This window comes from Oncorhynchus masou, chromosome 28 (genome assembly GCF_036934945.1).
Source record: "Oncorhynchus masou masou isolate Uvic2021 chromosome 28, UVic_Omas_1.1, whole genome shotgun sequence".
NCBI classification, from domain to species: Eukaryota; Metazoa; Chordata; class Actinopteri; order Salmoniformes; family Salmonidae; genus Oncorhynchus; species Oncorhynchus masou.
In genome coordinates, this window is record NC_088239.1 from 70126705 (window position 1) to 70198793 (window position 72089).

The 72089-nt window shown below is 45.3% G+C and overlaps 1 protein-coding gene across 2 annotated transcripts; it reads left to right on the forward strand.

The window, feature by feature from the left end:
• The first annotated feature begins 3946 nt into the window (after positions 1-3946).
• LOC135518167 (noelin-like) lies at positions 3947-40114 on the forward strand. 2 transcript variants are annotated; one of them, XM_064943114.1, is made up of 6 exons: positions 3947-4424; positions 14334-14483; positions 14810-14965; positions 19463-19682; positions 25289-25395; positions 37715-40114. In XM_064943114.1, the coding sequence occupies exons 1-6, from the start codon at positions 4359-4361 to the stop codon at positions 38387-38389; spliced, it is 1374 nt and encodes a 457-aa protein (XP_064799186.1). In that variant the 5' UTR covers positions 3947-4358; the 3' UTR covers positions 38390-40114. The 2 variants fall into 2 exon arrangements, with proteins under 2 accessions (XP_064799186.1, XP_064799185.1); XM_064943113.1 differs by lacking the exon at positions 3947-4424 and adding an exon at positions 11268-11989.
• Positions 40115-72089: the final 31975 nt, after the last annotated feature.

Sequence of the window (72089 nt, forward strand, 5' to 3'; positions counted from 1 at the left end):
TGGAGATTTTCCCATTCTTCACCGCAGATCCTCTCAAGCTCTATCACGTTTGATGGGGAGTTTGCTGCACAGCTATGTTTAGGTCTTTCCAGAGATGTTTGATTGGGTTCAAGACCGGGCTCTGGCTGGGCCACTCAAGGAGAGTCAGAGACTTGTCCCGAAGCCACTCCTGTGTTGTTTTGGCAGTGTGGTTAGCATCGTTGTCCTGTTGGAAGGTGAACCTTCGCCCCCAGTCCGAGGTCCTGATCGCTCTGGAGCAGTTTTTCATCAAGGATCTCTCTGTACTTTGCTCCATTCATCTTTCCCCCGGGCCTGACTAGTCTCCCAGTCTCTACTGCTGAAAGAATCGCCACAGCATGATGCTGCCACCACCACGCTTCACTGTAGGGATGGTGCCAGGTTTCCTCCAGATGTGACGCTTGGAATTCAGGCCAAAGAGTTCACTCTTGGTTTTATCAGACCAGAGAATCTTGTTTCTCATGGTCTGAGAGTCCTTTAAGTGCCTTTTAGCAAACTCCAAAGGGGCTGTCATTTGCCTTTTACTTCAGATTGGCATCCGACTGGCCTTCAGCTGTGCAGCCCTTTCCAAGCTGCCATATATGTTTTATACAGCACTATAACACTGTATATCACTGTAAAGCCCTGTATATCACTGTACATGATATCACTGTATAGCACTGTATAGCACTGAATAGCACTGAATATCATTGTATATCACTGTAAAGCCATGTATAGCACTGCATATCACTGTAAAGTACTGTATATCACTGTAAAGCACTGTATAGCACTGTATATCACTGTACATGATATCACTGTATAGCACTGTATAGCACTGTATATCACTGAATAGCACTGCATATCACGTATATCACTGTATACCACTGCATAGCATTCTATATCACTGTATAGCACTGTAAAGCACAGTATAGCACCGTGTAGCACCGTATAGCACCGTATATCATTGTATAGCACCGTATATCACTGTATATCACTGTATATCACTGTAAAGCACTGTATATCACTGTATAGCACTGTGTAGCACTGTATATCACTGTATAGCACTGTATATCACTGTGTAGCACTGTATAGCACTGTGTAGCACTTTATATCACTGTATAGCACTGTATATCACTGTATATCACTGTATATTCTGTATAGCACTGTATATCACTGTATATCACTGTATAGCACATGTGGGCAGGGAGAGGAGGACACTCAAATGAAAAATGTGCACTTTCAAACCCAACTAAAGTCGCTGTCAACTTCATACACATAGATATCCCTGTATTGTGCAGTGGGGTAAAGCATATCAAGAACAGGCTGCAGTTGTAGCTAATTATAAACTGGGTAGTTTGAGCCCTGAATGCTGACTAGCTGACAGACGTGGTATATCAGACCATATACTATGGGTATGACCAAACATTTACTTTTATGCTCGATTTATGTTGGTAACCAGTTTATAATAGCATTAAGGCACCTTGGGGGTTTGCAATATATGGCCAATATACCACGGCTGTGTCCAGGCCATATACCACACCTCCTCAGGCCTTATTGCTTAAGTACAGAATATACCACACAGGATGAAGCCACTCTTAGTGGCTCATCAATTTCTCCATTTGGAAACCATTACACCATTCCAGCCTTATTGGTCATCATATATCATGTATTATTCTATCAATGAACAGAGGTGTATGTGAATGTCAAATAAATACAGTACAATAATTGTGTAATTTGAGTCAAATCAAAGAACATAATGGACTAAATAGGCTCTCTAGTCTAGACCACAAATAGGCCAGATTTATATGTTGGTCACAGACCTATTAAAATACATTACACTAAACACATGTTTTAACCCAACATGACCCAATTTAAAGATTTTACTGAGTTACAGTTCATATAAGGAAATCAGGCATTTATTTTATTGAAATAAATAAATTAGGCTCTAATATGGATTTGACATGACTGTGAATACAGATATGCATCTTTTTGGTGACAGATACCTTTAAAAAAAGGTAGGGTGTGGATCAGAAAACCAGTCAGTATCTGGTGTGACCTCCATTTGCCTCTTGCAGCACGACACATCTCCTTTGCATAGAGTTGACCAGGCTGTTGATTGCGGCCCATGGAATGTTGTACCACTCCTTCAATGGCTGTGCGATGTTACTCCCTGACGAAGGCCATGCAGCCGAAACGCATCAGAGTTTTTAAACTTTGTTCCCAGTGAACATGCCATACAAATAATGGCATGTTCATTAATTATATGAAGAGTGCCTTGGTCCTCCTTTCTTTTTGATGGCCAATGTACCCCTTTTACCAAAGAGCACCTTCTGTCTACCAAACTACTATTGTGTTTCTTAGCAGTGTTTCCCTTCCTCCTATTTCTACGTGGCTGTGCGATGTTGTTGGAAATTGATGGGAACTGGAACATGCTGTCGTACACATCGATCCAGAGCATCCCAAACATGCTCAATAGGTGACATGACTGGTGAGTATGCAGGCTATGGAAGAACTGGGCCATGTTTTCTCCCAGGAAGCATGACAGATCCTTGCCACATTTATTTTTGACAATTGTGCATTATCATGAGGTAATGGCAGCGGATGACTGGCAAACAATGGGCATCAGGATCTCGTCACGGTATCTCTGTGCATTTAAATTGCCATAGATAAAATGCAATTGTGTTTGTTGTCTGTAGCTTATGCCTGCCCATACCATAACCCCACCGACACCATGTTCACAACGTTGACATCAGCAAACCGCTCACCCACATGATGCCATACACGCTGTCTGCCATCTGCCCCGTACAGTTGAAACCCGGATTCATCCAGCGTGCTAGTGGCTATCGAAGTTGAGCATTTGCCCACTGAAGTTTCGAACTGTCGTCAGGTCAAAACCCTGGTGAGGACAAAGAACACACAGATGAGCTTTCCTGAGATGGTTTCTGACAGTTTGTGCAGAAATTCTTCAGCTGTGCAAACTCAGTTTCACGAGCTGTCTGTGTGGCTGGTCTCAGACTAAACCGGGTGTGGAGGTCCTGGGCTGGCGTGGTTACATGTAGTCTGTGGTTATGAGGCTGGTCGAACCTACTGCCAAATTCTCTAAAACTATGTTGGCTTATGGTAGAGAAATTAAAATTCAATGCTCCAGCAACAGCTCTGGTGGACATTCCTTCAGTCAGCATGCCAAAACTTGAGATATCTGTGGCATTGTGTTGTGTGACAAACTTTAGAGTGGCCTTTTATTGTTCCCAGTACAAGGCGCATCTCAAATTAAATGTTATTTGTCACATGTGCCGAATGCAATATGTGTGTAGACCTTACTGTGAAATGCTTATATATTTACTAAATAAACTAAAATAAAAATAATTTATATATATTTTTTAAAGTAACAAGAAAATTACTTAACAACAACAATGAGGCTATATACAGGGGTACCAGTACTGAGTCAATGTGTGTGTCTACATGTTAGTCGAGGGAATTTGTAAAGTGACTATGCATAGATAATGAACAGCCAGTAGCATCAGTGTAAAACAAACAAGGAGGGGGGGGGGGGTCAATGTAAATAGTCCATGTAATGATCATGCTGTTTAATCTGTTTCTTGATATGCCACACCTGTCATGTGGATGGTTTATGATTTATCTTGGCAAATGAGAAATGCTCACGAACAGGGATGTAAACACATTTGTGCACAACATTTGAGAGAAATAAGCTGTTTGTGCATATGGAACATTTCTTAGATATTTTATTTCAGTTCATGAAACATGGGACCACTTTTACGTGTTGCGTTTATATTTTTGTTCAGTATAAATACTAGAATTGAAAAAGGATCATGTTTTTTTCAATCATAAAAATCATAAAATATTATTCCTATCTCTCTGGCGCGCTCCATGTTGTCTTGCTTGAATTTCCCACGCTCTGCTACATCACTTCCTGTTTCAGCGCCGTGGACAGCTCTGCGCTCTCTCTTTTTATACCCATCGCTTATTCGGTGACTCCAGGCAGGGAGGCAAAGTTTTGGCATTATCTGAGTAACCAGTGCTGATTCCCGTATTTTGAACCAACGTTTCCCTTCGCAAATGTTTATCAGAACCCGTTGTGGCGATTAGAGATGAAGAAATAAAAGAAGAAAGAACAGAAACACCAAGACGGAGGAGCCGAGATTAAATAAATATGCTAAGAGACTCTGATTCCGTAATACCGATTTCTCGCTTTCTACTATTTGGTTGCTGAGGGATAAGAGGCGAGCGAGCGAGCGACCTCAGCGCTACGAGGGAGCGGAGAGGAGAGGACTTCCGTGCGGGGGACGAAAGGGACTGATCTGCATGTGAGAGCGTTGGTTCCACACACCCGGAGGAAAGAGATGCAGCCCTCGAGCAAGATCCTGAGTCTTATCGTCCTCGTGTTGATGGGCACAGAACTCACTCAAGTAGGTTTAAACACACGCCATTTTCCCCACAGTATTAGAGCTACGCTGTGGTGAGCAGTTACTTGGCACGAGATAAAATATTAGTACCCGGTGTCTTCTCGGTAGCCTAGACAGAGCTAAAGTGAATTAGCCAGTTTCCGCGTTTAAAGAGATTAACGGATGGGATTACATGGCGATGATGTGGATACATTATGCTACACGGGCGCAGATAGCGCCAGCAGCGCCCAAAGAATGTCACATAGCCTAACTCTAACGGGGCTCTGTGTAATGCGCAGGGATAGAGATGTACAAAATCCTACATGCACACAAATGTGTAAATATACACATATGTTACACACGTATAAATTATAAGCAAATGTAATTAATGAATAACAAATCAACCCATCTAACCAAATCATCTGTGTGAGGGTTAGGATTATGTCAGAATGGTTATTGTTTTTCATTCTAAGTCGAATCATTATGATGTCTGATATATGTATCGGTATTCTGCATGTGTCGTTTGTTTCGAATAACAAGCAGTCAAATATTATTGCATTTCAAGTAGCACAGCACACAGTATGGTCCTTAATAAGACCAAAGGAGAAGTGACTGTGGAGCTTGAGAACTTGGCTATGGAGACGAGAAAGGAGGTCTTTGTTCTAACCAACCAAATAAAATGTTATTTGTCTGGCATAAACGATTATCCACTCCGACATGTCAATCCAATCATCTAAGAAGTATCCAAGGCCGTAATGGTTGATAATGTAATTGAAGAATATAGTCAAGTGCTGTTCTATTGTCAAATGTCTTAATCACCAGCAATCTGTGAAACGATGGTGTGCACAGTTAACCCTACAGTTCAAAGTTAATTCCCAAAAGTATAGCACAAATGTTTACCTAAAGGGTTGCTCAGATATTTTTAAAATTAAAAAAGATATATATATATATTTAAAATGGTCTCACCAAACTACAGGTGTATCTGTTCATTCCTGTCCCCCTGTGCATAAACAAGCTAACATCAGGCTACCAAAACAAATTGGCATTAGTTCAACATAATCATTTGGTCAACATGTCCATTATGCAGAAATCTATTTCCCAATGTACAATCATCAACCACACAATATTCTATATATTTATTTTAAACCCTTTTAATACAAATTCAACCCCAGGCCTCAACATTTACTTTGTTTCAGATTGGATTAATGTTAATGGACAGCTCTGTCAAATATCACTCAGAGGATGTTGTTGGACTGATGTCGGTGCCAAGTGAGGTGTGTGTTTTCTACATCACACAGCCTCAGAGAGATATAGCTGACCCCACAAAACATATAGACACACTGCTGCCCTCATCTCTCCCATGCATCTTTCACCATGACCAACACATCACTGTAGTCTCCCTATAACACTGTGACACACACTGCGCTGAGCTCTCAATAATGCTGACTCTGTTGTACATGTTGCCCTTCTGATCTCCTTGATTGAAGAGGAAAAGCATAAGAGGTTGGACTTCATCCTGCATTATACAGTTTGGGTGCTGCATGTTGTCTGTAAGGGGCAGTGTTGACACTGTAGTGTGTGGCCCTGGATTGTCTTGGTGTGTGTGTACATGCATGTGTGTGTGTGTGTGTGTTTATATGACTGCATGCGTGTGTTTGAGTGTGTGACTGTGCGTGAGCATTTTGGATGGATGTAATTTGTAACAAGGTCAGTCAATATCTGGCCACAGCCTCAACCCCAACTAAGCCTCCGGCACTATCAGAACCACTATAATACTCACCGTGGCCACAGCCTCAACCCCAACTAAGCCTCCGGCACTATCAGAACCACTATAATACTCACCGTGGCTACAGCCTCAACCCCCTCCGGCCTCCAGCATTATCAGACCCACTATAATACTCACCGTGGCTACAGCCTCAACCCCCTCCGGCCTCCAGCATTATCAGACCCACTATAATACTCACCGTGGCCACAGCCTCAACCCCCTCCGGCCTCCAGCATTATCAGACCCACTATAATACTCACCGTGGCTACAGCCTCAACCCCCTCCGGCCTCCAGCATTATCAGACCCACTATAATACTCACCGTGGCTACAGCCTCAACCCCCTCCGGCCTCCAGCATTATCAGACCCACTATAATACTCACCGTGGCTACAGCCTCAACCCCCACCGGCCTCCAGCATTATCAGAACCACTATAATACTCACCGTGGCTACAGCCTCAACCCCCACTGGCCTTCAGCATTATCAGAACCACTATAATACTCACCGTGGCTACAGCCTCAACCCCCACTGGCCTCCAGCATTATCAGAACCACTATAATACTCACCGTGGCTACAGCCTCAACCCCCACCGGCCTCCAGCATTATCAGAACCACTATAATACTCACCGTGGCCATAGCCTCAACCACCACAGGCCTCCAGCATTATCAGAACCACTATAATACTCACCGTGGCTACAGCCTCAACCCCCACTGGCCTCCAGCATTATCAGAACCACTATAATACTCGCCGTGGCTACAGCCTCAACCCCCACTGGCCTTCAGCATTATCAGAACCACTATAATACTCACGGTGGCCACAGCCTCAACCCCCACCAGCCTCCAGCATTATCAGAACCACTATAATACTCACCGTGGCCACAGCCTCAACCCCCACCAGCCTCCAGCATTATCAGAACCACTATAATACTCACCGTGGATCACTATTTATAGCTTAACCGACAACAGAGCCCTTACAACATCAAGCACCACACACATCACACTCAAGGATGCCGAGGTAGAGGGAAATTGGGTGTTTTGGAAAGAGTTGGAGTGAGAGAGATTGGGGAGAAAGACAGAGAAATAAGGGTTGGAGATAGACAGAGAGAGTGTGTGAGAGGGACAGAGAGAGAGAGAGAGAGAGAGAGAAAGTAAAAAGAGAGAGAGAGAGAACAGAGCAGAGATAGAAAGAAAGAGAGAGAGAAAGAGAACAGAGCAGAGCAGAGATAGAAAGAGAAGCACATTTCTTTGTGATCAAAGCCAGACTCACATTTATTGAACAGATTCTGTTTCAACATAACTTGCTCTAGAGGTGATGATTTATGTCACCCCACTTCACTTTTACCCCTACAGCCTGGACAGATACAGATGTCTTTCTGAAAACATTGCCACTGCAGGCTATTGTTTTATTCTAGAGGAACGGACAAGTATTTAGGAAATGTCACTGAGGTGGCCAGTGTATATATCAATCTGTGTTATTTCACTGTCCTTAGACTAGAGCAGGACTCTCTAACCCTCTTCCTGGAGAGCTACCCTCCTGTAGATTTTCCCTCCAACCCCAGTTGTATCTTGATTCAGCTTATCAACCAACTAATTATTAGAATCAGATGCACTAGATTGGGGTCGAGGTGAAAACCAACAGGACTGTAGTTCTGCAGGAACAGGTTGGAGAGCCATGGTCTTCAGTATGCACTGAAATGAAATGTATCATTTCTACTGTAAACCGTGGAGGATGATTTGTATCAGGTGCTGTGGTCTGGAGCACAACAACAACAAGTCACAATGATGGACATCATCTTGCTGTCTCTGTCGTTTTATCTCTCTCTCTGTTTCTCTCCATCACACACATGTACAGACTCACTTTCTCTCAGCCACACAAAGGCACAGACAGACAGGCACACACACACACACACACACACACACACACACACACACACACACGCTGTCAATTCTTCAGGCAATATAACCAACATCCGTCCTCACATCTTGACAGATGTTCTACCTTAACACATTAGATGATCCACCACATCCTTTACGTCATTATATTAGCATACACATCATTATATTAGCATACACGTCATTATATTAGCATACACGTCATTATATTAGCATACACGTCAGACCCCTAGAGCAGTATGTATGCCAGAGTTTTTAAATCAACATGTATTCAGAGCATAGCTCCTATGTGGAGAAGGGTCTGACGGCGACAAGGGGGATTGGTTTCCCTGGGCGGATCATCCCTGGAGTTATCCTGGTCTTGGGCCGCAGTCAGACCTTATTGAGGATCTGGGCAGTATTTATTCCAGAATTCCTTAATGTTTGAAGCATAGCTAGTGTGGGAGGTATTTGTTGTGTTTCTTAATGAACATGTTTTTGAAGCAGAAATACTATAGTGAGTGTTTGTTGTTGTTGTTGGTGTATGTTGTCAGGTATGCAGAGAAGGGCCAGCTGTTCCCGTGGCAGCTCCCTGAAGGCTTCAAGCCCGCTACGCCCGCTAGAAGAGAAAGAGAGAGAAATAGGTGTTTATAATGAAAAGTTTACACTATAATCAATTCAGTTCTTGTGAAAGAGAGAAAGATTGAGTGTCTGCAGCTGCATTGCATTATGCTGTGATTGACAACTTGGATTTGATTTATTCATAAATCAATGCAAGTGAAACTCTGAAAGTTAGTTATCATCACAGAGTTGTACTAGTGTACATATGTTAAACTGTACTTTCTCAGTTGTAGACGATCTGAAATGGCCATATTGTCCTTTTACATTTATCCTATAAACATGTCTCTCTCTGTGAAATAGTCAGCCAAGCATGACAAGACTGAGCAGTCCTCCACTTACCGATCTGGTCCACTGATTTATCCCCTATTAGCTGATCTGTCCATGGGGAGGGTCAGGGGGAGGGCTTCCCGGACACAGATTAAGCTTAGTCATGGACTAAAAACCATGCTCAAGGTCTAGGCTTAATTTCTGTTGGGGAAATCGTCCCAGAGAGTGTTAGTGTAGAGTATTAGTGCTTAGTACTGATATGCTAACTGACTGGCAGAGTTGAGATGGCCCTGGGCTGAGGTGAGCAGAGCTGGGCAGGGGAGAAGAGGTCAGGGCAGGGAAGGGATGGGTTGGATTGAGCTGGGATGGACAGGGCAGGGCAGTAGAGTGCAGGCACAGTGGTGAATTGACCCCCTCTGATACCTCAAATTGTCCTGCAGAGTTACAACTGCTGTGTTCTGTACACTGAGAAAGGTCGAGAGAGAAGGGGGATGGAGAGAGAAACTCAGAGAGAGTGAGAGTAAGAGAGAGAAAGAGACAGATACAGAGGGGGAGAGCGGGAAAGGGAAGGGGGAATAGAGTGAAGGTGAGAGAGAATGGGAGAGTGAGTCTTTTATTTATATCAGCATATTGCATTACTGCGAGGACAGAAGTAGCCCATATAGCACTGTGGATATTTGGGGTCTTGATGTAATAACTTGCAGTATTACAGCTAAGCCTATAGGTGGAGAACTAAACAAGTATTCTAATGCTCTGTTCGGTGCTCTGCTTGGTGCTCTGTTCGGTGCTCTGCTTGGTGCTTTGTTATGCGCTCTGCTTGGTGCTCTCTTCGATGCTCTGCTTGGTGCGCTGTTCGGTGCTCTGCTTGGTGCTCTGCTTGGTGCTCTGCTCGGTGCTCTGTTCGGTGCTCTGTTCGGTGCTCTGTTCGGTGCTCTGCTTGGTGCTCTGTTCGGTGCTCTGCTTGGTGCTCTGCTCAGTGCACTGCTCAGGGCTCTGATTCTTCACAATTTTTACATGAGAAAGATTTGCTTTGCTTTGTAATTCAAAAATTTATTGAGTAAAATGATTCTAATTATTAAAGGGGGGATTCAAAATATTCACAAGGTGATGGGAGAAAAGAAGTGGACAGGTATTGGGCCTGTATTCATAAAGCGCCTCAGAGTATGAGTGCTGACCTAGGGCCAGGTATCCCTGTCCATGTCATCTTGGATCAGAACTCATACTCTGAGTGCTTTGGGAATATGGGCCCTAGTGTGTCATATTGGTGTTGTGGCAATTCTGGTGTGGTAGATTTCTTAAAGGGGTATGAGTTCACTTGTGATTTTCTTCTTGATCTTCTTTCTTCCAGTCTCTCATGGTCTCTCTCTCACTCTCTGGTGTTCATCCAGTAGATATCCTCCTCACCGAGTATAATACAGAAACTCATGGGTGGGTTGAGAGAGATCCATAATCCAGTTGAACATGAATGTTGTTATGTTTGCGTGTAACACCGTCAGAAAGCCCTTGGTGACGCATTTATTCAAACACACTTAAATTGGGTTGTGACATTCATGTGATGTCGCGCGGCTATTTAACGAACAATATTATGACAACTGTCCCTTTGGTTTACAAGCAATACCGAAAGCAGCCACACGATAGCGCCAGAGTCTTTCACATTGGCCATACATCTCTTCAATTTTATTTTATACTCGAATGCAGTGCTGATGATGACAGGTGCGCGCTGTCGGGATTTTTTAAATAAAGACATACAATTGTTGACGTGTATTAATGCATTTGGTATGATACGTTGCCGTTATCCATATTGCATGCCCTATTATGCGTGTATATTTTTTATTTAACAAAGCAAACCAGTGAAGAACAAATTCTTATTTACAATGACGGCCTACAGTAGGAACAGTAGGTTAACTTCCTTGTTCAGGGGCAGAAGGACAGATGTTTGCCTTGTCCGTTCGGGAATTCGATGCACCAACCTTTCGGTTACTGGCCCAACGCTCTAACCACTAGGCTGACCACCAGACTACCTTACCGCCCCATTTATATATATATATGATCCTTATTGCCTAGCTCACATTCATTAAATAAAATAATAACGGACTTTAATACATGGGGTTGTTCATTAAATTAACGTCAAGTTGAGTTATTCTCCGTACCCCAACAGCTCGCGCTCCACGGGGGTGGGGTGAGAAAAATATCACCTGCCCGGCCTGGAAAATTAAGCACTCAGCTTCTTGCGACCGGACGAGTGGCACGACCTTACCCGAAACTGCTCTTTGCCCAGTCCCCCCGGGGATAATAACTCGCAATCCGAGATAATACCAGCCAGGCAGCCACGGACCCCCGGTGACACGGGGAAGGGCGTCTCGAGAAGCAGGCAAGACGAACCTGGCTGACATCACCGTTGCGCGTTGCTCGTGCTGCCATAGATCCGTAGGCATCTCCTCCCTCCCTCAGCCTTTTGGAACAGCCTGTGTGTATTCACTGCACTTAATCTAGGAGCGCGCGAGGCAGGAGGCGGACGGAGGGCGTGAACTAAAGAGGAACGGAGAACGGGAAAACCACCAGAGCGCGGGACAGCACAGAGAGAGAAAGAGATACCCATCCAGATAAGTGTTATTTTCTCTCTAAACCGCTCCTCAATCACACTTTCTCCCGGCTTTCGGGACTGTCAGATTCGACATCGAGGGTTTATTATCATTAATCGGATCCAAACCTGCAAACCTGCAGGCTTTTTCCCAACTCCGAACCCTTTAGCCTTTCACCAGTGATGTCCAAGGAACAACCGACCAAACCGGGGCTACGGGTGGTACACCAGAAGGCTATGGCTTCACTAGGCAACATGGATTGCCTTGCTCGTTTCTCGCCGGATTGTGCTCCAATAGAATGAAGCTGGTTTGGGTTAAACGCAGAGTGCAGAGATGTCGGTGCCGTTGCTGAAGATCGGCGTTGTGCTGAGCACCATGGCGATGATCACGAACTGGATGTCGCAGACTCTGCCCTCTCTAGTTGGGCTCAACACCACCAAGCTCACCGCGGAGAGGGCAGGCTACCCGGACAGGAGCACCGGAGTAAGTGGCACCGCTACTTTACGCTTCCCGCGGTTAATTTTGTCTGCATAAAAAAATACTGGTTTTACTACCAATTTTTACCTGGCTGGAGGATTTTATTTGGTTGGTTAATGAATTATTAAAAGTTTATTTAGGCCTACTAGGCTATTGCCTCCACCAAAATCTCGTATTTGTTGCTTGACAGGGTCACTCGTATTTATGTTGTGCTGTTTATGTTTTCAGCGCCTGGATGCTTGTCAGATCTTAGAGAAAATCGAATTTCAGAGGCATGATTAATATCGCTTCTCTCATGTTGATCACTCGCGGGATAGATATAGAGACGGAGAGCGAGATAGTCTTGTTGTATCCTACTGTATGTTCGAGGAGGGGCGTGGGAGCGCGCTGCATTGTGAGAGGTGGAGGAGAACAAGGGCGCGCGGTGGAGACGGAAAGCGACAATGAGTTAGTTTGGATGCTGCCATTGATAAAACGCTGCAAGGTAAACATTTTGTGAAAATGAAATTTCGCATCCAGACCTTTCCAGTGAAGTCAGCTGGGTTCCTCTTTGTCCTCGGCAGCCAGGCAACCTCCGTTCAGCGGGGTCTCTGATTATCGAATGAAGGGCGCACCAGAGAAAAAAAGGTCATTTTATTTCGCGGGGCACAATGCTTCTTGTCTTCTGGTGTCTTTGTCAAGCACAATCTGACTTTTTGTTTAATCAAAGTATATTGTTGTGATTATAATGAAATATAAATCGTCTCATACTTTGTGAGATATTTTACTTTTTAAGGTTGACTATGAAATCATTCATAAAACTCACGCCTTCATGGGTTACATTTTTGGCAAAAAGCTATTGGATCACGACATATACTATTTCAATAGAGTCATTTAAAAAAACAGTACTATCTACTTCAATGTAAAGGCTGTACTATAATGAATAAAGATCCCCGTGCCTACATAGTCATTTTAGTTTATTATGTGATGATCAGATGGACAAAATGTTGCGTTATTACATAGTAATAAAGATCAGTCGGGTGGAGTGCTTTGCTTTCTCTAATCTGTACTCCCGCGGGATTATTGATAAAAGATTCCTCCAAACGAACTTGCCTTTCATGGTGATATAGTCCTAATGACTGGATAAGCTAGTGTAGTAGAGTACTACAGTACATACTCTACCTAGTAATCCAGCATCCACCTTGTCACTATATTCAGTCAATGCCCCTGTGAAGTGAATATGGAAAGGTTTCCAGTTGGTTTTAAACATTCACATAGTTTTATTTTCAATAAATTTACCACATTTTAAGTACATTATTGGTGACATTTTTGGTGAATTTATAGGATAGTATGTAGGGGGATGACTAAAACAGTATCTAAGCACAATATCCTATGACTCTCAGTAGTGCACCAAAAACATCACAATGCACTTAGATCAATGTTCACTATTGAAATAGGATGGTCATGATGTGGGCTACAGTGAAACAATAGATTGTGGAGGAGTGTGTCGATTCAGGATCAGGAGGCTGTTGGCATGTACAGTGGTAATGGAAGTGCTAATATTTCAGATGAATCAGGCAGGTATTCTATGTCTTAAGAGACTGAATAGGAGGGAAGTGCCACTACAGCCAGTCTTAGCCCAGTCTCAATGTGGACTGATTGGACTGTGTTGATTGTTTAGTTTTGACATTCTCACATTCTCACCTTCTATTTGTGTTGTTTTATAATTGGCCACCAATAACTTTAATAATGTACATAGATGAGTATTTGTACAAGTCTCGACCAGTTCGATAGGCTGCCGTTCCCCTCTGATGGCATGTTATAATTTGCTGGAGCAGGGCGGGAGGAGTTTAACGGTTCTCATCATGGCCAGATGGCGCCGTGCGCAATCCTGCGTGCGTGTGCATCCCACAGACAGACTGACATTATGTAAGCTCTGGCTGTATCTATGTAGTAGTGAGGGTTTAACGCACGACTCCACTCCACCACTCCAACGGGTGCGACACGTCACCACAAGCAAACACCGTGTGATTGAAACGTACTGCTAAGATAAGCCTATTCAGTCAGAGAGCAGGCGAGGAGGGATGGGGTACAATACTTTATTCAACAAATCCCTGACAATTGGATTATAGGATGAATGCTTTTGTTATTCTCTTGTCTCATCTGTTTTCTCTTATTTTTTTCCTTTCATCCCCTCATCTCTTTTTATCCCTTCTTCACCTCTCACCTCTCTCAAACACTCTCCCGTTTTCTCTCTCTTTCATCCTCTTCTTTCCCACTTTATGTAACATCACTTTCTTTCTTGCTTCTGAATCTCTCGCTCCCTTTTTCCCTTTCTCTGTCCATCTTTCCCTCCATCTCTCTCTTCCAGGTGTTGCCAGCGAACCCAGAGGAGTCATGGCAGGTGTACAGTTCAGCCCAGGACAGTGAGGGGAGGTGTGTGTGCACCGTGGTGGCACCACAGCAGTCCATGTGTTCACGAGACGCCCGCACCAAACAGCTGAGGCAGCTACTGGAGAAGGTAACTATGGTGACATAATGTCCACAGCAACACTAATGACCTGTCACGTCTTACCTCACAGACCGCGTCCCCCCCCCATCCTGGACAGCAGCCCAAGCATGCACTCACACAAACACAGACACATGGACAGCATCCCCAGACAAGCTACGGGAGCAGCACCCTGCCTCAACCTGTTCAACATCACAGACTATGAGCCCATGCTATAGAAATATAATTTCTAGAATGGGCATCCCCATTCAAGCCAATGTTCTGTGATGGATGAATCGGTGGCCATATTGAGTGTACTCATGCCCATTTCTATGTCTCCCTGATCTCCCCTGTGATAGGTCCAGAACATGACCCAGTCCATCCAGGTGCTGGACCAGCGGACCCAGAGAGACCTGCAGTACGTGGAGAAGATGGAGGTGCAGCTGAGAGGTCTGGAGACCAAGTTCAGACAGGTGGAGGAGAACCACAAGCAGAACATCGCCAAGCAATACAAGGTACAGCAGCAGCCCAGCACACCTAAACCCACCCTGCTGGGGCTATGGGGCTATCACCATGACCACTGCCACTCATCTGACACAACCACCTCCACCCTCCATGGATGGGTTTTTGTGTGTGCCCACGGCCCACTCAGGATATGGTCCAGCATCAGATGATAATCAACAACATTCTTATTCTAAAGTTATTTGAAAAGATACTTAGATGCTGGATCCTCGCAGATTATCAACAGAGAGCACTCAAAAAATGCAATTTCAAAACTTATCTATTATCTATATTTAATTACTGGTTAATGAATGAGTGTTGAGATTGAACCATAGGTGTGCTGCATATTTCCTTTTCTATGGTTCAGCATCACCAACCTCACCTAGAGTCTTTTCTATAGTCTCTAGGAAAAGCTCTGAGCTTTAATGTATCAGGACTGTATCAGAATTAACTAAAGACCCAGGACTTAGGAAGGTTTTGGATTCAATATCTAAATAAACAGTCTTCTTCCTCCACAACAAAATTGGCTTGTAACCGTTATTACAACCGCAACTACCATTTCCACTAACACTAGTACTACTACTAATAACACTAGTACTACTACTAATAACACTAGTACTACTACTAATAACACTAGTACTACTACTAATAACACTAGTACTACTACTAATAACACTAGTACTACTACTAATAACACTAGTACTACTACTAATAACACTAGTACTACTACTAATAACACTAGTACTACTACTATTAACACTAGTACTACTACTATTAACACTAGTACTACTACTATTAACACTAGTACTACTACCACTAGTACTACTACCACTAGTACTACTACTAATAACACTAGTACTACTACTAATAACACTAGTACTACTACTAATAACGCTAGTACTACTACTAATAACGCTAGTACTACTACTAATAACGCTAGTACTACTACTAATAACGCTAGTACTACTACTAATAACACTAGTACTACTACTAATAACACTAGTACTACTACTAATAACACTAGTACTACTACTATTAACACTAGTACTACTACTATTAACACGAGTACTACTACTAATAACACTAGTACTACTACTAATAACACTAGTACTACTACTAATAACACTAGTACTACTACTAATAACACTAGTACTACTACTAATAACACTAGTACTACTACTAATAACACTAGTACTACTACTAATAACACTAGTACTACTACTAATAACACTAGTACTACTACTAATAACACTAGTACTACTACTAATAACACTAGTACTACTACTAATAACACTAGTACTACTACTAATAACACTAGTACTACTACTATTAACACTAGTACTACTACTATTAACACTAGTACTACTACTATTAACACTAGTACTACTACTATTAACACTAGTACTACTACTATTAACACTAGTACTACTACTAATAACACTAGTACTACTACTAATAACACTAGTACTACTACTAATAACTCTAGTACTACTACTAATAACACTAGTACTACTACTAATAACACTAGTAACCATAATTCATTCTGGGGTATGAGCTGGAGGGATATTGGACAATTCAGTGGGCACATGCAAAAACTATCATCAACCAGATATTCATTCATTGCTTGGCTCGCCTTCCTTCCTCCTTTCCTCCTCCTCCCTCTCCTGCCTTTAAAATTATTATCAACAATGCCAATTTAGCACCACATATTCTTTGATTGATTGATTGGTTGATCGGATGATTGGTTGATTGATTGAACTAATCAATAAGAGAGGGTAGTAGATTCACCAGTAAGTCACAACTAACTTTTAAAACCAAATAGGGTGCGTTCGTAAATTCACTCTGGCTATCTACTCCGATTTAGAGCACCTTGCCAGTGCGGAGAAAAACTGATGAATTTAAGAACGCTCAACACCCATGGAATATGGCGGTGTCAGTAAACGTCGGCAAAAAAATAAATGAAATTGATTCCAGCCGCACAGTTACAGTCACCAATACTCTGGATAACATGTAAACAGCCTAAACAGCTCTGCGAGGGCGAGTAAAATGGTCAGAGTGAGGTGTTGACTAGTTTGTGTCTGTAAGTAGCTATCAAGCTATCCAACGTCAGCCAGTTAGCTTGGGTGCTTGACTGCCGTTGTGAGGTCAGATCACTCGGATCAACCCTACTCCTCGACCAGAGCGTTCAGTGTGCGCTCTGAACGCTCCGAGAGCGAACCGCTCTGAATTTACTAATGTACAATCTGACAACGCTCTGAACTTACGAACGCCCAGAGCGCACTCTGGCACTCCAGATTAAATTTACGAGCACACCCATAGTCAGAAGCTACATGCACATTCATGTAAGTTTCCTGGCACTCATTTTCCCTCTCCTCTCCAGTTACCTGTCTAATGATGATAGACTGAACTTCAGCATGTATTGTAGTCTCAACATTAACAGCAGTATCAATCACAAAACAACTATTTCCACCCCCTGCATCCCTGACTGAGTGTCTACATTTCCAATGCATGCCTCCCACATTCATATCATGAGTGCAAAATCAAAGCATGCTTAACATACTCTCTAATCCAGTGTGTGTTGTTCTGTGTCTCTTAGATAGGTTAGTGAGCTAGATGTCAACAGTATGTTATTTTCTTGCTTGCAGGGCTAACTTTAGGACATGTAAAGAGAGAAGAAGAGGCAGGTCAATCTCATGTTCCACCTGAACTGGGCTACCACAGTACTGCGAGATTTACGAGCGTTCATGATTTACCTTTCGCACCATTAGTACTACTACTAAGAAACTCCACGCACCCCTTTCCCAAATAACCAACCAGCCAGCTCTACCTACCTGAAACCCCACCCACCCCTTTCTCAAATAACCAACCAGCCAGCTCTACCTACCTGAAACTCCACTTACCCTTTTCTCAAATAACCAACCAGCCCACTCTACCTACCTGAAACCCCACCCACCACTTTCTCAAATAACCAACCAGCCCACTCTACCTACCTGAAACCCCACCCACCCCTTTCTCAAATAACCAACCAGCCCACGCTACCTACCTGAAACCCCACCCACCCCTTTCTCAAATAACCAACCAGCCCACTCTACCTACCTGAAATCCCACCCACCCCTTTCTCAAATAACCAACCAGCCCACTCTACCTACCTGAAATCCCACCCACCCCTTTCCCAAATAACCAACCAACCAGCCAACCCTACCTACCTTCCCTACCTACATACATTACCTACCTACCTACCTACATTACCTACCTACCTACCTTCCCTACCTTATCTACATTACCTACCTACCTACCTTCCCTACATTACCTACATTACCTACCTACCTACATTACCTACCTACCTACCTTACCTACATTACCTACCTACCTACCTTCCCTACATTACCTACATTACCTACCTATCTACATTACCTACCTACCTACATTACCTACCTACATTACCTACCTACATTACCTACCTACCTACATTACCTACCTACATTACCTACCGACCTACATTCTTAGAAAAAAGGGTTCCAAAAGGGAAGCCTCTGTAGAAATGGTTCTGCATTGAACCCCAAAGCATTTTACCTGCAACCAAAAATGGTTATTCAAAGGGTTCTCCTATGGGGACACCCAAAGTTCCCTTAGCACCTTAGATAGCACCTTTTTTTCTAAGAGTGTACCTACCTATCTTACCTACCTATCTTACCTACCTACCTACCTACCTACCTATCTTACCTACCTATCTTACCTACCTACCTACCTACCTATCTTACCTACCTATCTTACCTACCTATCTTACCTACCTATCTTACCTACCTATCTTACCTACCTATCTTACCTACCTATCTTACCTACCTATCTTACCTACCTACCTACCTACCTACCTACCTACCTACCTACCTACCTACCTACCTACCTACCTATCTACCTACCTACCTACCTACCTACCACAGATCTATTTCTGCATGTTACTGGTAGAACATTTCCATCAAAAGGCTTTTTCAAAAGAAAACAATTAGTTGTTTCCAGTTATTCTTATTATTTTTGACTTTTGGTTTTTGTCTATGCATACTTGGTTACTAAAGACTACTACGTACCTATATACATTAGTGATAATAACATCTGAAACCCTTTGTTGTGTGTGACATGTAAAAGCATGTAACTCTGTTGCATTTTAAACGATGATGACCAATAAAGAGCTTTCCCAATTGTTTCCTGGTGTACTGAGGGCTTGTGTTTAACGTATCGGCTCGTCTGCATCAGGACGGAGCCTCTGCTTGCTCGCCAATACGGTGGAACACACATCAGGATTTGTTTGCTCAGACACACACAAACACACTTTACACACACACACACACAAACACACAGGGCTATTGTGTTACTGTGAGAGAATGCCAGTGTAGGCCAGGCTAGAGTAGTCAGGGCCAGATAGATGTTTTCTCCTTTTAAAAAAACTTTTTGGGAGTCTTTTCTTTTTTGTCTCCAGGCATGACACTGAACCCAGCTTATTTTAATCCTTTCAGGCCATAAAATCGAAAATGGAGGAGATTAGGCCGTTGATACCAGTGTTGGAGGAGTACAAAGCCGATGCCAAATTGGTATTGCAGTTTAAGGAGGAGGTCCAGAATCTGACGTCAGTTCTAAGCGAGCTCCAGGAGGAGATGGGAGCCTATGACTACGAGGAACTCCACAACCGAGTGTCAGGTCTTGAGGAGAGACTCCGAGCATGCATGCAAAAATTAGGTAGGCTGAGAAAGTTTCTGACACACACTCTAACACACAGACACACACACACACACACACACACACACACACACACACACACACACACACACACACACACACACACACACACACACACACACACACACACACACACCAGAGTGAAAGCTTCAGGCACATGTAGTACACACCTTAGAAACAAGGTACACTACATACACTACGTACACTACATACACTACGTACACTACATACACTACGTATACTACATACACTACGTATACTACGTACACTACATACACTACGTATACTACGTACACTATGGACACTACATACACTATGGACACTACGGACACTACGTACACTACGTACACTACGTATACTACGTACACTATGTACACTACGTACACTACGGACACTACGTACACTACGTATACTACGTACACTACGTACACTACATACACTACGTACACTACGGACACTACGTACACTACGGACACTACGTACACTACGCACACTACGTACACTACGCACACTACGTACACTATGTACACTACGTACACTATGTATACTACATACACTATGTACACTACATACACTACGTACCTTACATACACTACATACACTACACACACTACATACACTACATACACTATGTACACTACATACACTACGTACACACATGAAACAACTGAAAAGAAAATCACAATCCTTTCTCAACACATTGGAACACACCTTAGCTTCTTTCCAGATGTCATGAGCAGACATAATACTACACAGCCTATCCGTTAAATATGTATTACATGTGTGTCTCACAATTGTTTCAAAACACCTGTTTCTCAATATTATACAGTCCGACCTTTGTTTAATCCCAATTTACACTGACAAAAGAATATGATTCCATATTTTTGCCTGTCTCTGTTTAGCCAATTAGCCAATGTGTCAAAGGTGAATTTGATAATTTAACACATACCAGTGGAGGTTGCTGAGGGGAGGACGGCTCATAATAATGGCTGGAATGGCTGGAACGGAGTAAATGGAATGCCATTAAACATATGGAAACCATGTGTTTGATATATTTGATACCATTCCACATATTCCGCTCCTGCCACTAACACGCGCACACACACACACACACACACACACACACACACACACACACACACACACACACACACACACACACACACACACACACACACACACACACACACACACACACACACACAATTCTGCCATCAGTCAAACACAGCTGGAGAGCGTGGTAAGTAGTCCCCCCCTCACTCATTCATACACAGCAGGAGACAGTTCACAGAGTTTAGAGATCAGATGCGATAAAGGAGAGGTCAGAGGTCACTCAGCAGGAGACAGTTCACAGAATTTAGAGATCAGATGAGATAAAGGAGCGGTCTGAGGTCACCCAGCAGGAGAGTTCACAGAGTTTAGAGATCAGATGAGATAAAGGAGCGGCCAGAGGTCACCCAGCAGGAGAGTTCACAGAGTTTAGAGATCAGATGAGATAAAGGAGCGGTCAGAGGTCACCCAGCAGGAGAGTTCACAGAGTTTAGAGATCAGATGAGATAAAGGAGAGGATGGTCATGTCATTGCTATGTTCTACTTCATCACTGCTGTCATCTCCCTTCTCTCCTTCTCTTATTTATATCTCAGTAGACATTCCTCCTTCTCTATCCTCTAGTTCTTCTCTCTGAGCCCAGCTCTCTATGTAACACCTGAAATATGTATCTGTCCCCTTCCCTCTCTAATGTGTCTACATTCACACTAGCATCAGTCTGCCCCCTCTCTAATGTGTCTACATTCAGACTAGCATCAGTCTGCCCCCTCTCTAATGTGTCTACATTCAGACTAGCATCAGTCTGCCCCCTCTCTAATGTGTCTACATTCACACTAGGATCAGGCTGCTCCCTCTCTAATGTGTCAACATTCACACTAGGATCAGGCTGCTCCCTCTCTAATGTGTCAACATTCAGACTAGCATCAGTCTGCCCCCTCTCTAATGTGTCTACATTCAGACTAGCATCAGTCTGCCCCCTCTCTAATGTGTCTACATTCAGACTAGCATCAGTCTGCCCCCTCTCTAATGTGTCTACATTCAGACTAGCATCAGTCTGCCCCCTCTCTAATGTGTCTACATTCAGACTAGCATCAGTCTGCCCCCTCTCTAATGTGTCTACATTCACACTAGGATCAGGTTGATCCCTCTCTAATGTGTCTACATTCACACTAGGATCAGGCTGCCCCCTCTCTAATGTGTCTACATTCACACTAGGATCAGGCTGCCCCCTCTCTAATGTGTCTACATTCACACTAGGATCAGGCTGCCCCCTCTCTAATGTGTCTACATTCACACTAGGATCAGGTTGATCCCTCTCTAATGTGTCTACATTCACACTAGGATCAGGCTGCCCCCTCTCTAATGTGTCTACATTCACACTAGGATCAGGCTGCCCCCTCTCTAATGTGTCTACATTCACACTAGGATCAGGCTGCCCCCTCTCTAATGTGTCTACATTCACACTAGGATCAGGTTGATCCCTCTCTAATGTGTCTACATTCACACTAGGATCAGGCTGCCCCCTCTCTAATGTGTCTACATTCACACTAGGATCAGGCTGCCCCCTCTCTAATGTGTCTACATTCACACTAGGATCAGGCTGCCCCCTCTCTAATGTGTCTACATTCACACTAGGATCAGGTTGATCCCTCTCTAATGTGTCTACATTCACACTAAGATCAGGCTGCTCCCTCTCTAATGTGTCTACATTCACACTAGGACCAGGGTGCCCCCTCTCTAATGTGTCTACATTCACACTAGGATCAGGTTGATCCCTCTCTAATGTGTCTACATTCACACTAGGATCAGGCTGCTCCCTCTCTAATGTGTCTACATTTACACTAGGATCAGGCTGCCCCCTCTCTAATGTGTCTACATTCACACTAGGATCAGGCTGACCCTCTCTAATGTGTCTACATTCACACTAGGATCAGGCTGCCCCCTCTCTAATGTGTCTACATTCACACTAGGATCAGGCTGCTCCCTCTCTAATGTGTCTACATTCACACTAGGATCAGGCTGCCCCCTCTCTAATGTGTCTACATTCACACTAGGATCAGGCTGCCCCCTCTCTAATGTGTCTACATTCACACTAGGATCAGGCTGCCCCCTCTCTAATGTGTCTACATTCACACTAGGATCAGGCTGCTCCCTCTCTAATGTGTCTACATTCACACTAGGATCAGGCTGCTCCCTCTCTAGTGTGTCTACATTCACACTAGGATCAGGTTGATCCCTCTCTAATGTGTCTACATTCACACTAGGATCAGGTTGATCCCTCTCTAGTGTGTCTACATTCACACTAGGATCAGGTTGATCCCTCTCTAATGTGTCTACATTCACACTAGGATCAGGCTGATCCCTCTCTAATGTGTCTACATTCACACTAGGATCAGGCTGCTCCCTCTCTAGTGTGTCTACATTCACACTAGGATCAGGTTGATCCCTCTCTAATGTGTCAACATTCACACTAGGATCAGGCTGCTCCCTCTCTAATGTGTCTACATTCACACTAGGATCAGGTTGATCCCTCTCTAATGTGTCTACATTCACACTAGGATCAGGCTGCTCCCTCTCTAATGTGTCTACATTCACACTAGGATCAGGCTGCTCCCTCTCTAATGTGTCTACATTCACACTAGGATCAGGCTGCCCCCTCTCTAATGTGTCTACATTCACACTAGGATCAGGCTGCTCCCTCTCTAATGTGTCTACATTCACACTAGGATCAGGCTGATCCCTCTCTAATGTGTCTACATTCACACTAGGATCAGGCTGCTCCCTCTCTAGTGTGTCTACATTCACACTAGGATCAGGTTGATCCCTCTCTAATGTGTCTACATTCACACTAGGATCAGGTTGATCCCTCTCTAATGTGTCTACATTCACACTAGGATCAGGCTGCTCCCTCTCTAATGTGTCTACATTCACACTAGGATCAGGCTGCTCCCTCTCTAATGTGTCTACATTCACACTAGGATCAGGCTGCTCCCTCTCTAATGTGTCTACATTCACACTAGGATCAGGCTGCCCCCTCTCTAATGTGTCTACATTCACACTAGGATCAGGTTGATCCCTCTCTAATGTGTCTACATTCACACTAGGATCAGGCTGCCCCCTCTCTAATGTGTCTACATTCACACTAGGATCAGGTTGATCCCTCTCTAATGTGTCTACATTCACACTAGGATCAGGCTGCACCCTCTCTAATGTGTCTACATTTATTCACTGATTAACATAATCCTCAACTCATCATTCCATTCCAGAATGACTAACTGATGGTTTTGGGGTTAGATTTCCCTGTAGTCTAGCTCTGGTTGGCTGGAGCCATATTCAGGCCAATAGGAGATTAGATTAGACCTCATGTGCGTCTCTATCTCTCTGCCCGAGGTCCAGACCGACCATAATCCAAAGATAGGAACATGGTGATTAGAGGAAATAAATAAACACAGATTATTACTATAGTCTGTAATCCCACGGAGGTATTATGTATGGTGCTGATAGTAATGGTGTTTGCTCATGTGATGTTGTGTTTGTCTCACTGAGGTTAACCAGCTGAGGTCTCCTAGTCACAGTTTGATATATTTAATTTAATTTAAACCAGAATCAAAATGTGCAAAGCACACACATGATGTAGTTTCAAACTTTCAAAACTGTCAAAATGTGAGAGAACAATACAGTTTTTGATAGAAAGAGTGAAGATAGATAGAGAGAAAGAGTGAGAGAACGAGTGAGGGGTGAAGATAGATAGACATGCGAGAAAGAGTGAGGGGTGAAGATAGATGAGAGAAAGAGTGAGGGGTGAAGATAGACATGAATAATTGCATTTCACAACCACATTAGTGCCAGAGAGATAATGAGAGAAAGGGGGAGAATTGCATAAAGAGAGAGAAAAGCATAGAGAGGAAGAGAGACTATAATAGGGGACAGGACCGAAGCTGTTTGTTCATTAGTTAACATTAAGATCTAACAACAAGAACGAGGTTGTTAACCATCTGTTCATAATGATAAACCTATTAATCAAACTATCTGGCTGTCATCAGGGAACACGGCGCAGCTAAGCGTTCAGGAGCTAGATATGTCAACTTCATATCAACACCTCAATCAAGCCTAATTAACGATACGCTCAGCTCAAACAGCCTAGAACAAGTAGCAGCAGCAGCATGAGCTCAGTGGATCCTACATAACCTGGAACAACAATCAAATCTCTCTCTCTCTATCTCTCTATCTCTCTATCTATAGCGATCGATCGATAGCGATCGATCGCTCACTCAGACAAACAGAATACCCAAGACCATTACCTTTATTCTCTGAGGATGACAGACAGATGGAGGCCTAGACATAGACACAAACAACAATACACACATGCTATTGTTCTTTTGTGAATGAAGGCTGAGTGAATATGAATTTGTAAATAATGTTATTATGTGTAAGTACAATATGATTTCTTTATTAGAGCATGTTAGCCAATATAAATCATACTAATGCAGTGTTTAATCAATGAGAATGATATGCAGTATCTATGAGAGGTATTTCTATGTTGGTTATTCCTTCACAGCGTGTGGGAAGTTGACGGGCATCAGTGATCCTGTCACCATCAAGACGTCTGGATCCCGGTTCGGATCCTGGATGACTGACCCTGCGGCACCAGAAGGAGATACCAGGGTAAACACACACACACATTTCAGCCATCCATGAACATGGAGAAAATACAATTACCCCTCTTTAACACTTCGGTAGTGTCTAAATCCCAGCTACATTAAGGTAATGATTTCCTGACCTTGGTATCGTCTAAAGCCCAGCTACATTAAGGTAATGATTTCCTGACCTCGGTAGCGTCTAAAGCCCAGCTACATTAAGGTAATGATTTCCTGACCTTGGTAGCGTCTAAAGCCCAGCTACATTAAGGTAATTATTTCCTCACCTCGGTATCATCTAAAGCCCAGCTACATCAAGGTAATGATTTCCTGACCTTGGTATCGTCTAAAGCCCAGCTACATTAAGGTAATGATTTCCTGACCTCGGTAGCGTCTAAAGCCCAGCTACATTAAGGTAATGATTTCCTGAGCTCGGTAGCGTCTAAAGCCCAGCTACATTAAGGTAATGATTTCCTGACCTCGGTAGCGTCTAAAGCCCAGCTACATTAAGGTAACGATTTCCTCACCTTGGTAGCGTCTAGAGCCCAGCTACATAAAGGTAATGATTTCCTGAGCTCGGAAGCGTTTAGAGCCCAGCTACATTAAAGTAATGATTTCCTCACCTCGGTAGCGTCTAGAGCCCAGCTACATTAAGGTAATGATTTCCTGAGCTCGGTAGCGTCTAAAGCCCAGCTACATTAAGGTAATGATTTCCTGACCTTGGTAGCGTCTAAAGCCCAGCTACATTAAGGTAATGATTTCCTCACCTTGGTAGCGTCTAAAGCCCAGCTACATTAAGGTAATGATTTCCTGAGCTCGGTAGCGTCTAAAGCCCAGCTACATTAAGGTAATGATTTCCTCACCTTGGTAGCGTCTAAAGCCCAGCTACATTAAGGTAATGATTTCCTGAGCTCGGTAGCGTCTAGAGCCCAGCTACATTAAAGTAATGATTTCCTCATCTCGGTAGCGTCTAGAGCCCAGCTACATTAAGGTAATGATTTCCTGAGCTCGGTAGCGTCTAAAGCCCAGCTACATTAAGGTAATGATTTCCTGACCTCGGTAGCGTCTAAAGCCCAGCTACATTAAGGTAATGATTTCCTCACCTTGGTAGCGTCTAAAGCCCAGCTACATTAAGGTAATGATTTCCTGAGCTCGGTAGCGTCTAGAGCCCAGCTACATTAAAGTAATGATTTCCTCATCTCGGTAGCGTCTAGAGCCCAGCTACATTAAGGTAATGATTTCCTGAGCTCGGTAGCGTCTAAAGCCCAGCTACATTAAGGTAATGATTTCCTTACCTCGGTAGAGTCTAAAGCCCAGCTACATTAAGGTAATGATTTCCTCACCTTGGTAGCGTCTAAAGCCCAGCTACATTAAGGTAATTATTTCCTCACCTCGGTATCATCTAAAGCCCAGCTACATTAAGGTAATGATTTCCTCACCTTGGTAGTGTCTAAAGCCCAGCTACATTAAAGTAATGATTTCCTCACCTCGGTAGCGTCTAAAGCCCAGCTACATTAAGGGAATGATTTCCTTACCTTGGTAGCGTCTAAAGCCCAGCTACATTAAGGTAATGATTTCCTCACCTCGGTAGCGTCTAAAGCCCAGCTACATTAAGGTAATGATTTCCTCACCTCGGTAGCGTCTAAAGCCCAGCTACATTAAGGTAATGATTTCCTCACCTCGGTAGCGTCTAAAGCCCAGCTACATTAAGGTAATTATTTCCTGAGCTCGGTAGCGTCTAAAGCCCAGCTACATTAAGGTAATGATTTCCTTTCCTTTGTAGTGTCTAATTCCCAGCTACATTAAGGTAAATATTTCATGAGCTCGGTAGCGTCTAAAGCCCAGCTACATCAAGGTAATGATTTCCTGACCTCGGTAGCGTCTAAAGCCCAGCTACATTAAGGTAATGATTTCCTCACCTCGGTAGTTTCTAAAGCCCAGCTACATTAAGGTAATGATTTCCTGACCTCGGTATTGTCTAAAGCCCAGCTACATTAAGGTAACGATTTCCTCACCTTGGTAGCGTCTAAAGCCCAGCTACATTAAGGTAATGATTTCCTGAGCTCGGTAGCGTCTAAAGCCCAGCTACATTAAGGTAACGATTTCCTCACCTTGGTAGCGCCTAAAGCCCAGCTACATAAAGGTAATGATTTCCTGAGCTCGGTAGCGTTTAGAGCCCAGCTACATTAAAGTAATGATTTCCTCACCTCGGTAGCGTCTAGAGCCCAGCTACATTAAGGTAATGATTTCCTGAGCTCGGTAGCGTCTAAAGCCCAGCTACATTAAGGTAATGATTTCCTGACCTTGGTAGCGTCTAAAGCCCAGCTACATTAAGGTAATGATTTCCTCACCTTGGTAGCGTCTAAAGCCCAGCTACATTAAGATAATGATTTCCTGAGCTCGGTAGCGTCTAGAGCCCAGCTACATTAAAGTAATGATTTCCTCATCTCGGTAGCGTCTAGAGCCCAGCTACATTAAGGTAATGATTTTCTGAGCTCGGTAGCGTCTAAAGCCCAGCTACATTAAGGTAATGATTTCCTGACCTTGGTACCGTCTAAAGCCCAGCTACATTAAAGTAATGATTTCCTTACCTTGGTAGTGTCTAGAGCCCAGCTACATTAAGGTAATGATTTTCTGAGCTCGGTAGCGTCTAAGGCCCAGCTACATTAAGGTAATGATTTCCTGACCTTGGTATCGTCTAAAGCCCAGCTACATTAAAGTAATGATTTCCTTACCTTGGTAGTGTCTAAAGCCCAGCTACATTAAGGTAAATATTTAATGAGCTCGGTAGCGTCTAAAGCCCAGCTACATTAAGGTAATGATTTCCTCACCTCGGTAGTTTCTAAAGCCCAGCTACATTAAGGTAATGATTTCCTCACCTCGGTAGCGTCTAAAGCCCAGCTACATTAAGGTAATGATTTCCTGACCTCGGTAGTGTCTAAAGCCCAGCTACATTAAGGTAACGATTTCCTAACCTTGGTAGCGGCTAAAGCCCAGCTACATTAAGGTAATGATTTCCTGAGCTCGGTAGCGTCTAGAGCCTAGCTATATTGAAGTAATGATTTCCTGAGCTCGGTAGTGTCTAGAGCCCAGCTACATTAAGGTAATGATTTCCTGTGCTCGGTAGCGTCTAAAGCCCAGCTACATTAAGGTAATGATTTCCTGACCTTGGTATCGTCTAAAGCCCAGCTACATTTAGGTAATGATTTCCTGAGCTCGGAAGCGTCTAAAGCCCAGCTACATTAAGGTAATGATTTCCTTACCTCGGTAGCGTCTAAAGCCCAGCTACATTAAGGTAATGATTTCCTGACCTCGGTAGCGTCTAAAGCCCAGCTACATTAAGGTAATGATTTCCTGAGCTCGGTAGCGTCTAAAGCCCAGCTACATTAAGGTAATGATTTCCTGACCTCGGTAGCGTCTAAAGCCCAGCTACATTAAGGTAACGATTTCCTCACCTTGGTAGCGTCTAAAGCCCAGCTACATTAAGGTAATGATTTCCTGAGCTCGGTAGCGTCTAGAGCCCAGCTTCATTAAAGTAATGATTTCCTCATCTCGGTAGCGTCTAGAGCCCAGCTACATTAAGGTAATGATTTCCTGAGCTCGGTAGCGTCTAAAGCCCAGCTACATTAAGGTAATGATTTCCTGACCTTGGTATCGTCTAAAGCCCAGCTACATTTAGGTAATGATTTCCTGAGCTCGGAAGCGTCTAAAGCCCAGCTACATTAAGGTAATGATTTCCTTACCTTGGTAGCGTCTAAAGCCCAGCTACATTAAGGTAATGATTTCCTGACCTCCGTAGCGTCTAAAGCCCAGCTACATTAAGGTAATGATTTCCTGAGCTCGGTAGCGTCTAAAGCCCAGCTACATTAAGGTAATGATTTCCTGACCTCGGTAGCGTCTAAAGCCCAGCTACATTAAGGTAACGATTTCCTCACCTTGGTAGCGTCTAAAGCCCAGCTACATAAAGGTAATGATTTCCTGAGCTCGGTAGCGTTTAGAGCCCAGCTACATTAAAGTAATGATTTCCTCACCTCGGTAGCGTCTAGAGCCCAGCTACATTAAGGTAATGATTTCCTGAGCTCGGTAGCGTCTAAAGCCCAGCTACATTAAGGTAATGATTTCCTGACCTTGGTAGCGTCTAAAGCCCAGCTACATTAAGGTAATGATTTCCTCACCTTGGTAGCGTCTAAAGCCCAGCTACATTAAGGTAATGATTTCCTGAGCTCGGTAGCGTCTAGAGCCCAGCTTCATTAAAGTAATGATTTCCTCATCTCGGTAGCGTCTAGAGCCCAGCTACATTAAGGTAATGATTTTCTGAGCTCGGTAGCGTCTAAAGCCCAGCTACATTAAGGTAATGATTTCCTGACCTCGGTAGCGTCTAAAGCCCAGCTACATTAAGGTAACGATTTCCTCACCTTGGTAGCGTCTAGAGCCCAGCTACATAAAGGTAATGATTTCCTGAGCTCGGAAGCGTTTAGAGCCCAGCTACATTAAAGTAATGATTTCCTCACCTCGGTAGCGTCTAGAGCCCAGCTACATTAAGGTAATGATTTCCTGAGCTCGGTAGCGTCTAAAGCCCAGCTACATTAAGGTAATGATTTCCTGACCTTGGTAGCGTCTAAAGCCCAGCTACATTAAGGTAATGATTTCCTCACCTTGGTAGCGTCTAAAGCCCAGCTACATTAAGGTAATGATTTCCTGAGCTCGGTAGCGTCTAGAGCCCAGCTACATTAAAGTAATGATTTCCTCATCTCGGTAGCGTCTAGAGCCCAGCTACATTAAGGTAATGATTTCCTGAGCTCGGTAGCGTCTAAAGCCCAGCTACATTAAGGTAATGATTTCCTCACCTCGGTAGCGTCTAAAGCCCAGCTACATTAAGGTAATGATTTCCTCACCTCGGTAGCGTCTAAAGCCCAGCTACATTAAGGTAATGATTTCCTCACCTCGGTAGCGTCTAAAGCCCAGCTACATTAAGGTAATTATTTCCTGAGCTCGGTAGCGTCTAAAGCCCAGCTACATTAAGGTAATGATTTCCTTTCCTTTGTAGTGTCTAATTCCCAGCTACATTAAGGTAAATATTTCATGAGCTCGGTAGCGTCTAAAGCCCAGCTACATTAAGGTAATGATTTCCTCACCTCGGTAGTTTCTAAAGCCCAGCTACATTAAGGTAATGATTTCCTGACCTCGGTATTGTCTAAAGCCCAGCTACATTAAGGTAACGATTTCCTCACCTTGGTAGCGTCTAAAGCCCAGCTACATTAAGGTAATGATTTCCTGAGCTCGGTAGCGTCTAAAGCCCAGCTACATTAAGGTAACGATTTCCTGACCTCGGTAGCGTCTAAAGCCCAGCTACATTAAGGTAACGATTTCCTCACCTTGGTAGCGCCTAAAGCCCAGCTACATAAAGGTAATGATTTCCTGAGCTCGGTAGCGTTTAGAGCCCAGCTACATTAAAGTAATGATTTCCTCACCTCGGTAGCGTCTAGAGCCCAGCTACATTAAGGTAATGATTTCCTGAGCTCGGTAGCGTCTAAAGCCCAGCTACATTAAGGTAATGATTTCCTGACCTTGGTAGCGTCTAAAGCCCAGCTACATTAAAGTAATGATTTCCTTACCTTGGTAGTGTCTAAAGCCCAGCTACATTAAGGTAAATATTTCATGAGCTCGGTAGCGTCTAAAGCCCAGCTACATTAAGGTAATGATTTCCTCACCTCGGTAGTTTCTAAAGCCCAGCTACATTAAGGTAATGATTTCCTCACCTCGGTAGCGTCTAAAGCCCAGCTACATTTAGGTAATGATTTCCTGACCTCGGTAGTGTCTAAAGCCCAGCTACATTAAGGTAACGATTTCCTAACCTTGGTAGCGGCTAAAGCCCAGCTACATTTAGGTAATGATTTCCTGAGCTCGGAAGCGTCTAAAGCCCAGCTACATTAAGGTAATGATTTCCTTACCTCGGTAGCGTCTAAAGCCCAGCTACATTAAGGTAATGATTTCCTGACCTCGGTAGCGTCTAAAGCCCAGCTACATTAAGGTAATGATTTCCTGAGCTCGGTAGCGTCTAAAGCCCAGCTACATTAAGGTAATGATTTCCTGACCTCGGTAGCGTCTAAAGCCCAGCTACATTAAGGTAACGATTTCCTCACCTTGGTAGCGTCTAAAGCCCAGCTACATTAAGGTAATGATTTCCTGAGCTCGGTAGCGTCTAGAGCCCAGCTTCATTAAAGTAATGATTTCCTCATCTCGGTAGCGTCTAGAGCCCAGCTACATTAAGGTAATGATTTCCTGAGCTCGGTAGCGTCTAAAGCCCAGCTACATTAAGGTAATGATTTCCTGACCTTGGTATCGTCTAAAGCCCAGCTACATTTAGGTAATGATTTCCTGAGCTCGGAAGCGTCTAAAGCCCAGCTACATTAAGGTAATGATTTCCTTACCTTGGTAGCGTCTAAAGCCCAGCTACATTAAGGTAATGATTTCCTGACCTCCGTAGCGTCTAAAGCCCAGCTACATTAAGGTAATGATTTCCTGAGCTCGGTAGCGTCTAAAGCCCAGCTACATTAAGGTAATGATTTCCTGACCTCGGTAGCGTCTAAAGCCCAGCTACATTAAGGTAACGATTTCCTCACCTTGGTAGCGTCTAAAGCCCAGCTACATAAAGGTAATGATTTCCTGAGCTCGGTAGCGTTTAGAGCCCAGCTACATTAAAGTAATGATTTCCTCACCTCGGTAGCGTCTAGAGCCCAGCTACATTAAGGTAATGATTTCCTGAGCTCGGTAGCGTCTAAAGCCCAGCTACATTAAGGTAATGATTTCCTGACCTTGGTAGCGTCTAAAGCCCAGCTACATTAAGGTAATGATTTCCTCACCTTGGTAGCGTCTAAAGCCCAGCTACATTAAGGTAATGATTTCCTGAGCTCGGTAGCGTCTAGAGCCCAGCTTCATTAAAGTAATGATTTCCTCATCTCGGTAGCGTCTAGAGCCCAGCTACATTAAGGTAATGATTTTCTGAGCTCGGTAGCGTCTAAAGCCCAGCTACATTAAGGTAATGATTTCCTGACCTTGGTATCGTCTAAAGCCCAGCTACATTAAAGTAATGATTTCCTTACCTTGGTAGTGTCTAGAGCCCAGCTACATTAAGGTAATGATTTTCTGAGCTCGGTAGCGTCTAAGGCCCAGCTACATTAAGGTAATGATTTCCTGACCTTGGTATCGTCTAAAGCCCAGCTACATTAAGGTAATGATTTCCTGAGCTCAGTAGCGTCTAAAGCCCAGCTATATTAAGGTAATGATTTCCTGACCTTGGTAGCGTCTAAAGCCCAGCTACATTAAGGTAATGATTTCCTCACCTTGGTAGCGTCTAAAGCCCAGCTACATTAAGGTAATGATTTCCTGAGCTCGGTAGCGTCTAGAGCCCAGCTTCATTAAAGTAATGATTTCCTCATCTCGGTAGCGTCTAGAGCCCAGCTACATTAAGGTAATGATTTCCTGAGCTCGGTAGCGTCTAAAGCCCAGCTACATTAAGGTAATGATTTCCTGACCTTGGTATCGTCTAAAGCCCAGCTACATTAAGGTAATGATTTCCTGAGCTCGGAAGCGTCTAAAGCCCAGCTACATTAAGGTAATGATTTCCTCACCTTGGTAGCGTCTAAAGCCCAGCTACATTAAGGTAAATATTTCATGAGCTCGGTAGCGTCTAAAGCCCAGCTACATTAAGGTAATGATTTCCTCACCTCGGTAGTTTCTAAAGCCCAGCTACATTAAGGTAATGATTTCCTGACCTCGGTAGCGGCTAAAGCCCAGCTACATCAAGGTAATGATTTCCTGACCTCGGTAGCGTCTAAAGCCCAGCTACATTAAGGTAATGATTTCCTGAGCTCGGTAGCGTCTAAAGCCCAGATACATTAAGGTAATGATTTCCTGACCTCGGTAGCGTCTAAAGCCCAGCTACATTAAGGTAATGATTTCCTCACCTCGGTAGCGTCTAAAGCCCAGCTACATTAAGGTAATGATTTCCTCACCTCGGTAGCGTCTAAAGCCCAGCTACATTAAGGTAATGATTTCCTCACCTCGGTAGCGTCTAAAGCCCAGCTACATTAAGGTAATGATTTCCTCACCTCGGTAGTGTCTAAGCCCAGCTACATTAAGGTAATGATTTCCTCACCTCGATAGCGTCTAAAGCCCAGCTACATTTAGGTAATGATTTCCTCACCTCGGTAGCGTCTAAAGCCCAGCTACATTAAGGTAATGATTTCCTGACCTTGGTAGCGTCTAAAGCCCAGCTACATTAAGGTAATGATTTCCTGACCTTGGTATCGTCTAAAGCCCAGCTACATTAAGGTAATGATTTCCTGACCTTGGTATCGTCTAAAGCCCAGCTACATTAAAGTAATGATTTCCTGACCTTGGTATCGTCTAAAGCCCAGCTACATTAAGGTAATGATTTCCTGACCTTGGTATCGTCTAAAGTCCAGCTACATTAAGGTAATGATTTCCTTACCTCGGTATCGTCTAAAGCCCAGCTACATTAAGGTAATGATTTCCTGACCTTGGTATCGTCTAAAGCCCAGCTACATTAAAGTAATGATTTCCTTACCTTGGTAGTGTCTAAAGCCCAGCTACATTAAGGTAATGATTTTCTGAGCTCGGTAGCGTCTAAAGCCCAGCTACATTAAGGTAATGATTTCCTGACCTTGGTATCGTCTAAAGCCCTGCTACATTAAAGTAATGATTTCCTGACCTCGGTAGCGTCTAAAGCCCAGCTACATTAAGGTAATTATTTCCTCACCTCGGTATCATCTAAAGCCCAGCTACATTAAGGTAATGATTTCCTTACCTTGGTAGTGTCTAAAGCCCAGCTACATTAAGGTAATGATTTTCTGAGCTCGGTAGCGTCTAAGGCCCAGCTACATTAAGGTAATGATTTCCTGACCTTGGTATCGTCTAAAGCCCAGCTACATTAAAGTAATGATTTCCTTACCTTGGTAGTGTCTAAAGCCCAGCTACATTAAGGTAAATATTTCATGAGCTCGGTAGCGTCTAAAGCCCAGCTACATTAAGGTAATGATTTCCTCACCTCGGTAGTTTCTAAAGCCCAGCTACATTAAGGTAATGATTTCCTGACCTCGGTAGCGGCTAAAGCCCAGCTACATCAAGGTAATGATTTCCTGACCTCGGTAGCGTCTAAAGCCCAGCTACATTAAGGTAATGATTTCCTGAGCTCGGTAGCGTCTAAAGCCCAGATACATTAAGGTAATGATTTCCTGACCTCGGTAGCGTCTAAAGCCCAGCTACATTAAGGTAATGATTTCCTCACCTCGGTAGCGTCTAAAGCCCAGCTACATTAAGGTAATGATTTCCTCACCTCGGTAGCGTCTAAAGCCCAGCTACATTAAGGTAATGATTTCCTCACCTCGGTAGCGTCTAAAGCCCAGCTACATTAAGGTAATGATTTCCTCACCTCGGTAGTGTCTAAGCCCAGCTACATTAAGGTAATGATTTCCTCACCTCGATAGCGTCTAAAGCCCAGCTACATTTAGGTAATGATTTCCTCACCTCGGTAGCGTCTAAAGCCCAGCTACATTAAGGTAATGATTTCCTCACCTCGGTAGTGTCTAAAGCCCAGCTACATTAAGGTAATGATTTCCTAAACTCGGTAGCGTCTAAAGCCCAGCTACATTAAGGTAATGATTTCCTGAGCTCGGTAGCGTCTAGAGCCCAGCTACATTAAGGTAATGATTTCCTGACCTTGGTAGCGTCTAAAGCCCAGCTACATTAAGGTAATGATTTCCTGACCTTGGTAGCGTCTAAAGCCCAGCTACATTAAGGTAATGATTTCCTGACCTTGGTATCGTCTAAAGCCCAGCTACATTAAGGTAATGATTTCCTGACCTTGGTATCGTCTAAAGCCCAGCTACATTAAAGTAATGATTTCCTGACCTTGGTATCGTCTAAAGCCCAGCTACATTAAGGTAATGATTTCCTGACCTTGGTATCGTCTAAAGCCCAGCTACATTAAGGTAATGATTTCCTGACCTTGGTATCGTCTAAAGCCCAGCTACATTAAGGTAATGATTTCCTGACCTTGGTAGCGTCTAAAGCCCAGCTACATTAAGGTAATGATTTCCTGACCTTGGTATCGTCTAAAGTCCAGCTACATTAAGGTAATGATTTCCTTACCTCGGTATCGTCTAAAGCCCAGCTACATTAAGGTAATGATTTCCTGACCTTGGCACCGTTGTTTTACGGCGATAGCTACTGGAAGATCACACTAAGTGCTTTACATTATACTCATTACTGTATCCCAAATGGCACCCTATTCATATATAGAGCATTATTTTTGACCATGGCCCATAGGGCTCAGATCAAAATGCCCTTTGGGATGCAGCCTATATTACTCAGATCACATGACTAATTGTACTCAGTTGAAGAGGCCAGGCTGTTAAGAGTCCTGACACACCCATAATAGAGTTGCCTCTTCAGAATCTGACCTTAACAGAAGCTTTGATTAATGTCTGTCTGTCCGTCCGTCCGTCCGTCTCCATTCCTTCTACTAAACGGCCATGTCTGAGTTAGCTCTCCTGGGCTGGGCATCTTTTGGAGGAATAGACAGACAAAGCTTTTATTACTAAAACACATTAAAATGCAAATGCAGAGAATAAATGCATGGTTTACACCCGAGCCCTGACAGCAAGGTCGTTAATGAAGGGATGGTGTCAGCCAAAATGTTTATATGACTTTAAAACGTACACATGGATCTGTATGCAGATCTGGGGTTTAGATGTTATAGTACAAATCCATAAACCACACGCAAACATAAACATACATGACCGTCATAGTCATAATATCATCTGTACATCGAAGGAAAACTGCACATGTTACATATGTGGGTCTCCCTGGTATTGCTCTATACTTCTGGTTTCTCTGTGTACCGTTGGACCATGCTGCTTGTGAGATACAAGGTAGTGCGAGAGTGTCAGAGTGTACAGTAAGGCAAGATAATCATTTAAAGGCAAGGTAGCGAAGCTGGATGGTAAAATATGTGCTATGCATGTGTGCTATGTATCCATGAGACCATGTGTAATGTGTTCTAATGGTACCAGGAAGACAGATAAATATAGGTTGTATTTACAATGTTGTTTGTGCTCCACTTGTTGCCCTTTTCTCATGGCAACGGGCCACAAATCTTGCTGTTGTGATTGCAAACAGAGGTATTTCGCCTAACAGATATGGGAGTTTATCAATGTTTAATTGTATATGTATCTCTAATATGGTCATATATTTGTCAGGAGGTTAGGAAGTGTAGCTCAGTTTCCACCTCATTTTGTGGGCAGTGTGCACATGGCGAGAGCCTCTCTCAATAGCAAGGCTATGCTCACTGAGTCTGTACATAGTCAAGGATTTTCTTAACTTGGGGTCAGTCACGGTGGTCAGTTATTCTGCCACTGTATACTCTCTGTTTAGGGCCAGATAGCATTATTGTTTGCTCTGTTTCTTGGTTGATTCTTTCCAGTGTCATATAGTTCTCTTTTTGCTTTCTCATAATTTGGTTAGGACTGGGGCTCTGTGGGGTCTGTTTGTGTGGGTCTGTCTCTCTCTCTCTGTAAGAGGAGAACATTAAAGGTTGGTGATGGTGTTTCTTGGACCCTTAAGGCCCTTACATCCGGGCTCTCAAAGATCCATTAGCTAATCAGATTGTCAGGAGGGGGAATGGGAAAGTTGAGGTGTGTCAGAACTTGGAGGGTTGGAGGAGGAGGGGATGGAGCAAATGGGGCATCAGGTAGCCTAGTGGTTAGCGCATTGGACTTGTAACCGAAAGGTTGCAAGATTAAATCCCCGAGCTGACAAGGTAAAACATCTGTTGTTCTGCCCCAGACCAAGGCAGTTAACCCACTGTTCGTAGGCCGTCTATGAAAATAAGAGTTTGTTCTTAACTGACTTGCCTAGTTAAAAAAAAATGAGGAAATGGTCTAGGCAGCCTTTTATCCGGCATGATCCTCATTATCCCTGTGGGGCTGGGCCCCGGCCTGCCTCCACCTGCAGCTGCCTGTCATTCCTGACTGTTTGTATTCTGGAGCAGAAGGCAGGAGCACTGCTCCCTGCTCTGCTCCGAGTCAAGCATCCCATTTAATTAGGCTTTCTGTTGACAGCGTGATTTGATTTACAGTGTGAAATGATGCGTGATCCACATGTATATAGTGCCCATCTACATAATGGTGCATTGAGGAGTTTGATAGGAGGGTCTTAACAGGACTGCAGGGTGTGTTTTATCTTGTTTGTATTATAAAGATGCTACTGACTCTGAGTTAATATTTACTCTCTCCTCTCTACTCGTCTGTATCTCCGTCTGTTAGGTGTGGTACATGGACGGTTACCACAACAACCGCTTCGTGCGGGAGTACAAGTCCATGGCGGACTTCACGACGACGGACAACTTCACGTCTCACCGCCTCCCCCACCCGTGGTCCGGGACGGGTCAGGTGGTCTACAACGGCTCCATTTACTTCAACAAATTCCAGAGCCACATCATCATCAAGTTTGACTTCAAGACCTCCGCCATTAGCAAGTCACGCCAGCTGGACAACGCCGGCTACAACAACATGTATCACTATGCCTGGGGCGGCCACTCCGACATCGACCTCATGGTGGACGAGGGTGGGCTCTGGGCTGTCTATGCCACCAATCAGAACGCAGGGAACATCGTGATCAGCAAGCTGAATCCCAGCACGCTGCAGATCATCAAGAGCTGGACCACCAACCACCCCAAGAGGAGCGCTGGCGAAGCCTTCATGATCTGTGGTACTCTCTATGTTACCAACGGTTACTCTGGAGGGACCAAGGTGTACTACGCCTACAGCACTAACTCCTCCACGTACGAGTACATAGACATCGCCTTCCAGAACAAGTACTCCCATATCTCCATGCTTGACTACAACCCTCGGGACCGTGCGCTCTACGCATGGAACAATGGACACCAGGTTCTGTACAATGTCACACTGTTCCATGTCATCAGCTCACAGGAATTGTAAGCATGGAGACAGTACTATTTACAATATACTATATAGAGAATAGAGAGAGAGATCATCCTATATTTGAATATACTGTATATCTAGAAGAGAAAGACTTTATGGAAAGAGCAGCATATGTAGTATGTAATATCATAAGACTGTCTTTAGAGAGATTACATCAACCATGACTGGAACTACAACGTGAATTAATGTGCACATCGATTGAAATTAAAAAGATAACTGTTTACTAAAAAGGAAGGGAACATGATACATCTGGAGTTCAAAACTATATATTGGACTGAAAATAACAGATGCCAAAAAAATATCACGCCTTTCTTTTTGAAATAATGGCTAGTAATTGTCTCTGCGGCTCTGGGTCTGTCTCTGGAAGTACTGTCAGGAAGTACCTCCCTTCTCTCTCCTGGACTTTACACTATGGGGATCATTGGGGTCCTAGCAAAGGACTATGGGATTGGTTATAAACTGTTTGCCAACCAGGACCCCCCATTGGCCCCCGGACAGAGAGAGGGAGAACCTCGCCCTTCGGACAGATAAGGGGTAAAATTGGGAGAACTGGGACATTATTTGGAGAATGGTGGGGTGAACCAGCATATGGTGTGCAGAAGACCACAGAGCCTACAATCACCGTCTGTCACACACACACACACACATTCTATCCCTTTTATCCCTTCGGTAGCAAATAAAGAAGTATGTAAACAAGTTAACAACAACATCATCAACATCCATGAGAAGACCTGGGCCTGTGTTTACAAGGTGTCTCAGAGTAGGAATACTGATTTATTCATTATGATTTAAAGGGAAAATTGGATCCGAGATCAGCACTCCTACCCTGAGACGATTTTTGAATACGCTCCCTGAAGGCACTGACTGTTGGGGCACACTGTTGTACTGTACAAGAAGTAGGTCGGTATTCAATCAAAGCTGTGTAGTAGCGCGCTTGATATTTAAAGGCAATTTCCAATTGAGTCAATATCTGCAGCGTTTTCAGTGAATGCAATCTCTGCAAACGCGGGAACATTGGCTTTAAAAGCCGTGTTGTCAACTGCGCCACAGCGTGCCTCTTGGATTGAATCCCGGCCAAAGACTTTCCTGTTGTTTGTGACTCTGTGAAAAACAGCCTTGATTTGCATGAGTGTTTTTTACCATTCTGGTCTGCTACCTTCTGAATGTCTTTTTGCTATATGATGCTGTACCTATAAAAGAGAGGGATGTGGGGGGGTTGGTTGCAAAAATGTTTGCTTTTTCACTTGTTTGTTTTTAGAACGTTTATTTTTCCAGTCGGAGGCTTTTTTTAATGTTCTTGTATCACCCCCTTGCTGTTGGCACCGGCTTTGCTACTCTGTCTATGTTTAGTTGGACCATGTGGGAGGAACCTATCTCATATTCAGCTCATTTCTTTCAGAAGAGTACAAAACAATAGAATATATAAGTAATGTATCCTGGAGACCTGGGTTCAGTCCTACGGCTCTTCTCTCTTCAACTGAATTATCATCACCCTATTCTGTTAACTAAAGTATCCCTTTTAGTTGAGGGTAATGCTGTTAAATGTATCTCCCCCTCCCACTCAGCTAGAAAAGGATAATGCTGTTTAAAATGTTTTTAAAAAACCTTGCAGAGGACAATGGCTTTTCACTCTTTTTGTGCTTTTGCTGGATGTGTGTTGTACCTGAGATGAGATAGTTAATGATTTGTGTCAATAAACAGAGAATCTTTGTTCTAAACTCATTCCTCGCGCAGCTTGAATTATTGATCGTCATGGAGCAACAAAGGGGCAGTTAAAGAGCCCCACGGAGCTCTACAGTAGCACCACAGGTTGCAGACCCCTGGTTATGGTAACAGTGCATATGTCTGTCAGGATCAGGCTGTTGTGTGTCTTTGTTTGTTTGTGTGCTTGACTGACCATAATACCACATCATGGGTATTACTAAGAATAATACTTTTTCATGTCTTTTCATGAGTTCATTCTGCTTCAGATCAAACAGAGAGAGAGAGAGAGAGATTACTTTCTGGATATACATTACCTCCCTGGGTATACATTGCCTCGTGTTGATAGCTCCGTGGATATACATTACCTCCTGTTGATGGCTCCCTGGATATACATGACCTCCTGTTGATAGCTCCCTGGATATACATTACCTCCTATTGATAGCTCCCTGGATATACATTACCTCCTATTGATAGCTCCCTTGATATACATTACCTCCTGTTGATAACTCCCTGGATATATATTCCCTCCTGTTGATAGCTCCCTGGATATACATTGCCTCGTGTTGATAGCTCCCTGGATATACATTACCTCCTGTTGATAGCTCCCTGGATATACATTACCTCCTGTTGATGGCTCCGTGGATATACATTACCTCCTGTTGATGGCTCCCTGGATATACATTACCTCCTGTTGATAGCTCCCTGGATATACATTACCTCCTATTGATAGCTCCCTGGATATACATTACCTCCTATTGATAGCTCCCTGGATATACATTACCTCCTGTTGATAACTCCCTGGATATATATTCCCTCCTGTTGATAGCTCCCTGGATATACATTACCTCCTGTTGATAAATACCTGGATATACATTACCTCCTGTTGATAGCTCCCTGGATATACATTACCTCCTGTTGATAACTCCCTGGATATATATTCCCTCCTGTTGATAGCTCCCTGGATATACATTACCTCCTGTTGATAAATACCTGGATATACATTACCTCCTGTTGATAGCTCCCTGGATATACATTACCTCCTGTTGATAACTCCCTGGATATACATTACCTCCTGTTGATAGCTCCCTGGAAATACATTAACTCATGTTGATAACTCCCTGGATATACATTACCTCCTGTTGATAGCTCCCTGGATATACATTACCTCGTGTTGATAGCTCCCTGGATATACATTACCTCCTGTTGATGGCTCTCTGGATATACATTACCTCGTGTTGATAACCCCCTGGATACACATTACCTCGGGTTGATAACTTCCTGGATATACATTACCTTGTGCTGATAACTCCCTGGATATACATTACCTCGTGTTGATAACTCCCTGGATATACATTACCTCAGGTTGATAACTTCCTGGATATACATTACCTTGTGCTGATAACTCCCTGGATATACATTACCTCGTGTTGATAACTCCCTGGATATACTTTACATCGTATTGATAACTCCCTGGATATACATTACCTCGTATTGATAACTCCCTGTATATACATTACCTCGTATTGATAACTCCCTGGATATACATTACCTCGGGTTGATAACTCCCTGTATATACATTACCTTGTGCTGATAGCTCCCTGGATATACATTACCTCGTGTTGATAACTCCCTGGATATACATTACCTTGTGTTGATAACTCCCTGGATATACATTACCTCGTGTTGATAACTCCCTGGATATACATTACCTCAGGTTGATAACTCCATGGATATACATTACATTGTGCTGATAACTCCCTGGATATACATTACCTTGTATTGATAACTCCCTGGATATACATTACCTCGGGTTGATAACTCCCTGGATATACATTACCTCGTGTTGATAACTCCCTGGATATACATTACCTCGGGTTGATAACTCCCTGTATATACATTACCTTGTGTTGATATCTCCCTGGATATACATTACCTTGTGTTGATAACTCCCTGGATATACATTACCTCGGGTTGATAACTCCCTGTATATACATTACCTTGTGTTGATAACTCCCTGGATATACATTACCTCGGGTTGATAACTCCCTGGATATACATTACCTTGTGTTGATAACTCTCTGGATATACATTACCTTGTGTTGATAACTCCCTGTATATACATTACCTTGTGTTGATAACTCCCTGTATATGCATTACCTTGTGTTGATAACTCCCTGTATATACATTACCTCCCTGGATATACATTACCTTGTGTTGATAACTCCCTGGATATACATTACCTCGGGTTGATAACTCCCTGGATATACATGACCTTGTGTTGATAACTCCCTGGATATACATTACCTTGTGTTGATAACTCCCTGGATATACATTACCTTGTGCTGATAACTCCCTGGATATACATTACCTTGTATTGATAACTCCCTGGATATACATTACCTCGGGTTGATAACTCCCTGGATATACATTACCTCGTGTTGATAACTCCCTGGATATACATTACCTCAGGTTGATAACTCCCTGGATATACATTACCTTGTGCTGATAACTCCCTGGATATACATTACCTTGTATTGATAACTCCCTGGATATACATTACCTCGGGTTGATAACTCCCTGGATATACATTACCTCGGGTTGATAACTCCCTGGATATACATTACCTCGGGTTGATAACTCCCTGTATATACATTACCTTGTGTTGATAACTCCCTGGATATACATTACCTTGTGTTGATAACTCCCTGGATATACATTACCTCGGGTTGATAACTCCCTGTATATACATTACCTTATGTTGATAACTCCCTGGATATACATTACCTCGGGTTGATAACTCCCTGGATATACATTACCTTGTGTTGATAACTCCCTGATATACATTACCTTGTGTTGATAACTCCCTGGATATACATTACCTTGTGTTGATAACTCCCTGGATATACATTACCTTGTGTTGATAACTCCCTGTGTATACATTACCTCCCTGGATATATATTACCTTGTGTTGATAACTCCCTGGATATACATTACCTCGGGTTGATAACTCCCTGGATATACATTACCTCGTGTTGATAACTCCCTGGATATACATTACCTTGTGTTGATAACTCCCTGGATATACATTACCTTGTGTTGATAACTCCCTGGATATACATTACCTTGTATTGATAACTCCCTGGATATACATTACCTTGTGTTGATAACTCCCTGGATATACATTACCTTGTGTTGATAACTCCCTGGATATACATTACCTCAGGTTGATAACTCCCTGGATATACATTACCTCAGGTTGATAACTCCCTGGATATACATTACCTTGTGTTGATAACTCCCTGTATATACATTACCTTGTGTTGATAACTCCCTGTATATACATTACCTTGTGTTGATAACTCCCTATATATACATTACCTTGTGTTGATAACTCCCTGTATATACATTACCTTGTGTTGATAACTCCCGGTATATACATTACCTTGTGTTGATAACTCCCGGTATATACATTACCTTGTGTTGATAACTCCCGGTATATACATTACCTTGTGTTGATAACTCCCTGTATATACATTACCTTGTGTTGATAACTCCCTGTGTATACATTACCATGTGTTGATAACTCCCTGTATATACATTACCTTGTGTTGATAACTCCCTGTATATACATTACCTTGTGTTGATAACTCCCTGTATATGCATTACCTTGTGTTGATAACTCCCTGTATATACATTACCTTGTGTTGATAACTCCCTGTATATACATTACCTTGTGTTGATAACTCCCTGTATATACATTACCTTGTGTTGATAACTCCCTGTATATACATTACCTTGTGTTGATAACTCCCTGTATATACATTACCTTGTGTTGATAACTCCCTGTATATACATTACATTGTGTTGATAACTCCCTGTATATACATTACCTTGTGTTGATAACTCCCTGTATATACATTACCTTGTGTTGATAACTCCCTGTATATACATTACCTTGTGTTGATAACTCCCTGTATATACATTACCTTGTGTTGATAACTACATTACCTGTATATACATTACCTTGTGTTGATAACTCCCTGTATATACATTACCTTGTGTTGATAACTCCCTGTATATACATTACCTTGTGTTGATAACTCCCTGTATATACATTACCTTGTGTTGATAACTCCCTGTATATACATTACCTTGTGTTGATAACTCCCTGTATGTGGATAAGTGATGCAGAATAGAGGATTATTATGCTTCATATGCATATCTGCTTGCCTGTCAGTCACATTAAATACACATTAGGAAAACAAGTATTTTATAATACTAATCTACCACACATCATTACCGGTATGTGTCATAATTGTGTTATAATAAAGTATCTCTAAAATCGAACATCACAGAGAACAATGTAACCTATTAAAAATAGACATAATTTTAAGCATCTTTAAAAAAAAATGTATCTCACAGTGTGTTCCCAACTATTCCAGAAAACTTCAAAAGCCATTTCCCTTTCAAATTATTATTATTATTGTTGTAACAATGAATTAGAGTGAATCGTTCTACGTGATCAAACTTTCAGAGAGACTGATGGGGATTGGCGGTGTTCATGTTTTCTCAGTACCATCTGTGGAGCCTCCTGGGTCAAGTAGAATCAGATGTTCTCTTCCTGCAGATTAAAGAATCCCAATGCTTGGCTTTGGTTTAAAGCCCATGTTTCACTTTAAAACCATGCATATATTTAAGAGTCTGATATGTCACTTATTTTTTCAATATGACATTGTAAATTGGAGATCAATCAATTATATACTTCTGGGCTTCTGGGCTCCACGAGCACCATAAAAATCTGAAATAGAATGTTATCCAGGCTTGACGTAGATTCAGACAAACACTTCTGGACTGCCTGGCTGCACCAGATGGAAGTGTGCAAGTGGGTTTCTTTTGACAATGAAGCACCAGTGTTAAAACAGACAGCTTCAGTCAGCCGATTCTAGCCATCCCTTCTAGTTAGTTCTAGTCAGGCAGGACCCCCACATTCAGAGGACCAACACTTTTGCTAGTGTCTTATTGGTCAAGGTCACGCCAAATACTTATCACCACATCTCCTTCAGCCTGTCAGTGGCCTTGATTCCCAGGACTTCAGTTAGTCTATGACCCCAGCATGCCTTGTGGTCAGAAACCTGCTTTCCCCATCATGATGAGCACTTCCACAATTTACCCTTCTGCTGATCTTTTCTTCCTCTGGACTGAATCCCTGTATGTCTGATGTTCAATTGTTCGTGCATCTCAACGTAAGTTCCTTGAGATCTGTGTCATATAATGTGGAGCTAAGTTTGGTGGTTTATTGTGTACAATTACTGTGTGTTGAGCTTGATAGCTAGCTTGCGCTCCCGCTAGTGTTAGTATTTTGCATTGGAATGCATGAACATTTTAGCATGACTGTTAGCAATAAGCCATTTATTACCATGATTCATTTATGGTGCTATGCTATTTTTCTAGGCTATATATATATATATATATATATATATATATATATATATATATATATATATATATACAGTTGAAGTCTGAAGTTTACATACACTTAGGTTGGAGTCATTAAAACTTGGTTTTCAACCACTCCAAAAATGTATTGTTAATAAACTATAGTTTTGGCAAGTCGGTTAGGACATACACTTTGTGCATGACACAAGTAATTTTCCCAACAATTGTTTACAGACAGATTATTTCACTTATAATTCACTGTATCACAATTCCAGTGGGTCAGAAGTTTACATACACTAAGTTGACTGTGCCTTTAAACAGCTTGGAAAATTCCAGAAAATGATGTCATGGCTTTAGAAGCTTCTGATAGGCTAATTGACATAATTTGAGTCAATTGGAGGTGTACCTGTGGATGGATTTCAAGGGAAACCTTCAAACTCAGCGCTTCTTTGCTTGACAATCTGGGAATATCAAAAGAAATCAGCCAAGACCTCAGAAATAAATTGTAGACCTCCACAACTCTGGTTCATCCTTGGGAAGAATTTCCAAATGCCTGAAGGTACGACGTTCATCTGTACAAACAATAGTACGCAAGTATAAACACCATGGGACCACGCAGCCGTCATACCGCTCAGAAAGGAGACGTTTTCTGTCTCCAAGAGATGAATGTACTTTGGTGCGAAAAGTGCAAATCAATCCCAGAACAACAGCAAAGGACCCTGTGAAGATGCTGGAGGAAACAGGTACAAAGTATCTATATCCACAGTAAAACGAGTCCTATATCAACATAACCTGAAAGGGCTCTCAGCAAGGAAGAAGCCACTGCTCCAAAACCACCATAAAATAAAGCCAGACTACACATGGGGACATATTTTATTTAAATGTGTGCCAGCAACAAAACAATAAAGAGAAACAAACGAGCGTACAGCCTTGTAGGGCTCAAAAGCAACAATACAAAAACATCATCCCAGAAACAACAGGTGGGAAAAGACTACCTACAGTGGGGCAAAAAAGTATTTAGTCAGCCACCAATTGTGCAAGTTCTCCCACTTAAAAAGATGAGAGAGGCCTGTAATTCTCATCATGGGTTGTCACGCCTTGGTCTTAGTATTTTGTGTTTTCGTTAATTAGTTGGTCAGGCCAGGGTGTGACATGGGTTTATGTTGTTGTATTTCATAGTGGGGTTTTTGTAGTATTTGGGATTGCGGCTGAGTAGGGGTGTTGTATAGGCTTGGCTGCCTGAGGCGGTTCTCAATCAGAGTCAGGTGATTCTCGTTGTCTCTGATTGGAAACCGTATTTAGGTAGCCAGGGTTTCACTTTGTATTTCGTGGGTGATTGTTCCTGTCTCTGTGTTAGTGTTCACCAGACAGGCTGTATAGGTTTTTCATGTTCCGTTTGTTCTTTTTGTTATTTCATGTATCGTCATTTGTTCTATCAAAAACATGAGTAACCAACACGCTGCATTTCGGTCCGACTCTCTTTCGACAAACGAAGAACGCCGTTACAGAATCACCCACCACACACGGACCGAGCAGCGCGTCAACAGGCAGGAGCAGCCCAAAGAGGAGCTGCGTATTAAGGATTTCTGGACATGGGAGGAAATCCTTGACGGGAGAGGACCCTGGGCTAAACCAGGGGAGTGTAGCCGCCCAAAGGTGCAGCAGGAGAAGAGGAAACAGGAGCAGCCCAAAGAGGAGTACAGTATGGACTATACGACGTGGGAAGAAATAGACAGGTGCGCGGCCGACCCAGAGAGAGTGCCGGAGCCCGCCTGGGATTCGTTGGAGCAGTGCGAAGAGGGCTATAGGAGAATGGAGTCGAAAAGAAGGACACGGCGGCGCAGAGCGAAACCTGGGAATCAGCCCCAAAAATTTCTTGGGGGGGGGGCTATCAGGGAGTATGGCTACGCCAGGTAGGAGACCTGCGCAAACTCCCTGTGCTTACCGGGGGGCTAGAGAGACAGGGCAGGCACCGTGTTATGCAGTGGTGCGCACGGTGTCCCCAGTGTGGGTGCATAGCCCGGTGCGGTATATTTCAGCTCCGCGTATCGGCCGGGCTAGATTGAGCGTTGAGCCAAATGCCATAAAGCCGGCTCTACGCATCTGGTCCCCAGTGCGTCTCCTTGGGCCGGCTTACATGGCACCAGCCTTGCGCTCGGTGTCTCCGGTTCGCCTACATAGCCCAGTGCGGGCTATTCCACCTCGCAGCACTGGCAGGGCAACCGAGAGTATTCAACCAGGTAAGGTTGGGCAGGTTCGGTGCTCAAGAGCTCCAGTGCGCCTGCACGGTCCGGTCTATCCAGTACCACCTCCACACCCCAGCCAATGGCAGTAGCAGCTCCCCGCACCAGGCTTCCAGTGCGTGTCCTCGGCCCAATACCACCAGTGCCAGCACCACGCATCAGGCCTACAGTGCGCCTCACCTCTCCTGCCCTGTCGGAGCCTTTCTCCTCTCCAGCGCTGACGGAGCCTCCTGCCTGTTCGGAGCAGCCTGAGCTGCTAGTCTGCATGGAGCAGCTAGAGCTGCCAGTCTGCAAGGAGCAGCTAGAGCTGCCAGTCTGCAAGGAGCTGCCAGTCTGCATGGAGCAGCTAGAGCTGCCAGTCTGCAAGGAGCTGCCAGTCTGCAAGGAGCTGCCAGTCTGCCAGACTCTTCCAGATCTGCCAGTCAGCCAGACTCTTCCAGATCTGCCAGTTAGCCAGTCTCTTCCAGATCTGCCAGTCAGCCAGACTCTTCCAGATCTGCTATTCAGCCAGACTCTTCCAGATCTGCCAGTCAGCCAGACTCTTCCAGATCTGCCAGACAGCCAGACTCCTCCAGATCTGCCAGTCAGCCAGACTCTTCCAGATCTGCCAGGCAGCCAGACTCTTCCAGATCTGCCAGTCAGCCAGACTCTTCCAGATCTGCCAGTCAGCCAGACTCTTCCAGATCTGCCAGTCAGCCAGACTCTTCCAGATCTGCCAGTCAGCCAGATTCTTCCAGATCTGCCAGTCAGCCAGACTCTTCCAGATCTGCCAATCAGCCAGACTCTTCCAGATCTGCCAGTCATCCAGACTCTTCCAGATCTGCCAGTCAACCAGATTCTTCCAGATCTGCCAGTCAGCCAGACTCTTCCAGATCTACCAATCAGCCAGACTCTTCCAGATCTGCCAGTCATCCAGACTCTTCCAGATCTGCCAGTCAACCAGACTCTTCCAGATCTGCCAGTCAACCAGACTCTTCCAGATCCGCCAGTCAGCCAGGATCTGCCGGATTCAACTGCCTGGCTGGGCTTCCTCTCAGTACTGGGCTTCTTCTCAGTACTGGGCTTCCTCTCAGTACTGGGCTTCCTCTCAGTACTGGGCTGCCCCTCAGTCCCGAGCTGCCCCTCAGTCCCGAGCTGCCCCTCAGTCCCGAGCTGCCCCTCAGTCATTTACATTACATTTAAGTCATTTGGCAGACGCTCTTATCCAGAGCGACTTACAAATTGGTGAATTCACCTTATGACATCCAGTGGAACAGCCACTTTACAATAGTGCATCTAAATCATTTAAGGGGGGGGGGTGAGAAGGATTACTTTATCCTATCCTAGGTATTCCTTAAAGAGGTGGGGTTTCAGGTGTCTCCGGAAGGTGGTGATTGACTCCACTGTCCTGGCATCGTGAGGGAGTTTGTTCCACCATTGGGGGGCCAGAGCAGCGAACAGTTTTGACTGGGCTGAGCGGGAACTGTACTTCCTCAGTGGTAGGGAGGCGAGCAGGCCAGAGGTGGATGAACGCAGTGCCCTTGTTTGGGTGTAGGGCCTGATCAGAGCCTGGAGGTACTGCGGTGCCGTTCCCCTCACAGCTCCGTAGGCAAGCACCATGGTCTTGTAGCGGACGCGAGCTTCAACTGGAAGCCAGTGGAGAGAGCGGAGGAGCGGGGTGACGTGAGAGAACTTGGGAAGGTTGAACACCAGACGGGCTGCGGCGTTCTGGATGAGTTGTAGGGGTTTAATGGCACAGGCAGGGAGCCCAGCCAACAGCGAGTTGCAGTAATCCAGACGGGAGATGACAAGTGCCTGGATTAGGACCTGCGCCGCTTCCTGTGTGAGGCAGGGTCGTACTCTGCGGATGTTGTAGAGCATGAACCTACAGGAACGGGCCACCGCCTTGATGTTAGTTGAGAACGACAGGGTGTTGTCCAGGATCACGCCAAGGTTCTTAGCGTTCTGGGAGGAGGACACAATGGAGTTGTCAACCGTGATGGCGAGATCATGGAACGGGCAGTCCTTCCCCGGGAGGAAGAGCAGCTCCGTCTTGCCGAGGTTCAGCTTGAGGTGGTGATCCGTCATCCACACTGATATGTCTGCCAGACATGCAGAGATGCGATTCGCCACCTGGTCATCAGAAGGGGGAAAGGAGAAGATTAATTGTGTGTCGTCTGCATAGCAATGATAGGAGAGACCATGTGAGGTTATGACAGAGCCAAGTGACTTGGTGTATAGCGAGAATAGGAGAGGGCCTAGAACAGAGCCCTGGGGGACACCAGTGGTGAGAGCGCGTGGTGAGGAGACAGATTCTCGCCACGCCACCTGGTAGGAGCGACCTGTCAGGTAGGACGCAATCCAAGCGTGGCCGCGCCGGAGATGCCCAACTCGGAGAGGGTGGAGAGGAGGATCTGATGGTTCACAGTATCGAAGGCAGCCGATAGGTCTAGAAGGATGAGAGCAGAGGAGAGAGAGTTAGCTTTAGCAGTGCGGAGCGCCTCCGTGATACAGAGAAGAGCAGTCTCAGTTGAATGACTAGTCTTGAAACCTGACTGATTTGGATCAAGAAGGTCATTCTGAGAGAGATATAGCGGGAGAGCTGGCCAAGGACGGCACGTTCAAGAGTTTTGGAGAGAAAAGAAAGAAGGGATACTGGTCTGTAGTTGTTGACATCGGAGGGATCGAGTGTAGGTTTTTTCAGAAGGGGTGCAACTCTCGCTCTCTTGAAGACGGAAGGGACGTAGCCAGCGGTCAGGGATGAGTTGATGAGCGAGGTGAGGTAAGGGAGAAGGTCTCCGGAAATGGTCTGGAGAAGAGAGGAGGGGATAGGGTCAAGCGGGCAGGTTGTTGGGCGGCCGGCCGTCACAAGAAGCGAGATTTCATCTGGAGAGAGAGGGGAGAAAGAGGTCAGAGCACAGGGTAGGGCAGTGTGAGCAGAACCAGCGGTGTCGTTTGACTTAGCAAACGAGGATCGGATGTCGTCGACCTTCTTTTCAAAATGGTTGACGAAGTCATCTGCAGAGAGGGAGGAGGGGGGGGAGGGGGAGGAGGATTCAGGAGGGAGGAGAAGGTGGCAAAGAGCTTCCTAGGGTTAGAGGCAGATGCTTGGAATTTAGAGTGGTAGAAAGTGGCTTTAGCAGCAGAGACAGAGGTGGAAAATGTAGAGAGGAGGGAGTGAAAGGATGCCAGGTCCGCAGGGAGGCGAGTTTTCCTCCATTTCCGCTCGGCTCCCCGGAGCCCTGTTCTGTGAGCTCGCAATGAGTCGTCGAGCCACGGAGCGGGAGGGGAGGACCGAGCCGGCCTGGAGGATAGGGGACATAGAGAGTCAAAGGATGCAGAAAGGGAAGAGAGGAGGGTTGAGGAGGCAGAATCAGGAGATAGGTTGGAGAAGGTTTGAGCAGAGGGAAGAGATGATAGGATGGAAGAGGAGAGAGTAGCGGGGGAGAGAGAGCGAAGGTTGGGACGGCGCGATACCATCCGAGTAGGGGCAGTGTGGGAAGTGTTGGATGAGAGCGAGAGGGAAAAGGATACAAGGTAGTGGTCGGAGACTTGGAGGGGAGTTGCAATGAGGTTAGTGGAAGAACAGCATCTAGTAAAGATGAGGTCGAGCGTATTGCCTGCCTTGTGAGTAGGGGGAAGGTGAGAGGGTGAGGTCAAAAGAGGAGAGGAGTGGAAAGAAGGAGGCAGAGAGGAATGAGTCAAAGGTAGACGTGGGGAGGTTAAAGTCGCCCAGGACTGTGAGAGGTGAGCCGTCCTCAGGAAAGGAGCTTATCGAGGCATCAAGCTCATTGATGAACTCTCCGAGGGAACCTGGAGGGCGGTAAATGATAAGGATGTTAAGCTTGAAAGGGCTGGTAACTGTGACAGCATGGAATTCAAAGGAGGCGATAGACAGATGGGTAAGGGGAGAAAGAGAGAATGACCACTTGGGAGAGATGAGGATCCCGGTGCCACCACCCCGCTGACCAGAAGCTCTCGGGGTGTGCGAAAACACGTGGGCGGACGAAGAGAGAGCAGTAGGAGTAGCAGTGTTATCTGTGGTGATCCATGTTTCCGTCAGTGCCAAGAAGTCGAGGGACTGGAGGGAGGCATAGGCTGAGATGAACTCTGCCTTGTTGGCCGCAGATCGGCAGTTCCAGAGGCTACCGGAGACCTGGAACTCCACGTGGGTCGTGCGTGCTGGGACCACCAGATTAGGGTGGCCGCGGCCACGCGGTGTGGAGCGTTTGTATGGTCTGTGCAGAGAGGAAGCTGAGCTGCCCCTCAGTCCCGAGCTGCCCCTCAGTCCCGAGCTGCCCCTCAGTCCCGAGCTGCCCCTCAGTCACGAGCTGCTCCTCAGTTCAGTGGGGTTCTGGGTGAGGACTATTCGGCCATGGTCGGCGGCGAGGGTGGATCATCCCAGGACGCGAAGGGGAGGAACTATGACATTTATGGAGTGGGGTCCACGTCCCGAGCCGGAACCGCCACCATGGACAGACGCCCACCCGGACCCTCCCTAAGGTTTTGAGGTGCGTCCGGGAGTCCGCACCTTAGGGGGGGGTTCTGTCACGCCTTGGTCTTAGTATTTTGTGTTTTCGCTAATTAGTTGGTCAGGTCAGGGTGTGACATGGGTTTATGTTGTTGTATTTCATAGTGGGGTTTTTGTAGTATTTGGGATTGCGGCTGAGTAGGGGTGTTGTATAGGCTTGGCTGCCTGAGGCGGTTCTCAATCAGAGTCAGGTGATTTTTGTTGTCTCTGATTGGGAACCGTATTTAGGTAGCCAGGGTTTCACTTTGTATTTCGTGGGTGATTGTTCCTGTCTCTGTGTTAGTGTTCACCAGACAGGCTGTATAGGTTTTTCACGTTCCGTTTGTTGTTTTTGTTATTTCATGTATCGTCATTTGTTCTATTAAAAACATGAGTAACCAACACGCTGCATTTTGGTCCGACTCCCTTTCGACAAACGAAGAACGCCGTTACATGGGTACACTTCAACGATGACAGACAAAATGAGAAAAAAAATCCAGAAAATCACATTTTAGGATTTTTAATGAATTTATTTGCAAATTATGGTGGAAAATAAGTATTTGGTCAATAACAAAAGTTTATCTCAATACTTTTTTATATACCCTTTGTTGGCAATGACAGAGGTCAAATGTTTTATGTAAGTCTTCACAAGGTTTTCACACACTGTTGCTGGTATTTTGGCCCATTCCTCCATGCAGATCTCCTCTAGAGCAGTGATGTTTTGGGGCTGTTGCTGGGCACCACGGTCTTTCAACTCCCTCCAAAGATTTTCTATGGGTTTGTGATCTGGAGACTGGCTAGGCCACTCCAGGACCTTGACATACTTCTTACTTAAGGTCCTAAGAAAGCACTACAGGGAGACAGGACGGACAGCTGATCGTCTTCACCGTGGCAGACCACTTGTCACAACACCTGCACAGGATCGGTACATCCAAACATCACACCTGCAGGACAGGTATAGGATGGCAAAAACAGCTGCTCGAGTTACACCAGGAACGCACAATCTCTCCATCAGTGCTCAGACTGTCCGCAATAGGCTGAGAGAGGCTGGACTGAGGGCTTGTAGGCCTGTTGTAAGGCAGGCCCTCACCAGACATCACCGGCAACAATGTCGCCTATGGGCACAAACCCACCGTCGCTGGACCAGACAGGACTGGCAAAAAGTGCTCTTCACTGACGAGTTGTTTTGCCTCACCAGGGGTGATGGTTGGATTCGCGTTTATCATCTACAAAATGAGCGTTACACCGAGGCTTGTATTCTGGAGCGGGATCGATTTGGAGGTGGAGGGTCCAACATGGTCTGGGGCGGTGTGTCACAGCATCATCGGACTGAGCTTGTTGTCATTGCAGACAATCTTAACGCTGTGTGTTACAGGGAAGACATCCTCCTCCCTCATGTGTTAACCTTCCTAATGGCTCATCCTGACATGACCCTCCAGCATGACAATGCCACCAGCCATACTGCTCTTTCTGTGCGTGATTTCCTGCAGGACTGTAATGTCATTGTTCTGCCATGGCCAGCGAAGAGCCCGGATCTAAATCGCATTGAGCACGTCTGGGACCTGTTGGATCGGAGGGTGAGGGCTAGGGCCATTCCCCCCAGAAATGTCTGGTAACGTGCAGGTGCCTTGGTGGAAGAGTGGGGTAACATCCCACAGCAAGAACTGGCAAATCTGGTGCAGTCCACAAGGAGGAGATGCACTGCAGTACTTAATGCAGCTGGTGGCCATACCAGATACCAACTGTTACTTTAACCCCCCCCTCCTCCCTTTGTTCGGGGACACATTATTCCATTTGTGTTTGTCACATGTCTGTGGGACTTGTTCAGTTTATGTCTCAGTTTTTGAATCTTGTTATGTTCATACAAATATTTACACATGTTAAGTTTGCTGAAAATAAACTCAGTTCACAGTGGGAGGACGTTTATTTTTTTGCTGAGTTTAGTCAGCTGGCTAGATAATGAATTAACTGCAATTATCATAAACCAGTATTATGTAACTAGCTACAGTAGCTAAATATCTGTCGAATGTCTGTCAAGTAAGCAGCGTCATGACATGTCAAAAACAATGTATGTTGGCTAGTTAGCTCACATAGTATTGGGATTTTTCCAGAACATGTGTGGCCACTATACATTTCAGGATAGTCCGCAAGATGAGTGCATGCACCTGTCTCAGGCGAGAACATGTCTGTATTGTTGAACTATTGGTGTGTCTCTAAAGTTCCTACGCCCTAATATGAAACCAAACTCAAATTAGTGCAAGGCAAAAAGATAACGGTGGCTAAATGCCAGAGGGGATGAGTCACTAAGAGGAGTTACTGTGTGTGACGTAAGGAGGAAAATGTATAAGAAGTGTGTGCCAAGACTGGAAAGTTAGTTGTTTTCATGAACCAGCTCAGCTTCTATTATGTCGTAGTAAAAGTCTATTTGTGTCACGCCCTGACCGTAGAGAGCGTTTTATGTCTCTATTTTGGTTTGGTCAGGGTGTGATTTAGGCGTGCAGTCTATGTTCTATGTTCTATGATTTTCTATTCCTATGTGTTTGGCCGGGTGTGGTTCTCAATCAGGGACAGATGTCTACCGTTGTCTCTGATTGAGAACCATACTTAGGTACCCTTTCCCCCACCTGTTTTGTGGGAAGTTAACTTTGACTTCCAAGTGTTCAGGGCACATAGCCGAAAGCCTCACGGGTTTGTTCTTTGTTTTGTCGGCGTCATTTTTAATAAAGAGAAAATGTATGCTTACCATGCTGCACCTTGAGCCAGTCCTTCAGCCAGCCGTGACAATTTGAACTCACTGTAACGTTTTTTTGTAGGCGAAAGAGAGTCGGACCAAAATGCAGCGTGTAGATTGCGATCCATGTTTAATCAACAAACGTAAAACACGAATCAATACAAATACTACAAAACAAAAAGAACGTAACGAAAACCGAAACAGCCTATACTAGTGTAAACTAACATAGAGACAGGAACAAGGACACTAAGGACAATCACCCACGAAACACACAAAGAATATGGCTGCCTAAATATGGTTCCCAATCAGAGACAACGATAATCACCTGACTCTGATTGAGAACCGCCTCAGGCAGCCAATGACTATGCTATACACCCCACACAAACCGAAGACGAAACACACCACAAATAAACCCATGTCACACCCTGGCCTGACCCAATAAATGAATATAAACATAATAAATATAGACCAGGGCGTGACAGAACCCCCCCCTAAGGTGCGGACTCCCGGACAACATCAAAACAATAGGGAGGGTCCGGGTGGGCGTCTGTCCATGGTGGCGGCTCCGGCGCGGGACGTGGAACCCACTCTATAAATGTCTTTGTCCCCCCTCCTCGCGTCCTAGTATAGTCCACCTTCGCCGCCGACCATGGCCTAGTAGTCCTCACCCAGAATCCCACTGGACTGAGGGGCAGCTCGGGACAGAGGGGCAGCTCGGGACAGAGGGGCAGCTCGGGACAGAGGGGCAGCTCGGGACAGCTCGGGGCAGAGACAGCTCGGTACCGAGGGGAAGCTCAGCACTGAGGGGAAGCTCGGCACTGAGAGGAAGCCCGGCACTGAGAGGAAGCCCGGCACTGAGAGGAAGCCCAGCACTGAGAGGAAGCCCAGCACTGAGAGGAAGCCCAGCACTGAGCGGAAGCTCAGCCAGGTATTTGGATCCGGCAGATCCTGGCTGGTTGACAGTTCTGGCAGATCCTGGCTGACTGGCAGATCTAGAAGAATCTGGTTGACTGCCAGATCTGGAAGAATCTGGTTGACTGGCAGATCTGGAAGAGTCTGGCTGACTGGCAGATCTGGAAGAGTCTGGCTGACTGGCAGATCTGGAAGAGTCTGGCTGACTGGCAGATCTGGAAGAGTCTGGCTGACTGGCGGATCTGGAAGAGTCTGGCTGACTGGCGGATCTGGAAGAGTCTGACTGACTGGCCGATCTGGAAGAGTCTGGCTGACTGACGGATCTGGCTGCTCCATGCTGACTGGCGGCTCTGGCTGCACCATGTAGACTGACAGCTCTGGCGGCTTCTTGCAGACTGACAGCTCTGGCTGCTCCATGCAGACTGGCAGCTCCTTGTAGACTGGCAGTTCCTTGCAGACTGACAGCTCCATGCAGACTGGCAGCTCCGGCTGCTCCATGCAGACTGACAGCTCCATGAAGACTGACAGCTCTGGCTACTCCATGTAGACTGACAGCTCTGGCTGCTCCATGTAGACTGACAGCTCTGGCTGCTCCATGTAGACTGACAGCTCTGGCTGCTCCATGTAGACTGACAGCTCTGGCTGCTCCATGTAGACTGACAGCTCTGGCTGCTCCATCTAGACTGACAGCTCTGGCTGCTCCATGTAGACTGACAGCTCTGGCTGCTCCATGTAGACTGACAGCTCTGGCGGCTTCTTGCAGACTGACAGCTCTGGCTGCTCCATGCAGACTGGCAGCTCCTTGTAGACTGGCAGTTCCTTGCAGACTGACAGCTCCATGCAGACTGGCATCTCCGGCTGCTCCATGCAGACTGACAGCTCCATGCCGGCTGGCAGCTCCGGCTGTTCCATGAAGACTGACAGCTCTGGCTGCTCCATGTAGACTGACAGCTCTGGCTGCTCCATGTAGACTGACAGCTCTGGCTGCTCCATGTAGACTGACAGCTCTGGCTGCTCCATGTAGACTGACAGCTCTGGCTGCTCCATGTAGACTGACAGCTCTGGCTGCTCCGTGCAGACTGACAGCTCGAGCTGCGCTAAACAGGCGGGAGACTCCAGCAGCGCTGGAGAGGAGGAAGGCTCTGGCTGCGCTAAACAGGCGGGTTACTCCAGCAGCGCTGGAGAGGAAGAAGGCTCTGGCTGCGCTAAACAGGCGGGAGACTCCAGCAGCGCAGTAGAGGAGGAAGGCTCCGACAGCGCTGAACAAGCGGGAGGCTCCGGCAGCGCAGGAGAGGCGAGGCGCACTGTAGGCCTGATGCGTGGTGCTGGCACTGGTGGTACTGGGCCGAGAACACGCACAGGAAGCCTGGTGCGGGGAGCTGCCACCGGAGGGCTGGTGTGTGGAGGTGGCACAGGATGGGCTAGACCGTGAAGGCGTACTGGAGATCTTGAGAGCAGTGTTGGCACAGGACGTGCAAGGCTAGGGATGTGCACAGGAGGCCTGGTGCGTGAGGCTGGCACCAACTTCACCAGCCGACTAACACGCACCTCAGGACGAGTATGGAGCGCTGACCCAGGTGCCATCAAATCCCTGACACGTTCCGTCGGGCGAATTCCATGCAAAAAGCACCAACACAGCAACTCCCTCATTTCTCTCTCCTCCAATTTCCCCATTAACTCCTTCACAGTCTCTGCTTTGCTCACCTCCAACACCTGTTCTGGTCTCCTCCTTGGCTCCTCACGATAAACAGGGACAGTGGGCTCAGGTCTGACTCCTGACTCTGCCACACTCTCCCTGAGCCCCCCTCCATAAATTTTTGGGGCTGACTCTCGGGCTTCCATCCGCGTCGCTGCGCTGCCTCCTCATACCAGCGCCTCTCAGCTCTCGTCGACTCTTGTTCTTCTTTGGGGCGGCGATATTCTCCGGGCTGATCCCAGGGTCCTTCTCCGAACAATTCGTCCTCCCGTGTCCATTCCTCCTTTCGCTGCACCTGCCTGTTAACACGCTGCTTGGTCCGTTTGCGGTGGGTGATTCTGTAATGGTTTTCTGTAGGCGAAAGAGAGTCGGACCAAAATGCAGCGTGTAGATTGCGATCCATCTTTAATCAACAAACGTAAAACACAAATCAATACAAATACTACAAAACAAAAAGAACGTAACGAAAACCGAAACAGCCTATACTAGTGTAAACTAACAACCACATGAAGGAGTCCAGATGAGTTCAATTAGCGCTGCTGTGCGTAGTGATGGTGACAGGTGCGTGTAAAGAAGAGTAGCCTGGCACCCTCGAGCGCCAGAGAGGGCATATATTTGGGCTGCAATTTCTGAGGCTGGTAACTCTACTGAACTCTACTGAACTTATCCTCGGCAGCAGAAGTAGCTCTGGGTCTTCCAATCCTGTGGCAGTCCTCATGAGAGCAAGTTTCATCATAGCGCTTGATGGTTTTAGTGACTGCACTTGAATAAACTTTAAAAGTTCTTGGAATGTTCCATATTGACTGACCTTCATGCCTTAAAGTAATGATGGACTTGGTCTTTTACTGAATAGGGCTATTCCCCCCCCACCCCACTAAATTGTGTATTTTAAAGTAAATATGAACCATCAGCGTACAATGACCCCTTTGTTTTTAAGCCCTGGGATTCTAGACTCCATTTTTTTTATTTAGCAGCCCTGGGGGGAAAAAAATAAACACGTTTTTTATGTATTCTGTTTATATTGGCAAATTTAATTGCAACGTTGCCTTTAAAATAGATATGACTTCTCTATATCCACCTATCTACCTCTATCTTTCCCTCTCTGATTGTATCAAACTCTTCTCACTCTCCCAATCTTGTTCCATTTCTCTCCTCTATCCCCCTCTCCCTTTGTCTTATGCCTCCAAACCTCTCTCTTCTCCCCCTCCAAACCTCTCTCTTCTTCTTAACCCTTGCACTGTCACTCTCTCCCTCTTCCTGTCCCCTCTTTCTCCCTCCCCATCCTTCAGGCATTCTTCCTCTCTCTCTCTCTCTTGGTTCTCTGATGTTTCAATCAATGAATAAATAACTATTTGCTTCTATTTTCAGTGAGAGTGTATGGCCAATACATGCAGCCTTGGTCTCCACAAGGACACATATAGAGATGGAGAAAGATGGCAAGAGGGAGAAAGATATATATAGTACATGTTCTGAACAAGGCCTCTGAGTATGTGTTACAATGTACTGTCAATCAAGAATGGAATACATTACCATGTTTTAGAATGTGATTGGCAGACACACTGAGACGCACCACACCCCTCCATCGACCCCCCAACATTCTCTCACACACAACATACCCCCTAGCACTCTGACAGTTGCATGTAATTTTATAATTATATGTTATGTTTGTGTTCTGTATCTATTCCTGTATCATATTGTCTGGGTATGCCAGATTCCTCGAGCTATGCCGCTTGCTAGTTATTTTTCAACAGTCAAAAGCCTACCGCAAATGAGACGCATCAGATATGTGTTGTGACTTTACCAGGAACACAGTCAAACAAAGCAGAGGAGAGAGGAAGAAAAGGAGAAGGAAAGAAGAGAAGATAGGAGAAGAGAAGAGAAGAGAAGAGAAGAGAAGAGAAGAGAAGAGAAGAGAAGAGAAGAGAAGAGAAGAGAAGGAGGATGAGAGAAGCAGGAGAGGAGAGGAGGAGAGGGGACGGAGAGGTGAAGCGGAGAGGGGAGGTAGAGGAGAAGAAGTAGAGGAGAGGAAGGAGAAGAGAGAGGAAGGAGTGAGAGGGGAGATGAGATGTAAAGAGGAGAGGAGAGAGGAAGGAGAGGAGAAGTAAAGGAGAGAGAAAGGAGAGGAGAAGAAAAGGAGAGAGGAAGGAGAGGAGAGAGGAGAAGTAAAGGAGAGAGGAAGGAGAGGAGAAGAAAAGGAGAGAGGAAGGAGAGGAGAGAGGAGAAGTAAAGGAGAGGGGAGAGGAGAGAGGAAGGAGAGGATAAGTAAAGGAGAGAGAGGAGAGGAGAGGAGAGGAGAGGAGAGGAGAGGAGAGGAGAGGAGAAGGAGAGGAGAGATGAGAGGAGAGGAGAATAGAGGAGAGTGGAAGTAGAGGAGAAGGAGAAGAAGGAGAGTAGAGGAGAAAGAGAAGAGAGGAGAATGAGTAAGATAGGGAAAGTAGAGGAGAGGAGAACTAGAGGAGAGGAGAGGGGAGAGGAGAGGGGAAGGAGAGGGGAAGGAGAGGAGAGGATAGGAAAGAGAGGAGAGGAGAGAGGAAGTAGAGTTGATAGGAAGTAGTGGAGAGAGAAGGACCCTGGCCTGTTTGCCCATGTTTAGCAAGTTTCATAATCCCCTGAGTGCTAAGACACTTAGTGGTGACATTTACTGCAATCTATAAAGAAGTGGTGTGTGTGTGTGTGGCGTGCATGGGTGTGTGTGTGTGCATGCAGGGACAAATATATCATTCTGCAGCTATAAATTATACAGAATGAGAAGCAGCTTTTAGGATTTATTTTGGAGAGCTGTCCATGGTGCTGAACATACTGAGGGCAATACGGAGAGAAGCATCCAGCTGAAGATTATGTATGCTGACACGGGGTCTTCTGCGAACCTCGAAGCGCAAGCTACAGCTAGCGTGAGTCTCAGATTGTATTTTTGTTTCTCAAATGGTATATGCGCGCAACCTGTAGACGTTTGTTGGTCTCGTGTATCGCTTGAGTCAATAGCTTTGCTCCAGTGTGTCAGTGCGCTATGCACATTATGTTAACCACTGTTGCTTGTACAGATAGCTAGTACATATAAACTAGTACACACTAGCTAGAGCGTACTGTAGCTTCTAGTTCTAAGGGATATACGGCTATAGTGGCTTGTCAGGGGCTGTTGTCCATGGTTCTGAACATACTGAGTGACATACAGCTCCAGGGGCTGTTGTCCATGATTCTGAACATACTGAGTGACATACAGCTCCAGGGGCTGTTGTCCATGGTTCTGAACATACTGAGTGACATACAGCTCCAGGGGCTGTTGTCCATGGTTCTGAACATACTGGGTGACATACAGCTCCAGGGGCTGATGGCCATGGTTCTGAACATACTGAGTGACATACAGCTCCAGGGGCTGTTGTCCATGGTTCTGAACATACTGGGTGACATACAGCTCCAGGGGCTGATGGCCATGGTTCTGAACATACTGGGTGACATACAGCTCCAGGAGCTGTTGTCCATGGATCTGAACATACTGAGGGACATACAGCTCCAGGGGCTGTTGTCCATGGTTCTGAACATACTGAGTGATATACAGCTCCAGGGGCTGTTGTCCATGGTTCTGAACATACTGAGTGACATACAGCTCCAGGGGCTGTTGTCCATGGTTCTGAACATACTAAGTGACATACAGCTCCAGGGGCTGTTGTCCATGGTTCAGAACATACTGAGGGACATACAGCTCCAGGGGCTGTTGTCCATGGTTCTGAACATACTGGGTGACATACAGCTCCAGGGGCTGTTGTCCATGGTTCAGAACATTCTGGGTGACATACAGCTCCAGGGGCTGTTGTCCATGGTTCAGAACATACTGAGTGACATAAGGCTCCAGGGGCTGTTGTCCATGGTTCTGAACATACTGAGGGACATACAGCTCCAGGGGCTGTTGTCCATGGTTCTGAACATACTGGGTGACATACAGCTCCAGGGGCTGTTGTCCATGGTTCTGAACATACTGGGTGACATACAGCTCCAGGGGCTGTTGTCCATGGTTCTGAACATACTGGGTGACATACAGCTCCAGGGGCTGATGGCCATGGTTCTGAACATACTGGGTGACATACAGCTCCAGGGGCTGTTGTCCATGGTTCAGAACATACTGAGTGACATACAGCTCCAGGGGTTGTTGTCCATGGTTCTGAACATACTGAGTGACATACAGCTCCAGGGGCTGTTGTCCATGGTTCTGAACATACTGAGTGACATACAGCTCCAGGAGCTGTTGTCCATGGATCTGAACATACTGAGGGACATACAGCTCCAGGGGCTGTTGTCCATGGTTCTGAACATACTGAGTGATATACAGCTCCAGGGGCTGTTGTCCATGGTTCTGAACATACTGAGTGACATACAGCTCCAGGGGCTGTTGTCCATGGTTCTGAACATACTGAGGGACATACAGCCCCAGGGGCTGTTGTCCATGGTTCTGAACATACTGGGTGACATACAGCTCCAGGGGCTGTTGTCCATGGTTCTGAACATACTGGGTGACATACAGCTCCAGGGGCTGTTGTCCATGGTTCTGAACATACTGGGTGACATACAGCTCCAGGGGCTGATGGCCATGGTTCTGAACATACTGGGTGACATACAGCTCCAGGGGCTGTTGTCCATGGTTCAGAACATACTGAGTGACATACAGCTCCAGGGGTTGTTGTCCATGGTTCTGAACATACTGAGTGACATACAGCTCCAGGGGCTGTTGTCCATGGTTCTGAACATACTGAGTGACATACAGCTCCAGGAGCTGTTGTCCATGGATCTGAACATACTGAGGGACATACAGCTCCAGGGGCTGTTGTCCATGGTTCTGAACATACTGAGTGATATACAGCTCCAGGGGCTGTTGTCCATGGTTCTGAACATACTGAGTGACATACAGCTCCAGGGGCTGTTGTCCATGGTTCTGAACATACTAAGTGACATACAGCTCCAGGGGCTGTTGTCCATGGTTCAGAACATACTGAGGGACATACAGCTCCAGGGGCTGTTGTCCATGGTTCTGAACATACTGGGTGACATACAGCTCCAGGGGCTGTTGTCCATGGTTCAGAACATTCTGGGTGACATACAGCTCCAGGGGCTGTTGTCCATGTTTCAGAACATACTGAGTGACATACAGCTCCAGGGGCTGTTGTCCATGGTTCTGAACATACTGAGGGACATACAGCTCCAGGGGCTGTTGTCCATGGTTCTGAACATACTGGGTGACATACAGCTCCAGGGGCTGTTGTCCATGGTTCTGAACATACTGGGTGACATACAGCTCCAGGGGCTGTTGTCCATGGTTCTGAACATACTGGGTGACATACAGCTCCAGGGGCTGTTGCCTATGGTGCTGAACATACTGAGTGACATACAGCTCCAGGGGCTGTTGTCCATTGTTCTGAACATACTGGGTGACATACAGCTCCAGGGGCTGTTGTCCATGGTGCTGAACATACTGAGTGACATACAGCTCCAGGGGCTGTTGTCCATGGTTCTGAACATACTGAGGGACATACAGCTCCAGGGGCTGTTGTCCATGGTTCTGAACATACTGAGTGACATACAGCTCCAGGGGCTGTTGTCCATGGTTCTGAACATACTGAGGGACATACAGCTCCAGGGGCTGTTGTCCATGGTGCTGAACATACTGAGGGACATACGGTTGCAGGGGCTTGTCAGTGGCTGTTGTCTACACAGTGCTAAAAAGATGAAGGGTATTGGAGCCTTCTCAGGGGTTGCTGTTCAGGGAGTTCTGGTTCTAGAAAGATAACTCCCTGTTCAGGCCCGTGTCCCAGGTCCCGGGTCTCCTCTCCTTTTATTTAGTCTGTTTCAATCTGACAGGCCGAGTTGACAGCATACTCTCCCCTGCCTTGTAGTCTTCAAACATACTCCGTCATTTCTTTAAGTTCTATAAAAGGTTAATGATCCTAATGCCGTAAAGAGAACCGAAACAATAACTTGATTCCTACAGTCTTAAAGCTGCTCCATCAGCAGCTCTCTACCAATTACTACGACTCCTTTCATTGTTAATAAAGGATGACACACACAGGTTGAGAACCAATTTCACTGTTTAGTTCCGTTGTCAAGGCTACTTTCCTTTCCTATTGAATTTCATCAATTTTAGAGCAGCCGAACGAAAGCAGAAATAATAAAGGCTTCAGCTCTATGTCTCCATTTGTACTCGGTGGGGATCTTCCAGAGCTAAACTATTACAACCCCAGCATGGATTGGAATAACAGTCTATGATAAATTAATAGAGCCGTAACGCTAGAGTACTGGGAGAAAAACACCCATAAATATCAATTCATTTTAATTACGGTGCCATAAAAAGGGGAAGTAAGGAGAACTCAAGTGACCCTGTTGGTATTCTCTATGCACTGATTTCTTTAAGAATGTGTCCTTGTCAGCACTTCATACATCTGCTACCCAAACCAAACAAAATGTCTGCCTCCCAATTAACATTTTCTCAGACACATCCACAGAGAGAATAGTTTCAGACTAAATAACTGTTACAGCTGTCGTCGGAATGAGACCAAGGTGCAGCGTGGTAGACGTCCATTTTGAATTTATTAAATGAACACCAAAAAACAAGAAAGATAAACGACACATAAAGTATAGTAGCGCTAAACGAGCAACTCACAAAAACAAGATCCCACAACAGAATGTGGGAAAAAGGGCTGCCTAAGTATGATTCCCAATCAGTGACAATGATAGACAGCTGCCTCTGATTGGGAACCATACTCGGCCAAAAACAAAGAAATAGACAACATGAAAGCCCACCCCAAATCACACCCTGACCGAACCAAATAGAAAAATAAAACGGCTCTCTAAGGTCAGGGCATGACAGTACCCCCCCCCCCCCCAAATGTGCTGACTACCGGCCGCAAACCTGAACCTATAGGTAAAGGTCCGGGTGAGCATCTATCCTCGGTGGCGGCTCCGGTTCGGGACGTAGCCCATGCTCCCTATGCTTATCCCTCCGCTTCTGTGGAACCGGACCCTGGATCGTCGCCGGAGACTCCGGACCATGAATCGTTGCCAGAGGAACCGGACCGTGGATCATCGTCAGCGGCTCTGGACTGGGAACCCCCGCCGGAGACTCTGGACTGCAGCTCGTCACTGATTACTCCCGACTGCAGACCGCCGCTGGAGGCTCCGGACTGCAGACCGTTGCTGGAGACTCCGGACTGCGGACTGTCGCTGGAGGCTCCGGACTGCGGACTGTCGCTGGAGACGCCGGACTGGGGACCATCGCTGGAGACCCCAGACTGGGGACCGTCGATGGAGACCCCGGACTGGGGACCGTCGCTGGAGAGTCTGGACTGGGGACCGTCGCTGGAGGCTCCGGACTGGGGACTGTCGCTGGAGGCTCCTGACTGGGGACCGTCGCTGGAGGCTCCGGACTGGGGACCGTCGCTGGAGGCTCCGGACTGGGGACCGTCGCTGCAGGCTCCGGACTGGCTTGTCAGGGGCCGTTGTCTACACAGTCCTAAAAAGAAGAAGGGTATTGGAGCCTTCTCAGGGGTTGCTGTTCAGGGAGTTCTGGTGCTAGAAAGACAACTCCCGGTTCAGGCCCGGGTCCCAGGTCCCGGGTCTCCTCTCCTTTTATTTCGTCTGTTTGAATCTGACAGTTCGAGTTGACAGCATACTCTTCCCTGCTTTGTAGTCTTCAAACTTACTCCGTCATTTCTTTAAGTTCTATAAAAGGTTAATGATCTTAATGCCGTAAAGAGAACCAAAACTGTAATTTGATTCCTACAGTCTTAAAGCTGCTCCATCAGCAGCTCTCTACCAATTACTACGACTCCTTTCATTGTTAATAAAGGATGACACACACAGGTTGAGAACCAATTTCACTGTTTAGTCCCGTTGTCAAGGCTAATTTCCTTTCCTATTGAATTTCATAAATTTTAGAGCAGCAGAACGAAAGCAGAAATAATAAAGGCTTCAGCTTTATGTCTCCATTTGTACTCGGTGGGGATCTTCCAGAGCTAAACTATTACAAACCCAGCATGGATTGGAATAACAGTCTATGATAAATTAATAGAGCCGTAACGCTAGAGTACTGGTAGAAAAACACCCATAAAAATCAATTCATTTTAATTACGGTGCCATAAAAAGGGGAAGTAAGGAGAACTCAAGCGTCCCTGTTGGTATTCTCTCTGCACTGATTTATTTAAGAATGTGTCCTTGTCAGCACTTCAAACATCTGCTTCCCAAACCAAACCAAATGTCTGCCAGGATCCGGACTGGGGACCGTTGCTGCAGGCTCCGGACTGGGGACCGTCTCTGCAGGCTCCTTGCCATGGATCATCACTACAGGCTCCGGGCCATGGATCATCACTGGAGGCTTCGTGCCATGGATCATCATTGGAGGTTTCGGACCATGGATCATCACTGGAGGATTCGTACGTGGAGCCGGAACAGGTCTCACCGGACTGAGGAGACGTACTGGAAGCCTGGTGCGTGGAGTTGCCACAACACATCCTGGCTGGATACCCACTTTAGCTCGGTGAGTGTGGAGAGCTGGCACCGGACGCACTGGGCTATGACGGCGCACTGGAGACATAGTGAGTAGAGCCGGCGCAGGATATGCTGGGCCGTGGAGGTGCACTGGAGGTCTGGAGCATAGAGCTGGCACAAAGCGTCCTGGCTGAATCCCCCCTGTAGCACGGCAAGTGAGGGGAGCTGGAACAGGCCGCACTGGGTTGTGCTGGCGAACTGGGGATACCATGCGTAGATCTGGAGCTGGATATCCTGGACTGAAGAGACGCACCGGAGGCCAGGATGCTGAGCCGGTACAATCCGTCCTGGCTGAATGCCCACTCTAGCACGGCAACTGCGGGGAGCTTGCACAGAGCTCACCGGGCTGTGGATGCGCACTGAAGGCATGGTGTGTAGAACCGGATAACACGGTGCTTGACCGGTCACTCGCTCCCCACGGTAAGCACGGGGAGTTGGCTCAGCCAATCTGAGCCACTCTGCCAATCTCCCCATGTGCCACCCCAAAAATTGTTTTGGGGGGCTGCCTCTCATGCTTGCTTTGTTGGTATAACTCCTTGTAACGACGCCGTTCCGTTTCCGCTGCCTCCATCTCCTCCTTCGGACGGCGATACTCCCTGGCCCTTGTCCAGGGTCCTGCTCCCTCCAGGATTTCCTCCCAGGTCCAGTCCCCCCGACCACGCTGCTTGGTCCGTTGGTGGTGGGATTTTCTGTTATGGCTGTCGTCGGAATGAGACCAAGGTGCAGCGTTGTAGGCGTACATTTTGAATTTATTAAATGAACACCAAAAAAACAAGAAAGATAAACAACACGTAAAGTATAGTAGTGCTAAACCAGCAACTAACAAAAACAAGATCCCACAACAGAAAGTGGGAAAAGGAGCTGCCTAAGTATGATTCCCAATCAGAGACAACGATAGACAGCTGCCTCTGATTGGGAACCATACTCGGCCAAAAACAAAGAAATAGACAACATAGAATGCCCACCCCAAATCACACCCTGACCGAACCAAAAAGAGAAATAAAAAGGCTCTCTAAGGTCAGGGCGTGACAATAACAGCTTGATTGTCCCGAATAGGACACACACACATTTTAGGTTATATTCCATTTCCTGTTACTTATATATATAAGTATAGTTTAAACCCAATGACAGTATACAATGCCTTCAGAAAATATTCAGACCCTTTGACATTTTTCACATTTCACATCCATCTACAGAAAATACCCCATAATGACTAAGCAAAAACTGATTTTTAGAAATGTTTGCAAACTTATTCAGCATAAAAAAATATCACATTTACATAAGTATTCATACCCTTTACTCAGCAGCGATTACAGCCACAAGTCTTCTTGGGTATGACACTAAAAGCTTGGCACACCTGTATTTGGGGAGTTTCTCCCATTACTCTCTTCAGATCTTCTCAAGCTATCTCAGGTTGGATGGGGAGCGTCACTGGACAGCTATTTTCAGGTCTCTCCAGAGATGTTCGATTGGGTTGAAGTCCAGTCTCTGGCTGGGCCACTCAAGGACATTCAGAGACTTGTCCTGTAACCACTCCTGTGTTGTCTTGGTTGTGTGCTTAGGGCTGTTGTCCTGTTGAAAGGTGAACTTTCGCCCAGTTTGAGGTCCTGTGCGCTCTGGAGCAGGATTTCATCAAGGATCTCTCTGTACTTTGCTCTGTTCATCTTTCCCTCGATCCTGACTAGTCTCCCAGTCCCCACTGCATGATACTGCCACCACCATGCTTCACCGAAGGGATGGTGCCAGGTGTCCTCCAGATGTGACGCTTGGCATTCAGGCTACAGAGAACCATCTTGGTTTCTTCAGACCAGAAAATCTTGTTTCTCATGGTCTGAGAGTCCTTTAGATGCCTTTTTCCAAACTCCAAGAGGGCTGTCATATGTCTTCTACCATAAAGGCCTGATTGGTGGAGTGCTGTAAAGATGGTTGTCCTTCTGGAAGGTTCTCCCATCTCCACAGAGGAACTCTAGCTCTGTCAGAATTTCCCTCAGGTTCTTGGTCACCTCCTTGACCAAGGTCCTTCTCCTCTGATTGGTCAGTTTGGTGTCCAGCTCTATGAAGAGTCTTTGTGGTTCCAAACTTCTTCCATTTAAGAATGATGGAGGCCACTATGTTCTTGGGGACCTTAAATTCTGCAGAAATATTTTGGTACCCTTCCCTTATCTGTGTTTCAACACAATCCTGTTTCAGAGCTCTACGGACAATTCCTTTGACCTCATGGCTTGGTTTTTGCTCTGACATGGACTATCAACTGTGGGACCTTATATAGACAGGTGTGTGCCTTTCCAAATCATGTCCAATCAATTGAATTTACCACAGGTGGAAACATCTCAAGATGATCAGTGGATACAGGATGCACCAGAGTTCAATTTTGAGTCTAATAGCAAAGGGTCCCGATTATCAATTTAAATATATATATATATTTATCAAAAATGTTTTTGCTTTGTCATTATTGGGAAAAACATTTATTTAATCAATTTTAGAATAAGGCTGTAACGTAACTAAATGTGGAGAAAGGGAAGGGGTCTGAAAACTTTCCAAATGCACTGTTACAGAAGCAGTAGCCAATCTGACAAGGATAAAGAAGTGTATGTTGGTGTCGTAGCATGCTGCTGGCATATCTCTCTCTCTCTGGGGCTAGGCCTAAGCTTATCTTCCTTTATATTTATATTTTAAATATTAATATTGTACAGTGGACGCCTAAGCCTATAAGCCTATGCATGCAATGCCCTGATGCATTTAGTGCTCAAATCCAGAGGTGTGTACTCAAGTCACATGACTTGGACTCGAGTCTGACTCCAGTCACAATATTGATGACTTGCGACTCGAATTGAAATAAAATATAATAACTTGAGACTTGATTTGGACCTGGAACCTCAAGACTTGGGACTCAACATTGTTTTGAGACTTTAAATGATCTCCCTTTGTGGCAGAGAGTTAAAAAAACTGATCTGTTCATTACCAAAGTTAATGTTAATGTTGTCCATATAAAGAACAATTTAGCAATCTACTACAGACACACCTTTGCCACAACAATAGGCTACCTGGTGATTTCATTGATCATTTTCAGATAGGCCCAGTTTGGGCAGTTTATAATTACATACCTCAGTGGTGGTATTGGCTATATGTCTAAAGATAACTGCACTACCTTCAATGCACTACCTTCAATACTAATGGGATGAATATATTTGCGAGGAAGAAAAAGGCTACAGACAGATCATACTTTCCATCCGATCCTGAAACCTCCGCTGCCTACAGGCTGTCCATATGATCCTGCTGGCTTTGGACACCAGAGAAGTGATGATATGACATGATATCCCTAGCACAGGAGGTAAGCTGCACCTTAATTGGGAAGGCAGTCAGGCAGTCAGTATTTGACATCCATCCACGTCTGAGGACGTCAGGAGATTACGCGGAAACTAGCCACTAGGGGCAACAGTGAGCATCTGCCTCTGAAAGCATCTGCCTCTGAGTCTAAAAGTTGTACATTCTAATCCAGTTATAGAAAGTTGTTTTTTATATTTTTGTTTTAAGCCTATTCCAAACCTTAACCATTCGGAGTTATTGCTTTACCTCAAGAATTTGGATTTAATGCCTAATTTAACCTTAAACACTTGAAATTTGATGTTTGGAACAACTTTGAAATTTGATGTTTGAGAAACATGGATGAACGTCTATTTCTGACGTGAGACTGAGAGCTGGTAGGGGAGGACCTGCTCGTGGTAAAGGCTGGAGCGGAATAATGGAATGTTATCAAATACATCAAACATATGGTTTCCATGTGTTTTAATGCCATTAATGCCATTCCATTTGCCCCTTTCCGGCCATTATTATGAGCTGTTCTGCCCTTAGCAGCCTCATGTGAACCCTAATTGATATTTACTGCCAAGATGAATGACTTTCAGCTCAAAATGCAGGTGTAAACACAGTTTATTTCTGTATCTTGTGTTTGGAAAATGCATTACCGTTTATGGCTGTAATGACAGGCTATGTTTGCGAAACGATTGTGCGCACCTGTGCACCCGTGCATGTGCGTGCTCAGGTCGCAGGTCAAAAAGTTTGAAAACCACTGAGCTAGCGGATAGATTGCTGATTTGCTGTACAGATATAGTATCGGGTGCAGCACAAACATCAAATTGTAGCGAGAGAGGATTGCCATAAATGAATGTGCAGCTACCAAAATGTCTTGTTGATCAAGAATATGAACTGTTTATTTTGCGAGCTCACCAGCAACAGGGCATAAAGCAACAATTACTAGCATATGCCTACTGTTCTTTTGGTTTAGTTTGCATTTGGAACTTTCTGTAAAAATAAATTATTACATAATGAAAAATGTGTTGTAGATAAAATAATGAAAAGGGCTGTCTGGTAGCCTCAATACATAGACAAAGATCTGTAATTGAACAACTCATTGCCTGTATAGATTTTTTTGAGACTCGACTTGAGACTTGGACCTTGTGACTTGAGATTTGCTTGTGACTCGAATAATAGTGACTTGGTCCCACCTCTGCTCAAATCAACTGAACAGTAAAGTGAACAATTATTGTTTTAGGAAAGTAAAAACCAATAAAACAATAGAATATAAAGCTTATGCTTTATATTGCTTATGCTACACATCAAAACACAAGGAATATCCCTTGTTTATTGATGGTGCTGGCTGCATGGGTGAACACCCTAATGGCTTATGCACCCAATGTATATTTGACCATTACATTTATCAACTGTCCAATAAATTAAAATCTTCTCAGTCACTTGTCCGGCTCCTAAATTTCCTAACGGAAAACCTGGTATAGAGTAGGCATATATATATCTAGTATAGGCTATTGTAGGCTACAAAATAAACTTTCCAGTGACACTAACTCACCCAATGATGAAGATGCAGCATAAGCTAATCACTGGTGAAGGCTGATGTGCTTGTGCCAATATCTAAACTTTGAAAATCAGTGCTGTTCGCTCAGAATCTAACAAAAGTTGTGTTATTTTTTCTTCTACAGACAGATTAGTCTTCTCTTTTTGGCAGTAGGCATTTGCTTTCCAAGCGTTAGGGAAATTGGGAAATTTGTCAAAGGCAAACTGACAGCCGCAACCAACCATAGAAATATAATCCATAGACAGTAGTTCTCATTCAAGTCAGGTCTGGCAGCCATTACTAATGTACCCATGAGTTTAACAGTCAAAGTGCCAGGGTTAGAGGTTCCAAAGTCCTTCTATGGTTTACATCTATGGCCACAACGCAACAAGCTGTTCTATTTTTGGCGCACATACTGCCCACATTGTGGACTTTCCAACTGTAAATGCTTCTGATTAAACTTAATCCACAGCCATTTTTTTAGCCATTGATCCTTGGTGGCTAAATTATGCTCTCTGCCAGTCTGCTCCATGCAGACTGGCAGCTCTAGCTGCTCCATGCAGGCTGGCAGCTCTGGCTGCGCTGAACAGGCAGGAGACTCCAGCAGCGCTGTAGAGGAGGAAGGCTCTGGCAGCGCTGAACAGGCGGGAGACTCCGGCAGCGCAGGAGAGGAGAAAGGCTCCGCAGCGCTGGAGAGGCGAGGCGCACTGTAGGCCTGATGTGTGGTGCTGGCACTGGTGGTACTGGGCCAAGGACACGCACAGGAAGCCTGGTGCGGGGAGCTGCCACCGGAGGACTGGTGTGTGGAGGTGGCACAGGATGGGCTAGACCGTGAAGGCGTACTGGAGATCTTGAGAGCAGTGCTGGCACAGGACGTGCAAGGCTAGGGAGGTGCACAGGAGGCCTGGTGCGTGAGGCTGGCACCATCTTCACCTGCCGACTAACACGCACCTCAGGATGAGTATGGAGCACTGACCCAGGTGCCATCAAATCCCCGACACGCTCCGTCGGGCGAATATCATGCTTAAAGCACCAACACAGCAACTCCCTCATTACTCTCTCCTCCAATTTCCCCATTAACTCCTTCACAGTCTCTGCTTTGCTCACC

Bases quoted from the DNA above. Each gene is read 5' to 3' on its own strand.
- LOC135518167 (XM_064943113.1), top strand. From the start codon at position 11,840: ATGTCGGTGCCGTTGCTGAAGATCGGCGTTGTGCTGAGCACCATGGCG. The intron at 14,966-19,462 runs GTACAGCAGCAG...TAATCCTTTCAG, and splicing joins ACATCGCCAAGCAATACAAG to GCCATAAAATCGAAAATGGA. The intron at 19,683-25,288 runs GTAGGCTGAGAA...ATTCCTTCACAG, and splicing joins AGCATGCATGCAAAAATTAG to CGTGTGGGAAGTTGACGGGC.